Genomic DNA, 72,089 nt, shown 5'->3' on the forward strand with positions numbered 1-72,089 from the left:
ATCACAGGCCTCTATTTACAGGTAAAATAGTACAACCCCACTGAAGCACACGTAGCAAGGCCCCACAGAAGGACTGGAGAAAACCAGGGAATTAAAAAAAAAGGTTTCCATGTTAAGATGACTGGGTAGCTCCGAATCTAGTTTTGGTTCTGCTGCAAACGGTTACGTGTTTTTAGGCTGATGTGGCGTTTCGCTGTTTGTTTTGTGAGGAAGATCAGCCCTGAGCTAACCTCTGATGCCAATCCTCCTCTTTTTGCTGAGGAAGACTGGCCCTGGGCTCACATCCGTGCCCATCTTCCTCTACTTTATATGGGACGCCACCACAGCATGGCTTGATGAGCAATGCCTAGGTCCGTGCCCGGGATCCGAACCTGCAAACCCTGGGCCGCCGGCAGAGTGCACACGCTTAACCACTATGCCACCGGGCCAGCCCCTCCTTTTTTTAAACTTATTGTTAAAAGGCAGTGGAATTAGACAGCTGCAGTCAGCGACCCTTGGAACAGCCTCCGGGCTCAGCCTAGCAGATCTGACTGCCCTGCCGCCCTGACCCTGACAGGGACGGTCCCAGGGGGCGTTGCTGGGAGTGTGGCTACTCCTCTTCTGGGGGTTGTAACAAGGGTGGAGTTTGCTTTAGCCACTCATTCTTCCTTTAATTTTGTCTTCAGAATTTGAGGCTCTCTCTGGCCAGGATGGAGATTTCTGTAGCAGAGGTACCAGAAGGAATCTCTGCTCCCACCACAAAAGAACTGCCCAGGAGGGAAGAAATTCTGTCGCAAAACTTCTCCGAGATCTGTTCATCTGGTCCAGTCCTCCCATTTCACAATAAGAAATACAAGCCCAGCCCAGAGAAGCCGAGTCTTGTCAACCTCACCGTTGGTGGCAGTGCGCACTCTACACGTGGGGGCCGGGTGAGTGTGGCTGTCCTGAAAAAACAGGGAGGCAGCCTGTTCAGACACCAGCAATTAGTATGTGAAACCAGGAAGTATTACAGAGGCTCTGTGGTACGTGCATTTTGGGGCCTAAAGAACCAAAAATCTTCACTTTCACGTTATGTCATCTCCCAGGATTGGCTGTCTGTAAACGTACTCAATGCTTTGTTGTATAATATAAAGATTTTCCCAAGATTCTACAGAGGAATACAACCCCTTAGGCAGAGACAGTATTTATAGGATATTAAACATATAGGGACATAAAGACAGTGTTTGCCACCCAATTTTTAATCCTTTAAGATATTTAATTATACTAAAGAGCAAAATGAATCTGTTCCAGGAAAGATTCCATACCCCTCTCCCAGCCAGCTCACCTGGAAAGGTATCTGCCCCCAGAGACAATGAATCAAGGCTTCAGGCTATTGGTGGTCATCTTATTTAGAAAAGGAGGAAATGAGGAGTCCCTGACAATCTCCATGGGGGACAATACAGTCAGAAACCCTTCAGTCTCCTCACCGATTCCTGAGAAAAAGACCTTTAAAAAACACAAAGGCAGACAGAAGCCCCCAGAAGAGCAGTCAGTCAAGTAGAGGTCTTCTGAGGCGACAAAGGAGATGCTCCTTTGATTATACACCTCAAAGTATAATCACCAACTGGCTGTGACAGATCTTTGAGCTCACCAGACCCTGGACTCGGACGCTAGTTCTCAATGTAATCCTGAAGCCCAGCGGATGGGTGCGGAGAGCACTATCCCCTCTCCATCCTCTAGCCCCCTCTGCACCTATTGTTTAAAAAGTTCAACAATCCTGCTCATGCTACTGGGCATAAAAGCAACAGCCTTCAAAAAATCAATCTGTCCAACGCACAGAATGAGAGAAAATATTTGCAGATCATATATCTGTTAAGGGATTGATATCCAAAGTATATAAATAACTTCTAAAATTCAACAATAACAAAACAACTCAATTAAAAAATGGGCAAAGGACTTGAACAGACATTTCTCCTAAGAAGATATATAAATAGCCAATAAGCATGTGAAAAGATGCTCAACATCACTAATCATTAGGGAAATGCAAATCAAATCCACAATGAGATACCACTTCACAACCATTAGGATGGCTGCTTCATAGATACATATAAAATAAGTGAAGGAGAGAAACTGGAACTCTTGCGCATTGCTGGTGGGGATGTACAACGGTGCAGCCGCTGTGGAAAATAGTATGGCAATTCCTCAAAAAATTACAAACAAAACCACCATATGATCCAGCAATCCCAATTCTGGGTACATATCCAGAAGATTTGAAAGCAGGGGTTTGAAGAGATATCTGCACACCCACATTCATAGCAGCATTATTCACAATAGCCAAGAGGTAGAAACAACACAGTGTCCATCAATGGATGAATGGACAAACAAAACGTGGTATACACATACAATGGAATCTTATTCAGCCTTAAAAAGGAATGAAATTCTGATATATGCTATAACACGGATGAACCTTGAAGACATACTGAAATAAGCCAGAAACAAAAAAGACAAATATTGTATGATTCCACTTATATGAAGTGCCTAGAGTAGTCAAATTTATACAGATGGAGAGTAAAATAGTGATAAGTGGCTGATAAGGGGAATGGGGAATTACTGTTTAACAGGTACAGCGTTTCAATTTGGGATGACGAAAAAGTTCTGGAAATGAATACTGGCGATGGTTGGATAACACGTGAATATATCTGATGCCACTGAAATGTACACTTAAAAATGGTTAATATGGTAAATTTTATTATGTATGTTTTACCGTAATAAAAAATAAAATAAAAAATCAACCTGTCACCAGACTGGTACAATTGCCATGTCTCAATGCCAGTATCAAAGGGTCTTGTCCTAAGGCTGGAGAGAAAAAAGGATGGAGTAACTTATAACTAGAACAACTTTCAGGATGGAATAACTTATTCTAAAAGACTCCTGGATATAAGATCAATATGCAAAACCATTAGCAATAAACCACGAAAAAAAAAACCATTTTAAAAATATATCATCTAGGTTCACTCCTGCTTAAGATGTAGAAATACATTAACAATGAGAAAAAAAAAACTGAATAATACTCAAAATCACAACTTTCCTTGGGCCCATCTCAGCGCTGACACAAAGCAAGTAAACTGAATTCCAAAGGGTAATAAGCCCATTCAAACAGAGAAGGATGCACTGAGCATGCCTTCTTATGCTGAGCATGGAAGAAAAAGGTGGATGCTATTGGAGATAGGGAAGAAGAAACGAGCCAAAACTTGAACGAGTATTTAACGGCCGAGTGTGGGTCAGTGTGCCAATTTTGACAGCAGAGAAGCCCAGACAAGGGGAACTCACACTCACTCGGAAGCTTTTTTCTAGGTTGGGCCTCCAGTGATACAGGGCAGGGGGCCGGAGAGAGCCACCCTTGGCAGCATGGGCATGCAGGAGTGACCGGCTACTCTGGGGGAACAGGCATGAAAGCCCACCTGGTCCCCTGGGACCCTTCCTTCCCATGAAGCAAAAACCTTAAGCTGCTGGACAAAGGAAGCAAACCCTCTCGCCTCCACAGCCCAGGCAACAATCTGTTCAAAGCCACTAGGAAGGAAGTGAAGTAGACCGTTGCGAGGTTCTTACACTGTATGTGACGTGGTGTAATATATTTGAAGGCAGACTGCGATATATTACAGATACATATTGTGAACTCCAGCATAAACACCGAACCAAAAAACTAAAAACAAAAGAATAAGTCAACAGGAGAGATAAAATGGAACCATAAAAAATAATCCAAAGGAAGACAGTAAAAGAGGGGAAAAATAATCCAAAGAACACACAGGACAAAGAGAAAATACTAAGACTAAAGATTTAAATCCAACCCTTTCAATAACTACATTAAATGTAAACAGTCTAAACACTCCAATTAAGAGCAAATGATTGTCAGACTGGATTTAAAAAAAAAGATCCACCTATATGCTATTAACAAGAAACCAGGGGCTGCCCGGGTGCCGCAAGTGGTTAAGTGCGTGCGCTCCGCTGCGGCGGCCCGGGGTTCGCTGGTTTGGATCCCGGGTGCGCACCGACGCAATGCTTGGCAAGCCACGCTGTGGTGGCGTCCCATATAAAGTGGAGGAAGATGGGCACGGATGTTAGCCCAGGGCCAGTCTTCCTCAGCAAAAAAAGAGAAGGATTGGCAGATGTTAGCACAGGGCTGATCTCCTCAGAGACACACACACACACAAAAAGTACTATTTATAATGTTATCAAAAATGTGAAATACCTAGGAATAAATTTAACAAGATATGTACAAGACTTGTACAGCGTAAACTATAAAACACAGCCAAGAAAATTAAAGACTTAATAAATGGATATACACCATGTTCATGAATTGCAAGACCCAATATTGTTAACATGTCAATTTTCCCTACATTCATGTATCCATTCAGTGCAATCTCACATATATTATAGTCAACTAATTTTTGACAAAGGTGCCAAGGTAATTCAAAAGAGAAAGCCAGTCTTTTTAATAAATGGTGGTAAAATAAGTGGACATGCAAAGACAAAACAAAAAAACTTTGTTATCTCACATTATATACAAAAATCAACTTGAAATGGATCATAAAGCTAAAATGTAAAACCTAAACTATAAAACTTCTAGAAAATAGAGCAGAAAACCTTGAGTTAGGCCAAGATTTCTTTGAACACAAAAACCACAAATCATAAAAGAAAAAAACTGATAATTGAACTTCATTAAACTAAAATATCTGCTCATCAAAATGCACCATTAAGAAAATGAAAAGCCAAAAGATGGGAGAAAATATTTGCAAAACACATTCCTGATAAAGGGCTTGTATCCTGAAATATAAGAAACTCGTACAAGTAAATAATAAGAAAACAGCCCAGACAAAAAAGGGCAGAAGTTTTGAACTTGATACTTCACCAAATATGGATGACAAACAAGCACATGAACAGATGCTCAACATCTTAGTCATGAGGGAACCACAAATTAAAACCACAATAAGATACCACCTATTAAGTGGCTAAAATTTTAAAAACTGACATATAAAGTTCCGGTGAGGATATGAAGCAACCAGAACTCTCAAATAGTGTTGGTGGGAATACAAAAATGGCACGGCTACTTTGAAAACCTTTGGCGGTTTGTTAAAAAAATTACACCTATACTTACTATAGACTTAGCAAACCCACTCCTAGATAATAACCCACAAGAAATGAGAACATAGGTCCACACAGATACCTACCCATGAATGTTTACAGCAGCTTTATTCTAATTACCAAAAAGTGGAAAAACCCAAATATCATCAACAGGTGAAAGGATTAACAAAGTATGGTACATTCATACAACAGAGTACTTCTCAGCAATCAAATGGACTAGTGATACATCAACACTGGATGAGTCTCAAAAGCATTATGCTAAGTGAAAAGAGCCAGACACAAAAATTCCATGCCATAAGATTCCACTTACATGACTCTCCGGCAAAGGCAAACCTACAGGGTCAGAAATCAGGTCCGTGGCTGCCAGGAGGCAGGAAAAGTGCCCCCTGACTCCAATGGGACCAGGCAAACATCTCTGGCATTGTAACATCTAGCAGTGTACTAAAAAGGGTGCATTTGCTGGTATGAAATTTGTACCTCAATAAGCCTCAATATAAACCTGATATTTAAAAAATAAAGATAATCCATAACAGCAACAAAAAAGTATCAGAGATTTAAAGATTTACTTATAAAACAAATGAAACCACACTGAGATACATATGCAAAATGATATAGGTACATGATCCTTTATTGCAAAATTCTAATGGCAAACGACTGGAAACAACCTAAATATCCTTTATTAGTGAAGCTGTAAAATCCACTGATTGAGATGCCAAAAATAAACTGAAACATCCTTGGCCAACTGATTTTCAACAAGGATTCCAAAACTATGCAATGGAGAAAGAATACTCTCTAGCAATGGCGCTGGGACAACTGGACAACCACATAACAGAGAATAAAGCTGAATCCCTACCTCCTTCCATACAAAAAAATTAACTCAAAATGGATCAGTGACCTAAATTTAATAAGGCCCAAAACTATTAGAAGCAAACAGAGGTAAATCTTCGTGACCTTGCATTTGGCAGTGGATTCTTAAATTTGACACCAAAAGCAAAAGCAACAAAAGAAAAAATAAGATAAATTAAGACTATAAAAATGAAAAAATTTGTGCATCAAGGGACATCATCAAGAATGTGAAAAGACAGCTTACAGAATAGGAGAAAATATTTGCAATCATATGTCTAATAAGGGTTTAATATCCAGAATACACAAAGAAAAAACAACCCAATTTAAAAATGGGCAATGGACTTAAATAGACATTTCTCCAAAGATATAAAAATGGTCAACAAGCACGTGAAAAGATTTCCACCATCAATGGTTATTAAGGAAACGCACATCAGAACCACAATGAGATACCACTTCATATCCACTATGATGGCTACAAAAAACCCCACAAAAAAACAGAAAATAAAAAGCATTGGAGGGGTTGTGGCGAAACAGGAACCCTCATACATTGCTGGTGGGAATATAAAATGGTGCTGTCACTGTGGAAAACAGTTTGGCAGTTCCTCAAGAAATTGAACAGTGGGGCCAGCCCCGTGGCGTAGCAGTTAAGTACGCCCACTTCACTGCCGGTGGCCCAGGTTCGGATCCTGGGCACGCACCGATGCACCGCTTGTCAGGCCATGCTGTGGCGGCGGCCCATATAAAGTGGAGGAAGATGGGCATGGATGTTAGCCCAGGGCCAGTTTTCCTCAGCAAAAAGAGGAGGATTGAGGGCTGGCCCCGTGGCTTAGCGGTTAAGTGTGCGCGCTCCGCTGCTGGCGGCCCGGGTTTGAATCCCGGGCGCGCACCGATACACAGCTTCTCCGGCCATGCTGAGGCCGCGTCCCACATACAGCAACTAGAAGGATGTGCAACTATGACATACAACTATCTACTGGGGCTTTGGGGAAAAAAAAAAAGGAGGAGGATTGGCAATAGATGTTAGCTCAGAGCCGGTCTTCCTCAGCAAAAAGAGGAGGATTAGCACGGATGTTAGCTCAGGGCTGATCTCCCTCACAAAAAAAAAAAAAAAAAAAAAAAAGAGGAGGATTGGCATGGATGTTAGCTCAGGGCTGATCTTCCTCACAAAAAAAAAAAAAAAGAAAGAAAAAGAAATTGAACAGAATTACCGTTTGATACAGCAATTCTACTCCTAGGTATATACCCTAAAGAACTGAAAACAGGTATTCAAACAAATACTTAATCATGAATGTTCACAACATTGTTCACAAGAGCGAAAAGATGGAAACAATCCAAATGTCCATTGATGGATAAACAGATAAACTGTGGTACATCCATAGAATGGATTACCATTCAGTCATAAAAAACAACGAAGTACTGATTCACGCTATAATTTGGATGAACCTTGAAAACACTGTTAAGTGAAAGACAACACAAAGTGTCACATATTGTATGATTCCTTATATATGAAATATCCAGAATAGGTAAGTCCAGAGACAGAAAACAGATTAGTGGTTGCCAAGGGATGGGAGGAAGGGGAAACAAGGAGCAATTTTTTAATGGGTATGGGTGTTCTTCTGGGGTGATGAAAAAGTTTTAAAAGAGATGGTGGTTGCACAACATTTTGAATGCACTAAATGCCACTGAACTGTACACTTTAAACTGCTTAACTATATGTGATGTGATTGTCACCTAATAAAAAGAGAAAAAAATTCACCGGTCTTTCAAATGACATACTATATATTCATAAAAAAGAATGAAGCTCTTATGTACATATTGATATAGGAAGATTACCAAAATAATTTTTTTTTTTCATTTTGGTGAGGAAGATTAGCCCTGAGCTAACATCTGTGCCCATCCTCCTCCACTTTATGTGGGATGCCTGCCACAGCACAGCATGATGAGCGGTGCATAGGTCCGCACCTGGGACCCGAACCCGAGAACCCCAGGCCACTGAAGTGGAGCACGAGAACTTAACCACTACGCCACCAAAATAAATTTTTAAGTGAAAAAAGTTGTAGGGTATATTAGGTAAGGGAGAATTTATAAATATGTACTTATTTACTTGGATATGCATAATATACATGAAACCGGTAATACTGCTTGCCTCTAGGGAGCAAAGTTTGAGTCTTTGGGTGGCTGGGAACAGGGTGGGAAGCTCTTTTTTATATAAGCCTTTGCATCTTTTGAATTTTGAATCATGTAAATGTATTAATATTCAAAAAGTTAAAAGGAAAAAAAATAAAATTCATACAGAAAAGCAAAGTACCCAAACTATCCAAAACAATTTTGAAAAATAAGGAGGAAGGGAAGAGAATTTCATTCTCCCAGATAGTAAGACTTATTTTAAAGCTAAAGTAGGGGCCGGCTGCGTGACTTAGTGGTTAAGTGCGCACGCTCCGCTACTGACGGCCCAGATTTGGATCCCGGGCGCGCACTGACGCACAGCTTGTCTGGCCATGCTGAGGCGGCATCCCACATACAGCAACTAGCAGGATGTGCAACTATGACATACAACTGTCTACTCGGGCTTTGGGGAGAAAAAGGGAAAAAAAGGAGGATTGGCAATAGATGTTAGCTCACGGCCGGTCGTCCTCAGCAAAAAGAGGAGGATTGGTATGGATGTGAGCTCAGGGCTGATCTTCCTCTCTCTCTCTCTCCCTCTCCCTCTCTCTCTCTCTCTCTCACACACACACACACACACACACACACACACACACACACACAGCTAAAGTAATTAAGACAGTGTGATATTGGTACAAAAAAACACAACTTACCAGAATAGAGAGCCCACAGATACATACATACACACAAGAGCGTGTGTGTGTATGTGTGTAAATATATATATGTACTTTGTTATCTATATAGCAGACTCATAAATAAGTAAATATATAAAAATATACAAAGGATAACTAGTCTATGAATGGTACCAGAATAATTTTAGTTATTTCTATAGAAAAATAAAGTAATATCAAACTTCTACCTCACACCCAAAATAAATCTCAGGTGTACTTAACACCTAAATGCAAAGCACATTTTAAAATACAGAAGACTATCTTTATATCCCCAGGGCTGAGAAAAAGTTCTTAAAGAACATATGGAAAACATACCATGGAAGTTCAATAACTTTAAAAGTAAAAACTTCTAAACAATAAAAGACATTATCAACAAAGTAAAAAGACAACTCAAAGTGTGGTACAAATTATTTGTGATGCACACGATCAAAAAAATTGTAGCACCAATATTTAAAGTACTCTTACAAATCAAGAAAAAGCCCAACAGAATAATGGACAAAGCATATAAAAGTGCAATCCGCAGAAGGCAAGTAACGTGACAAGATGCATATCCTCACTGGTTACCAAGGAAATGCAAATTAAACCACAGATGAGATTCTGTTTTACACCCAGCAAATTGGTAAAACTGCTTTTGGGAGTTTCAAGTGGCACAATCATTTGAAGAGCAATTTTGTATTATCTAGAATAGGTGAAGATCTAGATAGCTTATGACTTAACAATTTTATTTCTTGGTATATACACTAGAGAAACATTGCACTTGAGCATAAGGAGACATGTACAAGAATGTTTATAATAGAGGAGACCTGAGAAAAACTCTGACTGTCCAACAGCAGAAGACTACCCGGTGATACACAGTATCCACATGACAGACTACTGTAGAGTAGAGCTATATGAAGCCAAGCACTAAAAACACTACACCAGAAAAAACAAATCGTCAGATGATATTACTTTATATAAAATTCAAAGCATTCTGTAAAACCATACTATCTTCTTTTTCTGGCAACATATATTGTTATAAAGACCATATGGAACGATAAACATCAAAATCAGGATGATTATCTCTGGGAGGAAGAAAGAGGACTGGTAATCAGGGAAAGGTACACAGGGCTCAAACTTTCCCTAATGTTCTATCACGTAGACAAGATCTGAAGCAAACAAGGCAAAATGGCAAATGTGACCCATGTGCGTGGTGGGTACGTGAGCTCTGACATTATGTTCTATAATGTGTATGCCAGGACTGTTTCATAATTGAAAATGAGAAAAAAAGACCAGAAGGAAAGTTCCCAAAGGATAACTATTCTTTCTTAGTGATAGGTTTATAATTTTAGTTTTATTCTTTTTACCTGTGGATTCTAACTTTTCTACAATAAATGAAATGTAGAAGGCTTTTATAATAGAGAAAAAAAATCAATGAAAGTTATGTATTTGAAAACTCACCTAATAAATGCAGTTGGCTAAGGGTCCACTAGAATCCATTTCCCTTTCATAATAGACACTTGGCCCTCTCTGAAGTTTAGCTACGCACGTGACTGCCTACCTAGAGACACTGCATCTAGAGGAGACCATGTAACTAAGTACTTGCTAATGGAAAACGAACAGAAGTAAGGGTTGTCCCTTTAAAACTGGGCATGGACCAACCCTCCCCATACCCTGGCTGAACTGGGAATGTAATCCTGGCAAGCCTGCTTCTAACCATGCAGACAAAACCAAATACCATCCCTTAGGGTGGTGGAGCAACAAAATTAAAGAAATTCAGGGCTGTCAATCACTTCATGAAGGACTGGAGCCCGCTGCCCTGCACCTCCTGTGGCCTGTACGTGAGAGCAAACTGGTTTATCTGAGCCACTTTATTTCTGAGTCTCTGTTGTTCCAGATTAGGCAGTATCGTAACTAATGGCAGGAAAGACCACTTAAGGGTTGTGCCTTCCAACTCTTCTACTGAAGATACCATCTAAGAACAAAGAACTATCAATCTTCTAAAAAGGCAATCTAAGCTCACATTAAAAATCAGTGGCCAAATCTCCACCAGTTAATCTATAAATTCAATGCAATATTCCAATGTAAATCCCATTAAGATTTTTCAAGGGTCGGCCCTGTGGCTTGGTGGTTAAGTGCGCGCGCTGCAATGCTGGTGGCCAGGGTTCGGATCCCGGGTGCGCATCGAGGCACCACTTCTCCGTCCATCCTGAGGCCGAGTCCCACATACAGCAACTAGAAGGATGTGCAGCTATGATATACAACTATCTACTGGGGCTTTGGGGGGAAAAAATAAAATAAATAAAATCTTTAAAAAAAAAAAAAAAAAGATTTTTCAAGAAATCTGACAAGCTAATGATTAAATTCATATGGAAGAAAGGTACTGAATTGCCAAGAAAAAGTATCAGAAGACCAGAGGAGATTTGCCTTCTATCAAAATATATTTTAAAACTATAGTAATTTAAAGTGTAATATTAGCACATAAGTGGTCAAACAGATAGAACAGAGTTCAGAAACAGACTCATATATATATATATATAGATAGATAGATATAAGCAAAAGCCATAAACAAAAAAATTGAATAAAACTGACAACATAGTTTATAACATCTGTGACCAGACACATACACACACAAAACACCATAAACAAAACTAAGAGACTAGCAACAAAACAGGAGAAAGCACTTACATATAATGTATGATTAGTATATCAACTATATTTTTAAATGCTAATAATCAATATAAAGAATTGCCCAGTTGAAAAATGGGTAAAGGACATAAACAGGCAATTTATAGGAGAGGAAATAAAAGTGAGGAATAAAAATAGATGCTTAATCTTACTAATTACCAGGGAAACACACATTAAAATGAAATTTTATTTTTCACCCATGAGATTGACCAAACTTTAAGTCTGATAATATCAAGTGTTGATAGAGGTAAAAAAGCAGTATTCTCATACACTACCAGGGAAATTAGTTCAGCCACTCTGGAGGACAATTTGGCAGGGTCTATTAAAATTAAAAATGCACAGAACTTATGATCCAGCAATACTTTTTGGTATCTACTCTTGAAAAACTCACGCAGATTTGCAGAAAGACATATAAAAGGGTGTTCACTGGAAAACCATTTATAATAAAAAATCAGAAGTAACCTAAAATGTTCAATAACAGAAAAATTGCCAAAGAGCCACTCTACAGAAGACGACACAGCAGGTAAGAAGAACACAATAGACCTACACTTACTAACAAGAAAACTTCTCCAAACAACCTGGAATTTCAGAAGTTGCAAAATGCAGACTTTACGAAAAAGCCATGTTTACATTTCTATATTTTACCATGCCAAAAAAAAAAGTTATGTCACCTTCAACTGGAGATATTTAAATTAATGATCTTGGAAAAGGGTAAAACTTGTTATAATTATATAGATATACCATTAAAGAAAGGTTAAAAAAAATCAGCATCTGTGATCAAACTTATACTTGCTCTTTTCAGATAGAGACTTGAAAGACTTGCATTGTCAGGTTAACTGAGCAATCATACACAAGCGTTCGTTACAGCTGTAAGAGGTAAGTTAACTGCTCAGTTTATACCTTTACCCCATGTTTGACCGCCTGAGTCCAAATGCCAATGTCAATTCTGGAAAAGTCAGCCACTTAGTTTCCTGGTACTGAATTAAGTACCCTAATCAAATCACAACGTACAGCTGGCATGTCAACTAATAAAAATGGAGCTAGTGCTTCCGTCCTGCATTACAAAACAAATTAAGCAAAATAATAAGCACTTGAAATAATGACAATGTAATAAATTCAAAATATGGGTGTTGACAAGAACAATTATCAACTCGGTCTTAAAAAACTTTCAAGAAGAAGCTGAAAAATCCTAGGTGAATATATGAGAGATGAAAGTCCAATACTGATTCGTATACATTTTGAAAAGTTAGTAAATGGAAATTAAGATTTGCTCTACCCCTAGCACACACACATGCGTATATTTTTAGGGTGCTGACAGAAGTGTTGAACTGAGAAAAAGCTGGGGACAGACGCGAAGACGGCTTTGGGTGTAGACTGTTGCACTCTAAGCCCCAGTGGGCTATCAGCAGTCATTCACCATTCTGAAGCCGCTGCTTCTCCTCCTCCATCAGACAGCTGGGCAAGACTCAGCAGCACGGTTTCCATCGCGTGCTCACATAACAGCTCTCCTCAACTGTCCTCTGGTCTGGCTTCATGATACCCCAACACAACAGAAAACCAAGATGATCACCTCATTCTCTCTCTCCAAATTTCAAAAGAAAGAAATTTTAATGTCCAAGTCACCCTGCACTTCAGTGGGGTCATTTTTAGAACAGTTTCTGGCACTCCCCTCGCCGCTGCTTTGCAGATGCCACACCCCAGGAGCTATTTTAAAGTAGGCCGTCTCCATATGCTTCAGAGAACATGCTACGCACGTGGCTGTGTCGGGGAAATAATTTTATAATAAGTCACTTGCAGTAAGAACAGTCAGCGCTTCCCTTTCCACCACCAAGTCTAAAAATTTTAAATCTATTTTAACTCACTAGGGTTTTTCACAGCAGAACTAAATAATCAGCCAGAAATTGTTGTTCTTTTTTTAACTTTTTAAACAGAAAAGATCGTGTAAAACATTTCTTCTTGTCCTACCCAAATGATGAAATAAGAGAACTAATGCTTCAAAGAGTAACTATATTAATGAAACGTCAACAAGTTACAGATAAACATTTTAATTGATTAAATATATTATTTTCAAGATCTTTTTGAAATTGCACTTGTACTGTACTAATCAACAGCCAAAGGCAATAAAAAAGTTTAAAACCAAAAACGTTCTGACATGGACACGAGACAGGAACTGCTGCTATGTGAAGTGACACACACTGCTCCCAGGAACAACGATATTTTCAGAAGATAATTCTTCCTAACATGTGCAAGGACAAATCTGTAATCAAAGGCTGGAAGAAATATATATTAGTGCCTGCTTTTTAAAGTTTATTTTACATTTTAAATACAATATTTTCTCATTAAAAAAAAAGCCAGAAGTGCCTAACCCCGTGGTTTCTATACCATATATACATGAGAGCTCATGGACAGCCTGACAAATGTTCTGGATGTACAGTATGGACACCTATGAGCTGGGACTACTGAATCAAAATTAAAAAACACAAATTGAGCGCTGCTTAGGAGAAAATAATCCAGTTTCTGAACAACCAAAAGAGAACAGAGTTAAATATGTACAAAACCAGGTATTAAAAAACAAGGAAATGCAGCACACAAAAAACAAACAGCCCCTTATGTAGTGAACTGGATATACTGCAGCCAATCAACGGAAACCTTCCTACAAGCAGTGATTTATGATTTGAAGTTTTAAACATCTAAGTATTTCAGTAACAACATATAATAACATAACGTGTATATTGCCATCTTTGTCATTTTCTATCTATACCACCCTCCCTTCTGAAAACAAGAATCTCTATACTAGTTAATCACTTACACAAATTTGGGGTGATTAATCCATATTTGTTTTCAGGAAAACAAAGATGTACCTCTTTTCATCAATAAAGACATAATACAGATTGAAGCTTTAAAAAAATTTAAGCATGGGCCTATGCACTTCCAATTCTCTCTAGTAAGTAATTCCAAACTGGAATCATACAGGGTTTGTGTCTAAGTAGTAAGCAATTAAAAAAAAAAATGGACTCTCTCGGGCAGTGATTTCCATATCAGTACAATGTTATTCCCCATACACTGAATTATATTTAAATGATTTCGTATATTTTAATTCAGCAGGTGCCAATTCGAGTTTACAAAACCCTTAACTATATGCTTGTGTAGAAAACAGTTTCAATTTTGAGATGCCCTATAAAGCCAAATCAAGACAAAAATGAATGAGTTTTGTGTTGCTACAGTAGTATGCATTATCAGATGGAGAGAAGAGGACCAAGAGCTTGTGAAGGCTCGCTTACACGGACGCCTGAGGCTCTGTGTATCTGGATACTTCAAATTATCACTCAGGTTTGAACATTCTATCTTAAGATTATCTCAGAAAATAATTCTCTGTAATATAACTCTGAACTAAACAGCCACACCCAAAGCAAAAACAATCTGGGTCATTCAGAACGAGATCAAATTGAGGCAACTTCTTTTTCTATTATAATCTGTGAGGTCTTAAATTTTAAAAATGGTGACCTTCAATCAAAGTCAGCTGCACCTCATGTGGACTATTAACAAAAGGATTTCAAATCAGAGGGCACTGAACTACAGGCTCTCCTAAGACACAGGGAGCAGGCAGCAATGGACTAACCATCAGCCAGGCGGGGTCGACGTTGGAGGTTTTATTTCGGAGACTTGAAAGATTTAACACATAGCTCGTGTAACTTCAGCATCCACTAGTGACTCTGCTGGTCGGCACCCACGGGCTGGATGAGTCTGAGGAATCCCTTTAACCCCAAAGTATTAACTCCAAAGAGTCTCAAGGAAATCCTGATGCCCAACAAGAGTTCACAAACCATCAGATCAAGATCAAGAGGGTGAACACTGACTGCAGTGCTCCACAAAGTCAAAGGAAATTTCCAAATTAAACGCCATCGTCTGCCCACCCCCAGACTCCAGACTCTGTAACAACATCTTTATCTAGTATAATAGACTCTGTAGTAGACTGACTTGGACCTCCACAGAGAGTAAGAGTTGTCAAACTTGAGGAGATAGACCCCTCTCCCTGGATACTGGTGGCTGCCGGCATACACTTCTTCATGACAGTCCCGTCGGTACACAGGCACAATCTCATCCAGCAGAGGCTTGCTGGCATTCTTTTTGGCTTTCTCTTCACTACTGATGTTTTCTATGAGACAGAATAGAGACAAGTCAGTGAACAGATAAGGGAAAACCACATTTGCATCAAGCATTTAAATTCCATCCTTCCTTCAGAAATTGCTCAGTAGGAATTCTCTTGATCCATTCAACTTATGTGCACGCAAGCATATACTGATTCATTCCTTTGTTCATTCATATATCTAAGCAGCTGCTATGTACCAAGCACTGTCTGGGCCCTGGGAGCCCAGGGTAAACATCTGGTGGTGGTAGCAGTCAGCATCCTATCTCTCTCTGTACTCTGACCATTGCTGCTATCTCTAAGCCGCACTTTTTCCCTTTCACATCCATTCAATTCCTAATTCCTCCCAATAGGAGGAATCTCGCTCATCTGTGTAGGACCAAGGAAAATGTTGCTTGATCCTCCTCCTTCTCAACAATACGAAAGTCCTCTCTGTTTTAGGAAGGGAGAAAAGGGGAAGAGAACTTATGAGGACTATTATTTTCTTTATATCTTAAATATAACGAGTAAAATGAGAAAAATCACAGTAGAGAGGTAGGCATTTAGAGACAGTCTGAAAATTCAATTAGTTTCACTAGGCCTTTGTTGCCCAGGGATGATCCCACTTCTGATTCTAGGTTTGTCCCAGTTAATAGTTTTCTGAACTGTAATGATATGAGGTTAGGAAAAAAATACCTCTAGAAACCTACAGGAAAGAGAAAATTACAAACCAGCTTATTTTTATTTTTTTTTGTGAGGAAGATCGGCCCTGAGCTAACATCTGCCAATCCTCCTCTTTTTGCTGAGGAAGACTGGCCCTGAGCTAACATCCATGCCCATCTTCCTCCACTTTATATGGGACGCCACCACAGCATGGCTTGCCAAGCATGTTTGCCAAGCATGTTTGCCAAGCATGTTTGCCAAGCAGTGCATCGGTGCATGCCCAGGCCACCGGGCCGGCCCCACAAACCAGCTTAAAAGTCTCAGTTTAACATATTAAATATAAACAGCCCCAAGGAACAGGTCAAGAGAATCTTCAGCAGAGAAGATAACAAGACTTGCAGGTTTACAACACGGCAGAGTGAATTTTGGCCACAAGAGTTAAAAGTGGTGACTGTCAATGGCCACTACAAGGAATGTAAACAAGGAAAGTCTGAGCAACTCTCTCAGCCTAGAGGAGCTTAAGGAGATATGCTAACAACTATAATGTGGCATCTTAGATGGGATCCACTAACATCAGTAAAAACTAAGGAAATGTGAATAAATATGAACTTTAATTAATAATAATGTATCAATATTGGTTCATTAGTTATCATGAATGTACCACAGTACAATGTAAGATGTTAACAATAGGGGAAACTGGGTGCAGGGTATATGGGAACTCTTTGTACTAGCTTTGAAATTTTTCTGTAAATCTAAAACAAAAAGTTTATTTTCAAAAAAGCAGATGACACTCTTATAAACAGGCCCAAATCAGATTTGCTTTATCATAGCAATACTTAAAATTAAATGTCTTTCATTTATAAATGAGAAATATAGAGCCATTTAAAATTTATACTATTGTCTATAAGGATAGCCATGAAACAGATTAATGGTCCACTAATTCAAGATCCAAACCTTGTTCAAAATCTTTAAAACTAAAAGAACAATGCATCTTTCAACACTTTAAGCAAAGACTTGGAACCTGGAAACAACAAAGAAAGCAGAGAATGACAGCAGTGGGACGGGTTACCATTCACACTTCTTCAAACTCCCTTCTCTCTCAAGACCTGAGATAAACCAAAGCAACAAACAAAAAAATTGGACTCCTCTTCGACATTAAACCGAGCTAGAAGAATCCCCCTCTCCATAAACTGCAGAATGTGGACCAGAGGGGGCACAGCAGCCTTCCTAAGGAGGCATACGGCAGACGGACAAGTACAGTCTGTGAGCTACAGCCTCAACCTAGAGAAGTTACGCTCACTCTTAGCAAACAATTCCTGGGAGCAAAAAATCCTCACTGTTGTTACTGTCAACATGGAGGTTTTAATGGATTCGTTTTAGTTGCAAATCATTTTATGATTAGGAATGGCACAAGAACAGGTGATGCCACTTTCCATTTGAGGGCTATCACCTATTAGAGCAGAGGTCATGGAAGCCCAGGTCCTCACCTCCAGACAGGCACTGGACCCCAGCCATGTTTACCAGCGCTCTTCCCAACATCAATAACCCCAAAATGATGATCAGCTGAGGGCTCAGACTGGGAAGTAACCTCCTTTTAGAAGCTCTGTAGCAGGCAAGCCAGGAGAAATTCATTACCTCAACCTACTTCTATATTATTCACAAAGCTCTTTATAAGGACAATAATTTGCACACATACACAAACTCTCCTTCCCAGACATTTGCAAACAGTCTGATTTTAACGAGTCCCTGTGATGCATCAGGAGGGCCAGTACAGGGCTCAGTCCCTGGTCCTGATGTTGCTGCGGGGCACCTGAGACAATGGTAGGGGCAGCTGCTCTGCAATCTGCTCAGGTCTCTCCGCACCTCCTGCTGGGTTTTTTCACTCTTGTATTTTTTCCTTCTGCTTCAGTCAGTAATATTCATGGGCAATGCCTCACCTTGCTAGTGGTACTCAGAAACAAAGACTGCTGAAAACAAAACGCCATGTAAGACAAAGCAGCCCTAAACGACACATGTATGTGTGTGTCCACATGTGATGCTGGAGGGCCCGTAGTGTGGCATGCACGGTGTGGGAATACGACTCAACTGTGTACCTCAAAAGCTCACTGAACTTTTAGGCTCCCTCCATGCACCTCCAACACCACCTCTTGAAACTTATTCCAGTGTCAGCTCTGTGGAACAACATTACCAGCCCTCTTCAGGAAGAAGCAGTCTATTTACACGTCACCTGAAAGGCTAGTCAGTTCCAAGACCGAAGAGGTGCTTTTCCATCCTCACACTCACGACTCCTTCCATATCACTCTCAATCAAGCCAACAAATATTTAAGTGCTTACTGTGTATAAAAGTCCTGAGTTATAACTTTTCTGGATAACAAAATTAAGGTGAGCACCTCCTCCATTAATAAGCAATACATTTTATAACTTACTTCCCAGACCAATAGTTCAGACTGTTCTTGGAAAACACCCAATCTTGTCTACTTAGAGAAAACAAAAAATTATGCTCTAGTAAAATAGGGAAGAATTACTGAAATTTTTTTGAGGTAAGATATTCTGGTGAGTTTCTGTACTTACATAAACAAATCTTAAAATAACAACTAAAAAGCTACTATCAGAAATATAAATTAAACAAATTCCAGAGCTGGCAAATTTCTTGCTTGCTCCTTCAAAAATTTTCAAAATGATCTCCCACATTTACCTTTTCAACACACAAGGCTGGGAGTAAAATAATATTCAGAAAGCAGTAAAATAAACTGCCAAACAGACTTTCCCAGCATTAAAAAAAAATTCATTTCTGGCCCCAGTCCCCTACAGGAGGCTGGCTTCTCTCACAGCCTTTTCAACCCAAGGCCCCAATACTAATGAAGAAACTCATCCCCGTGCACGAAGGGTTAATCAGGAAGCATGAGGCTGACTGCCATCTGAACCACTGCCACTTCTGCCAACACACAACCCAGCAGCTACTGAATACGGACCAACGGTTCTACCTTCCTCCTCCTCGTCGTCATCGCTGGACTCACTGACATGCACACTGACAGCAGTGTTTGGAGAGTCTGTCCATTCAAAATATACCCCAAACCCAATGTCATAATTGTCTGTAGCAAATTCCCAAAAGAGATATGATCCTTCTTCATGGGTGGGTACTCGAACAGTGACCACTTCTCCTCGGCCCACTGTAATCACGGAATCCGCATCCTGCCGAATCTTCTCTTTAAAGTCTTTGATCTGGGGTCGTGTCCACATGGATGGAGCTGCTATTACTGGAAGAGATTCTAAAGGCAACAGGAATTACAAAAGCTAAAGAGGGTGAGCCTTCACCTGCAGGCAGCAACCTTAGTACAGGACCACCTGCCCAGCCACACTCAGGCACCAAGTGCAATATGGTCTATCTCAGATCAAGGACTCAGGAATATAAGAGCCTCCCCAGGGAAGTCTCCCCCCAGATCACCCCATTCAACAATGTCACAGGTATTCAGAGGTCATCATACCACTTCAAGGGACAAAGCAATCCATAATCTTAGAAGTGATTTTTTTCAACACCCTAATTACATATGGGGATTTAAGAACGACCTTGGAAACTTCCTAGCTGGAGCTAGGGGAACATTCTAACAAAGAGAGATGTGTACTTGGGAATAAATTTACTTTTCTATGTGGACAAAGAAAGCTGGGCTTTGACTTCAATCTCTCGGTTGAAAACAGTCTTGACCTCTGAGTATCCCCCAGTTCCAGGCACTATTCTAAAGGAGCTCAAAGAAACAGAAACACTGGGACAGGACTGGAGCTGCTAGGGACTGAGTCAAAAGGGGTCAAGTCTCGTTACTGAGCACTATCTATGTGCACTGGACTGACTACTCAATGGGTTTTCCAGAGTCAGTCACAGAGCCTTTGACAAAAGGCTGGTGTACCAGTATTAGAAAATACTGGTACACTCTTAAAAGGGAAAAAAAAGGGGGGTGGGGTGTAAACCATGGGATTTCAAAGTCTTCTCTGCAGCTATTTTCTGTTACGTGTTCTAAAAAGACAAGGAAGATCTCTGAAACCAGCTTTCCTATGAAGCACACCACTGCCCCTGGTCACTGTCCCTGAAATGCTCTTCTTTTCCTTCTCACTTAACTTCTACTGTTGCTTCAATCTCTCAGCTCAACTGGCCCTTCCCCAGGAAAGCCTCTGGTGACTTCTCTGACTAGGCACATCCCCCATATTACACGCTCTCCAACTATAATATACCTCTCTCTCCATCACAGTACTCACCACAGCTACAATTACATTTTATGTGTGTTGTTGTCTCACCACCGTACCCCTAGCACTCAGAAAATCTTCAACCAATGCTGCCCATGAAAAGACAGCAGACCTTTGAAAACGCCAAGTTATCTTCTGGGTAAAATGGTACTTTAGTCTCAAAAAATACATTGTAATATATGGTAGCCAGTCTCCAAGATGGCCCCCAGTGATCCTCACCCTTTGGGTATTCATGCACTTGTGAGGTCACCACCCAAATGTATCAGGGTTGGTATGTGCGACCAATAGAATACGGCAGAAGTGCTGACATGTTACTTCCCAAGTTAGGGCACAAAAGACACTGCCACTTCTGCCTTGTTCTCTTTAGGATCTTTGCTCTGGAGGAAGCCAGCCACTGTGCTGAGGACACTCCAGGAGCTCTAAGGAGAAGCTTCACGGGGCAAGGAACTGAGGCCTCCTGCCAACAGCCAGCACCAACTTGGCAGCCATGTGAGGGAACTATTTTGGAAGCACAGCCTCTAGTTCCAGTCAAGCCTTCACATGACTACAGTCCCAGCCAACATCTTGGCTGCAACCTCATGAGAGACCAGAACCACCACCACTCAGCTAAGCTGCTCCTGAACTCCTGACCCACAGAAACTGTGTGAGATGATAAATGTTTCTTTCTAAGCTGCTAAATTTGGGTGTAATCTGTCACGCAGCAACAGATAACCAATATATAATAAGACAACCCAAAGTGTCCAAAGGATATCTGATTTGCTCTTCTGTACTATTGGAAGGGTCACCAGAAGCATCAGATTCAAACAGAAAAGAGTGAAAAAGCATTAAACTCTCACAAATATGTAACTGCTCTCAAAATCTAGCGAACCTGACTTCCTGACTTCTGCTTTTCAGAAAGTCTGAACTGTGACATCTGGTCGGATGAACACACGCCAAACCATACCTTTTGGTCCATTCTCCAGGGCTTCTTCTGCAGCTTCTGCTTCAAGCTCTTTCTCAGCGTGGTCAGGGTGGGTTCTGGCCTGTCCATTAACTGACAGCACATCACTTGGTACGGCTGCATTCACTTTTGATGAGGGAGGCAAAGGAGCCCCGGCTACTGCTACTTCCTGTTGTTTCTGTAACGCTGCCTGTAAGTCGAGAAGGAGTGAAGAGACACTGACCGGGAAGGCCAGCAAACACGACATTTGCCCTGGAATGCATTCTGACCCGCGGTTTTCGCCCTACCAAAGCACTCTCCTCCAAGAAATTACTAGTACACTTTATCAGCTTTCAGCCCATCTATGATGAATACTAGTAGTACAATACCAAACTGACGGCTGAGAATGATAAAAAATCAACATGGACAAAAAAACTATAACTGAGGATCACATTTTTGTGACCTGAGGATCACCAGAAAAACTAACTAGGAAAAATTAAAGTAAGTAGAAACAATCAACTCAAAATAAAATTATTAAGGGCAAAAACTCAACATTGTAACATTTGTTCTTAAAATTAATAGAAGAAAATCTTCTTGATAAAATTCAGATACATAAAGTTTGAATCAGGAAAGTTAAACTTGGTAGAAATAAATGGTCACAGAAGAAAATTCACAAAGGCAGAAGCTGTAATTGGTAAAATCTGATATGGGCCCCCAAAGTAACCAACAAATCAAATATGGACAATTATTCTAATATGGACAAAAGTAATAAATTAAATCTTCACCGTAAACTATATACAAAAAATTCTTATCACAATTAAATTGAAAACTGTTAATCATGTTGTAAAAAATACTAATGTAAGAATTAAATAGGCTTATAAAATAGAGTTTGAAGTCAAAGTACTTTCTCAGTGAAAATTCATCCCTATTCACGTAATTATGATTAAAATACATATATCCATAAATATGAAATTAAAATGTCTTCTGCGTCAAAACTGAAGAGTAAAAACATCTTAAATGCAAAGGACAAGTATTTTCAGACATTCTTCTCTTATATGAAGATGGATAGATATTACTACTGGAAATACCTAAGTATTACTTAAGTAACTTTTGAGGGAAGTTTAAATTGAATTATTACATATAGAAAAGTATATAAATCATAAATGTACAGCTTGATCATTTTTCATAAATCAAACATACCCATGTAACCCACACCCAGATCTAGACTATCTGCATCCCAGAACCCTCCCTGGTGACACTCCCCTAAGGGGAGCAACTATTCTGACTTATAACACTATCCATTTGCTTTCCTATTTTTGAACTTTATATAAATGGAATTGTATAACACATGATCTTTTTTGTGTCTAGCTTCTTTCACTCAACATTACTTTTGTGAGGTTCACCTGTAGGGTCACAAGTAATTGTATTTTGTTTGTTTGCATTGCTATAGGACATTCCATTGTGAAAATACAAAATTTACTTATCCATTCTACTGTTGATGAGCATTTGTGCATTTAAGTAACTTTTTTAAAAAATTTATTTTACTTTATTATCATTATTATTTTTTCTGAGGAAGATTTGCTCTGAGCTAACATCTGCCGCCAATCTTCCTCTTTTTTTGCTTGAGGAAGATTAGCCCTGGGCTAACACCTGTGCCAGTCTTCCTCCTCTTTGTATGTGGGTCACCACCACAGCATGGCTGACAAGTGGTGTAGGTCTGTGCCCAGGATCTGAACCCACAAACCTGGGCTGCCGAAGTGGAGCACACCGAACTTAACCAGTAAGCCACAGAGCTGGCCCCTAAGTAACTTTTTAAACTAAAATACTAAGTTATAAGTGAGCATATGTTGACAACAGTAAAACAAAAAAAGGAAAGAAAGAAAATTTAGGAAAAAAAGCCATTATAATCTCATGGTTTAGGGATAATGACATATTTTGGCATATCTGTATACACATTTCATTTGACATAACATTTATAAACCAATTACTTAAATGAATGGCAACACCTCTCTCTGCTCTTAGCTCAGGCTAGTAACGCACTTAAGATTTTAAAATACCTTCTTCCAAGGCCTAGATACTCAGTGAGTTCCACATTTGTTTTCTACAAAGAGTACCAGCTTCCAGAAAAAGTGCATACAACCAAAACAAGCCAGTGCACTCAGAACATTCACTGCATGACAGGAAAGCAAAAAAAGCATTTCTGTTGATGATCAACAGGTCCGGCTCAAACGCCCCCACCTCTCCAGTAAGCCTTTCCGGAAACTCTCTAGCAGAATGGACAACTCCCTTCCCCGGGATCCCACTGCCCAAGAATATATAGCAATTATATATAATAGATTGTAATTATTTATTTACATAATCCTCTTCTAACTTTTAAGTTTTTAAAAGCACAGAAAGGTAGAGGAACAAATGTCACAAACACCCAGGTAACTACACTCCCAAATTAACAAGTTCGCATTTTGTCATTTTGCTCAGTATTCATATAAAAATTAATACTTTCTGGGGCTGAAGTTCCTTTTGTTCCTTCCTCAGTCTCTTTCCTTCTCTCTTCCCAGAGACAACCAATCAATTTGATAAACCAAGTTTGATCGCTGTAATCTAAATTTCGGCTTTCTAGTTTTGTTTCAAACATTCTTGGTTTTGCCCTACTTGCCTGACTGTGTTCTGATTAGGTGAGAGCAACCTAGAAACAGGACAGTATAAGCTATCCTATTGAAAAATTATCTCCGTGCCAACCACAGAAGCAGGAAAACAGGAGTGATATGCTAAAGTAGACACAGGCTTTAGAGGACAGAGAAGAAACTCCTCAAAAATACCATGTACTATCTTGAATGGACTCTGGTTTGACACCCTCTTCCTCTTCTCATGATTACACAAAACTGCTTTTTAACTGCTCACTAATGGTCAAGACTCAGGGGAAAGGGTATTTTAGGTAAGAATATTCATTTTCAAGGAATTTAAAGAGCTTGGCAAAACAACAAAGATTACTTCATCCAACAAGAAACGCTGAGCAACACTAAGGTAACACTTTTCTTCACGCAGATTTTTTGACAGGTGGCAGCTGCTTTATAAGTGAAAATTAAATAAGTAAAACTTAGCCAGGTTAAGTTCAAGGAGGCATTTTATACCTCTGCAAGACGTAAAAAATGAATGTAAAATTGGTTATCTTCCGTATGTACAAAACACTTCACAGAGTAACCATTTTCTCATTGTATTCCTCTGACAGTCCTGGAGGTTAACAGGACAAGTACCAGGATTTTATACCCCATTCTTACTGACTGGGAGAAAAGGCAGAACAATCAGAGCAGCAGGTAACTTGTCTGAGCTCAAACAAGACAATGGCAACGCATGGACAGAATCCAAGGGTTATCTGCCACCCCACCCTCCCCCGCCCCCCTGCCTCAAATCCCATGTTCTTTCCCCTAAACCACCTACTCCTGTTGGAAGCAAAATATTTGGGGGTAGGGAGTTAGAGGAGGACTACCAATGTGTTGTGGGTGAGCACTGTCTAGCTACTGTACCTCACACAAAAGTCAAGATGGACCCACCTAGCTCCGCAGAACCAGCCAAGAGCCTTAGGGGACAGCACACTGCCTGAAGGACATCCTTGAACTAAGGCTAGTTACCCCAAGTCCTCACGGTTCCAGGACCACTGTTAGAGTCTATGTCAGACTCACTGGAATGACACTCGGTCCATACAACTCCCAAATACCCTTATGACAATATAATAGTGGACATATCATTTGTTGCTTCAATATCATAAGTTGTCTTTCATAACTGCCAGTGCAATTCTAAACTCTCCCCCAACAAAGGTCACCTAAAAGTTACTTTATACCTCAGAGGTGAACTAATGCAAAATTCATTAGCAACTGTTAAAAAAGAACTTGAGTTCCAGTGAAACTGAACACCCTCTCTGCGGCTGAATCCTGGGGCTGTCTATCATACCTGTTGCTGGGCAAGCTGGACTTGATACAACTGCTGCATATACTGCTGGTAGTGCTGCTCCTGCAGCTGGCGGATGAGGATCTGCTGCTGCTCGTAGTTCCCCGGGTACTGCTGGGCTGCGTACTGCTGGAACTGCACGGCAGTCTGGGAGTTTAAAGCTGCCATTATCTGCTGCCTAAAAACATTAAAAAATATATACTAGTCTGACTACAGGAGATTGTTCATTACAAAATAAAATGTCTCTGTCATTTATTTTTGTAATTTATAACTCTTAAAAATGACTAAGCTACTAATATATACCAATCAGCATGTGTCCCAGGCCCAGAAGAAAGATTTAAGAAAATAAACTTGGCCTCTAATTTTTTACTTGGGTTTTTCAAGGAAGATCTGGGATGGAGAGGGAGAATAAGCATATCATCATCATCATTACCACCACTATCGTCACTGCCAACATTTATTGTGCCCTTACTATGAGGCATGCAGTGTTCAAGGCACCTCCACGTACTAACCCACTCGCCTCTGACACACCTTCTGAGGCAGGGTTTCACAGAGCAGAAAACGCGGGCACTGGGTAACTTGCCCGTAACTACACTGCTAGTAGATGCCAGAGCCAGGATTCAAGTCTAGGCTGTCTGGCTCCAGCCTGTACTCTTTAACCATGATGCTGTAAGAGGATGGATTGCCATCGATGGCAAGATGAGGTATTTAACTGTTGGCCATGGCTTCTCTACCTAAATACAAGAAAAGCAGTAAGAGGCAGAAAAATAGCTAAAAGATGTTACAGGTGGCCCTGGTAAGTATAAACAAAGCCAGTGAAAACTCGAGGGTCCTCAGCATTTCATTTAAAGCCTGCCTTAAAGAGAAACACTGAAAATAACATCTGGGAACACTTGGTCTAGAGATACTAATTTCTGTAAACTATTATAATTCTCTTTTATTTTTTTTCATAGAGAAATCACATGCTTCTTAACTCAGTTATGTGACCAACTTAAAGACCTCAAAGCCATCTATTAATAGATAAATAACAAAGCAAAATCTCACAAACTCCTTAAAGAACATGACACTGGGTCCACCTAGGGCATGCCCCCAACCCCTAACAGAGTAGTATTCATAGTCCTCTAGGGAAGAATGAGGCTCTGGGTTGGTTTGAAGCTTCTGAGGAACTACTCAGAAATAATGAGGAGAAATCAATGGACTCTGGTTTAATCTACATGCCATGCTACCCCTTGGACCCCAGGCCTTCTTCCCACAGTGTTTTATGGGTGTTAATCCTTTCCTCCTTGTACGTATAGCTCCTTCTTGAAGAACCAGTTCCTTCTGAGACAGGTGCTCTCACAGCCCTTACTGAATAAGAAATGGTTTCAGCTCCCAAGTCCGGTACTAGGGGACTAGGAATAGACATCTGACATAGGCTGGACCAACTAGATTCTCTGTCCTGGAAATGTGTAACTGGGTCTCTCAGATTCCATCCATCTCTCAGATGCATGAAAACAAAGACCACATAAATCTAAGCTAGGATAGCCTTGCACATGCCAAAGCAGAGAGTGACAATTTGCAGAGAACAGGAAGAATGAACCAGAGACACAAGCTGAGAGAAGCAAAGACAAGAAATCATGCGAACCCAGAGACAGAGAGCAAGCAAGAAACCTCAGCTCCTGTTCTAGTCCTGAATTCTGGGAGTGAATCCCAAATCCTTCCAATAAATTCCCCTCTTTGCAACCAAATGATGCTTAAGATGAGGCCCTCTTTGGGGTCGGCCCGGTGGCATAGCAGTTAAGTGCACGCGCTCCGCTGAGGCGGCCTGGGGTTCAGATCCCGGGCACGCACCGACGCACTGCTTGTCAGGCCATGAGGCCGCGTCCCAGATCAAGTGGAGGAAGATGGGCATGGCTGTTAGCTCAGGGCCAGTCTTCCTCAGCAAAAAGAGGAGGATTGGCAGATGTTAGCTTAGGGCTGCTCTCCTCACACACACACAAGAAAAGATGAGGCCCTCGTTGGTAACACATCATTGGTGCGAATGACAAGGAGCTACTGTTGGTCCACCTCCCAGTCCCACAAATCATGGAAGGACTCCAAGCCACACGATGGTAAATGCCGAGTAACAACAGCGTGGCAGTCCATTCCTCACTCTCAAACACAAGCCATACAACAAGCTTACTTCTGCTGCTCCAACCGAAGCCTCTCTTCTTCTATTCGCCTCCTCTCCTCCTCCTCCCGTCTGAGCCTTTCTTCTTCTTCTCTTCTACGCTTCTCCTCCTCCTTTTGCAGACGTTCTCTTTCTTCCTCTTCACGCCGCCTTCGCTCTTCCTCCTCCTTCCTACGAGGTTAAGGACAGAGAGAATGACCTCTATACAAAGAATCCTGTTTAAAAACAATTTAAGACTATTTCCCAGTGAAAATCGATACAACCTTCTTAGAGAACAATGTGGTAATATTATCAAAATCTGAAATGCATAGACTGCACTAGTACAAATTTATCAAATGGAGTCAGTCACACAATATACAAGATCACAGCAAGAATAATTACTGCTGCACAGTAATAAAAAAGATGTCTGTCAGTAAGACACTACTACTTAAATCATTATCATGATACACCCATACCCTGAAGATTCCCCTCTATATAAGCTCACAGCACAAGCTTTTCCTTCATACTACTTGCTGTAGTTGCAATTAAATCTGTGATAAATTTAGCGATATATCTGTCTTACTCAGTAAAGTGCATGCTATGTAAGGGCAGAGACGGCCTACCTCACACCACTACATCCTCAGGGCTTAGCACAGTGCTTGAAAGAACAAGCACTCAACAAATGTGTACAGAAATGAATAATCCACCCTGAAACACCACATAGCCATAAAGAAAGGACAGAACTACACGGCCTCACATGTAAAGACATTTAATATATTTGTTTAATGAAAAAAGCAGGTAAATACAGAGAAAAAGGTCTAGAAAGATACACCTCTAATATGTCAGTTATTATCTATGAAGAGAAGAGTGGTATTAAAAAGTAAGGTGGGAAGGAAGGTTTTCAGTTTGTGCTTCCTATATTGCCATCATTGGAAAATCATTTATACCACATATATTTGTGTATTATTTCTGAAATTAAAAAAAAATTAAAGCTTTTAGTTTAAAAAAGAAAAGGACAGTTGGAAATCTAGGTGCAGCCCTTACCTAGCTCTTGCCTACCGCCCAGCCCCTTTCCCAAGGAGAACAGACTCTGTCACACCAGGAATGGATGCATACAGGTCTAAGAGGGGCTTGGAGGACAGAGAGGGTAAAGACGGGATGAAAGACAAGACTGCTGAGGATTCTCAAAGAAGACACCATTTCTTGGTCCTACCATGAGAACTGTCTGGGTTGCGCCACTTTTTTCTCCAAACTCCTATAAGTGATTAACAACACACCTGAGCCACAGTCAAGGCTCAAAATACAGCAATAACATGACCTACTTGTAACGTGTCACAGCTGGTACACAGGGCAAGATGTCCCACAAGCCAGAGCTTAAGCTTCAGGGTAGAGGAAGTCTAGTCTTAAATGCTTTAAAAGAATTATATATAGACTTCATCTCATGACAGAAGTCCTTTTCCTTTTAAAAGGAAAAATGCAGTTTTATATGCAGAGTAGTAACTCAAATATTCAATTTATCATTAAAAAAGAACTTAAAAAGCAATGTATACATACTTGCAAAGACATTATAGCTACACCTCATTGGTTCAACGTCACGACACACGGACTACAGCACATAAATCAATTGTCCAGTAAAAGAACCTCACTCCATTCTTCTAAGAATCAAAACTTTTCCTCTGGGTAAAAACAATCTTCCTTTGGATAAATGTCTTCTGAAAATGGATTAAGCTATTTCCTATCCTCTTAAACAGGAATAAATTAAATCTAGTGCTCTGTCTCTTGATGACTTAGGAGGTATAACCACAAACATAAAAACTGTCTATGTCATAATACAGTGATGGAGAAGTTTATCTTCATATTAAATGGCCCCTAAGTGCCACACTTTATAATTCTTGTGTCTTATTTTTCATAGTTTCCATCTTCCTCCCTCACTATCAGGCTATTTCCTCTTCTAATCTGTTATTTCCAATCCAGGTTAAGGTGGGAAATCAGAGAACCAGTTGTTTCTAAAGTAAGTATAACATAATCTGAGGAAAAATTGGTTTTGCAGCATCATTTTCATTACCTAGAAATTTCAGACAGTCGAAGTTATTGAAAATATAACCTCTGATAAATAAGGTGCTAGCTATAATTCTGTCGAGTTCACGATCAGGACGGAGAATCCCATAAACATAAACAGCACATTCAGCAGCTCCCCCTCCAGCCCCTGGAAATAATTAAATAGCCATCTGGAAGACAGGGCCAATATGAAATGTTTATCTAAAAAGTGTACCACATAGCACAGTTGGTAACCACGATATGGAGTATGAATAGTCTAGAAACTCAAGAGCGACAGCAGCAGAGTGTGTCAGAGCAGAGGGTAAGGAGGAGAGGGTGGCTGAGTTGCTGGTGCTTGCTCAAGAATGCAATGTAATAACACAAAAGGAACGCTGCCAGGACGGATGGGCAATTCCTTTTAAAAGTATAGCCAGACGGACACATCAAACCCCGTCCCCCCAAAACTCGTTATATAAATGCCTGCTCACATCAGGAAGTTTGAGCAACTAGCATAAGGAGTGGGGATCCAAAGGAAGTAAGACACCTGATCCAGAACAGACACTCCATGAAGCAAAAGCATCAGTACACGGGGCTGCACGAGGATAGAGTACTCTGTGCCCTCAAACTTCACCTTTTTTTTTCTTGCTCCTCCTTCTCTATCTTGTGGGACGCAACGTATGTTGAAAAGAGATGGCAACACCTATTCAGGAGCTTGACGAACTCTACCATGGCATCCTCTTTAGACGTGCCGCCCAGGGCTGCCCATTCTCTCCTGTAAGGAATAACAAGAAACGTTACCTCCTCGTATTAACAGGATGAGAACTTGATTTAATTTACACCTAAATATGAACAATTCTCAATTATAACTAAAATGAAGAACGAATCTATTATAAACAAAAGGCTCAAAACTTCAAGTTTCAACAAGCATGTATTGATTTACTAAATTAGATACACCACACACAATCCAAACTTCCTGTCATAAACTATAATTTAACCCCACTGCTGATAATTTCCATACTAGCAAAAGAGTATCAAAGGTTCACTTTCCTTGTATCACATTTTAGCCTTAACTAAATAAAATACGCAATGGATTCTTTTTTGTCTCAACCCTCTATATGTCCCAATAAGAAAATCAATTACTATATATTTTAAATGGCTGCTTTTAATATTACTTAGGAAGAATCAAATAAAGCTGTACTTGTCTTATGTTCATAACCAGATGAGGAAACTTCTTCCACAATATTTAGCCATAAACATCTCCAAGCCAAAAACAGATAAACATCTGAAGATTCTAGAAGCTGTAAGCAAAAATGTTTCAGTTCTCATTCTAAGCTAATGAACCAGCTATTCACATCTTAATCAATTTACTTTATACCATTTTGTGACATTATTCTCATTAAATGCATTATACAACAAAACACTGTTACCTCCTGTCATTCCCCAACACATCAAAGAATCCAACCTCAGGACAGGTGTCAGGATTATATGGACCCAGAAGAACCTGCTTATGCAGTGCCACAAGCTTCAGTTTTTCTTCATAAGTCGGATGAAATGCTTTGCCATCTTTCTCTACAAGAAAAAGAAACATAAAGAAACAATCAGCACTGAGAAAATACATAATTTTCAGCATTATATGCTAAAGTTTTGCTATAAGGTCTGTCACAAACTGCCTGCGATAAACATAAACAATATTATAGTGAGATTTTTATTTTAAATACTAACAGAAACACTTTATGCTGAATTAAATTTGTGTGTGTGTGTGAGGAAGATCAGCCCTGAGCTAACATCCAAGCCAATCCTCTTTTTTTTTTTTTTTTTTTGCTGAGGAAGACTGGCCCTGAGCTAACATCTATTGCCAATCCAACTCCCCTTTTTTTTTTTCTTCCTTTTTCTCCCCAAAGCCCCAGTAGATAGTTGTATGTCATAGTTGCACATCCTTCTAGTTGCTGTATGTGGGACCCTGCCTCAGCATGGCCGGACAAGCGGTGCGTCAGTGTGCACCTGGGATCCGAACCCGGGCCGCCAGTAGTGGAGCGTGCGCACTTAACCGCTACGCCACGGGGCCGGCCCCGAATTAATTTTTTATTTATTTATTTATTTTTTGTGTGAGGAAGATCAGCCCTGAGCTAACATCCATGCTAATCCTCCTCTTTTTGCTGAGGAAGACCGGCTCTGAGCTAATATCTATTGCCAATCCTCCTCCTTTTTTTTTTTTTTCCCCCAAAGCCCCAGTAGATGATTTTATGTCACAGTTGCATATCTTTCTAGTTGCTGTATGTGGGACGCAGCCTCAGCATGGCCAGAGAAGCGGTGCGTTGGTGCGCACCCGGGATCTGAACCCGGGCCGCCAGTAGCGGAGCACGAGCACTTAACCGCTAAGCCACGGGGCCGGCCCCCGAATTAATTTTTTAAACTGAAGCCAAGTACAAATATTTATGTTAAGACTACTACAGAGAAACCAACCTGTGAAGCTACAGTCAGGCACACACATACAAGTGTACCACTTGACATCTTTTACACATATGAAAAATGTTCAACAATCATTTTTTAAAAGTTTCTTAAAAAAATAATTTTATATCAATTACTTTCAATATGATCATACATAAGAGATGACATATAATTAGGAAAGCTATATTCAAAACATATCCATTCCACTGAGGCAGTATGATGTGGTGGGTAGGGCTTTGGAATCAGCCTAGATTTAAATCTCATCTCAGACACTTCCTAGCTGTAGGACCATTCTCTTAGTTTGTTCATCAATAAAGCGAGGAGTCCACTGCTACTTCAGAGGTTAACAGAATATTATTAATAATAATAACTACTAGATCTTTTTCCTTCCTTCATATTATGATTGGCTCTGGCAGGTTTCCAATGGGCAATTAAGAGGTCTGGCAGGTTTCCAAGGGGGCCAGCCCAGTGGCAGAGTATTTAAGTTCACACGCTCTGCTTCAGCAGCCCAGGGTTTGCTGGTTGGGGGATCCCAGGCTCGGACCTACACACTGCTCATCAAGCCATGCTGTGGTGGCGTCCCACATACAAAATAAAGGTAGACTGGCACAGATGTTAGCTCAGGGACAAAGTTCCTAAAGCAAAAAGAGGAAGATCGGCAACAACTGTTAGCTCAGGGCCAATCTTCCTCAGCAAAAAAAAAAAAAAAAAAAAAAGAGTGAAGCCCATTTGACCTGCAAAGACTTTACCATCAACATTCAAAAGTAGTATAAAACTGGGTGCTAGTAAAATAGGAAATCCTTAGAGAATAGTTCTGCTTCTTCAAAAAATGGTAGCATTAATTATGGTTGATTCTAATGATAATAAGAGTCTACCAAATTTCAAAAAAAAAAAAAGAAGTAGAAAGTAATATATACTGCCTACAAATTTTATCCATGTACACAGTAATCACCAAAATAAAACCCCTGCTGATGAGAGAAGAATATGGGTTAAAGGTTATGAAAAGGAAACTCAGAGGAGAAAAAAAATAGAAGTTGCCAATAAGTAACCCAAGATATTTAATCTCACTAGTCAAGGAAATGGAACTTGATACCATTGGATACCAACACCCCCTCTGCTATCAGATAGGTCAAAAAAACTAGATAACATCAAGAGTTGATAAAAATGGGACAAACAGGTACCCACTCTCATATACTAATACTGAAAGTATGGACTGCTACAGTTATCTTGGAGGGCAATTTGGCAATATATTTCAAAATTATAAATGCACCCACCCTATGATCCAGTAATTCCAATTCTCATTATATACCCCTGATAAGCACTCCCCAATAAACTGAGGAGGTGGATACAGGGATATTCACTGCAGCACTGTTTTCTTGTTACTATAAACAATGAGAAGTTCATTAATAAGGGAATGGCTAAATAATGTGGTATATTCAGACTGTGGTATAAACGAAGCAAGTATAGTAAATATTGTTAAGTGAAAAGAGTAAGCTGCAGGAAACTATACACAATCACAGTGCACAATAAATTTCATCAATTCTAGGCACTTCCACCACCACACACTTGAACATCTCTAAAATCAGATTAGGTTTTACAATCTATGATATTTTACAGTTATAGCTGGCAGTTTTTCTTTCTTAACAGTACATAAGAAAATAGTAAGCCTAAGAATTGATGAAATACAGCATGTAAACACACCCACATATTCTACATGTACATTTGTATGAATGTAAATGCAAAGAAAAAGATCTAGAAGGAGAAATGAGAGAAGAGGAGAATGTGGGAGGAGGCTAGGATTAGGAGGTGATGGAAGAGAATTTAAACCTTACTTGCAACAGTTTAATCTTTCAAAGGAAAATGTGTGGAAGAACAAACCGAGGGGTTAAGAGGTATTGCCTGTGGGGAAGGGACTGGCAAAGCTAGCGGGTGGGGACTGAAGAGGAGTTTTCCATTTACATATACTTCTATATATCCAAAATTTTTTTCAACAAGAACAAACTCACATAATACTTTGAAAAAATAAATATTAAAAAAAGACAAAACTGTGGCACTGACCTTATTTGCTTAATAAAAATTGAAACAACTCAGTAACTTGTGAATCTCCCATCTGCTTTTACTACTGAGCAAACAGCATCACTAGACAATCAGCACCAAGAGTAGAAACTTCCTTTAAATAAGCTTTTAGAACAGAATTATCATAGTTCTGTATTTACCAACTAAAGGCAATTTTCATTTCAAAATCGAACTCTTAGAAAGCTATTTTAATCAATGATGGACATTAAGATCTTTTTAAAATATTCATTCATTCAACTTTATAAATATTTATTGAGCCACCATGTGTAAATCATTGTGCTAGACGCTAAGGATTCATTGTCCTCCTGGAGCTTACAAACTACTGAGTTCAATTAAAAAATTATAATTTGGGAATGGAGTAAATAATTGAGTCTAGGTGCATATTTCAAACAAATCATAACAAAATTATATTGAGATAAAGAAAAGATAAATAAAGTTTACTTCTAACCTAGAAAAAAAATAAAATTAGATCAAAAAGGTAGGTAATGAAGTAGACTTGTTTCAACTCCATAGGACGGGCCAGTAGTTGCCTTAAATTCCAACACAGCATATAATTAAAATAAAGCAAAACAGATTCAAGTTTACAAAACCTAAATACACCTTTACATTATCTTTCATGTAAAAACCAACAAGCCTAAAAGAACTGCTCTTTACTTCATTCTATTCCCAACGAAATCTCTCTGAAATACTATCTTGAAAAATTATCTTAGCCAAAAAAACAGTGTTACACCTGTTCACTGCTGCATTATTTCAAATCAAAAAAGGGGCCGGCCAGGTGGCATAGCGGTTAAGTTCACGCGCTCCACTTTGGTGGCCTGGGTTTGCGGGTTTCGGATCCCAGGCTCGGACCTAGGCACTGCTCATCAAGTCATGCTGTGGCAGGTGTCCCACATATAAAATAGAGGAGGATGGGCACAGATGTTAGCTCAGGGCTAATCTTCCTCACCAAAAATAAATAAATAAATAAAATTTTAAAAGGAATCTATTCAACAATAACACAATGCTTAAATTAAGTAACCCACTGAACAGATTATACAGCTATTAAAATGACAATTATAAGGGCTATACAGCATTTCAAAGAACAGATTTATGATATATTAATTAAAATAAGTAGAATGAAAAAATTATATAGTGGCTATGTTTACAACTATGTAAAAATGCCTGCATGTGACCAAAGACCCAAAGAGAATGTAAAAGATAAAAATTTAAGAATATGGGCAAGTGATTACACATTTAGATCTTTCTTTTAAAAAATTACAGTGAAGATTTTTCTTACAAAATTAGCTACCTAGAACTCTGAATTCTAAAATGTTAGGTAGTTAAAAGATGTAAACTAATAGCAGCTACTTTTTGGCTATTAATTACCAAAAAGCCTTTCTCCAATTTTAAAGTGCTTGTAACGTTCCTTTACCATCTACCTTAATTTTGCACATATTAACCACCAGAAGTTTTCTTATGCTAATTACGTCACAGATAATTATTAGAGAAATATAGCACAGAACAACTTTCTTCTCACTTTCACCAAATCGTGATGATTTGAAAAACTTCCAATTTCTGATCTTAGCCTATCAGTTAAAAGATTTTTAGAAGGTTTTTGTTTTTTAAAACCAAAAAGGCACCAACCTAACTAAGTCATTTTATCTTCAATCTCATAAAAGGAAAACACGCTCCCAGAGATTCAAGAACAAGGGAGTAGTGAGCCTGAGAAACAGTCGGGGCAGAGGGCAGAGTAGAAGAAAACTTCCTCATTTTGTTCAGTCAGGATTTCTGGGCTTTTGTTTTGCTTTTTCCTTTCTTTAAAAAAAAAACATTTTAGCTCTTCCCGTAAGCGGCCTGAGGTGATCTCTGAAAATGGTTCGCTACTCACTTGACCCAGAAAACCCTACAAAATCATGCAAGTCAACGAGGTTCAAATCTTCGTGTTCACTTTAAGAACACTCGTGACACTGCCCAGGCCATCAAGGGTATGCATATCCGAAAAGCCACCAAGTATCTGAAGGATGTCACTTTAAAGAAGCAGTGTGTGCCATTCCATTCCGTCGATACAATGGTGGAGTTGGTAGGTGTGCCCAGGCAAAACAGTGGGGCTGGACACAGGGCTGGTGGCCCAAAAAGAGTGCTGAATTTTTACTGCACATGCTTAAAAATGCAGAGAGTAATGCTGAACTAAAGGGCTTGGATGTAGATTCTCTGGTCATTGAGCACATCCAGGTGAACAAAGCCCCCAAGACGCGGCACAGAACGTACAGAGCTCACCGGCGGATCAACCCCTACATGAGCTCTCCTTGCCACAGTGAGATGATCCTTACCGAAAAAGAGCAGATTGTTCCTAAACCAGAAGAGGAGGTTGCACAGAAGAAAAAGATATCCCAGAAGAAAATGAAGAAACAAAAACTTATGGCCCGGGAATAAATTCAGCGTAAAATAAATGCAAATAAAAGTAAAAGCAAAACAAACAAACAAACAAAAAACTTCTTAATTCTATGAAAATAAACGTCAAAAAAGGTAAAAAGCAGATAGAATTTGATTCACTGGAAGACCAAACACGCAGCTCATTAGTCATGTAACGGCAATTTTCAAACACACACACAAATTCTTATTTGCTGCAGGGAGATGAAGCAAAGCTAACAGGGCTAGTGGGTACGAAAAAATTTTTTTACTATGACTACTATAAAGTTATTGTAGTGGAGGGAGGATCCATTCTTACCAGGTGATAAATACGCTTCTTTATTTCAAACATTTAGCAGTGCAAGCGAGGTGCAGGGGGCAATGGCACAGGGTGAGTAAATGAGGAAACTGTACCCCTTCTTCAGCAAGGTGTGAGTCTAACCCTCAAAAGCGACTCATCAACAGGAAAGGGTGAGTTTCAGGATTCGGGGATGTCATTTTAAACACCAGCTCTTTCTACGCCTGACAGAATTAAGAATTTATTGCCAATCCACAAAGGATTTTTCAGAAGAGGAATATGTTTTCAAGCGTTAGTTCTGGTCAAGCAGTCAACTAAATGTGTTCACCACGATGAACCCCAGCTCCTAGCACCAGGCTTCGTTCACACGCTCTCACCACCAACACCACACCTGACAAACCTTACCAAAGAAGAAACGGACGTTATGCGTCAATTTCTGTGAGAGCGAGCAAAACAGTACATCCATTCTTGTGAACTGTATTGGCATTTCCATACAATGTTTTATGCACATGTTAGTTTTAAGAATTGCTCTATAATCCTTCCTTTAAATCCTATTACTAAATCTTCAAATTAATCATTATTCTAGTTGGTGACCAAATTTGTCTCAAAAAAAAAAAAAAAAATCAAAGCAGAGGAAACATACCAAAATGGTAACACTAACAATTATTTCTGAAAGACTGGATTACAGATTCACTTTTTTCTTTACTCATTTTTGATTTTCCCAAATTTTCTTCAATATGTATAATGTACTTTTAAATCAAACACACATACACTTTTTTCTTTTTTAACAAACATTTTTAAAAAGTCAAGGCAACTTACCTTTCAGCCTTTGGGACGAGGTTAACAGATCAATTATTCTCCCCTGAGGAATATACAAAACCCAAGAGGATGTGCTAATAATCCCAACCACCTTTAGGACAAGACAGCCCACATCATGTTGACATTCTAAACTTCAAAGAATACACAAAAAATGAAAATCCTTCACAATCTACATCTACAGGCAGACTTAGTATCACAAAGAAAGTAACTGCTCTTTTACTCTCCAGATGGCTCTGGTTCATACACCATGAGGGTTTGTTTTGTTTACTTTTTTGAGTTAGATGAGAATAACTTCCTTCTAAATTATTTCTGGTTCTAGGGGCATTAAACATAGTCAGCAGGAAAGAAGTTATAACTACCATTGACCGCATAGACAAAAGAAGCCTTGCTAAAACTCAAAAATCTTTCACTAGGACCATATTCCTAAAGGAAAGTTCTACGTCAGTGCTGCCAGAAAGGAACACAGGCATCAGCGTAGGTTTCTGCACTCAGAGAGTTAATCATTACAGTTATTTAATTCAATCCATTTTGGAATTCTGCTTTCTATAGCAACCAAAGAAAACAAACACAAATGACGCTCGGAAAAAAGCTGCCGAGTATCTTCTTGGTGCAAGTGTGCAAACACATCAAGGAGAAGTGGAAAACAATTACTTCTACCTAGAGAAGTATGACTGTAAAGCTAGCCATTCTCAATCAAATGGACTGAAACCGATCACTTGTTGGCATTTGTCCAGCAACAATTATAAAAAATGTTCATTTTCTATAAAATGGAAGACCAATAAAAGTCAGGCTAAAAATCTATTTTACCTAAAGGAGACAGACTAAAGCACGGATTGGCGTTAAACTGGACCAACTCTGCCCACAGCTCTTTTTATAAGACCTGTGAGCTAAGAATGATTTTTACATTTCTTCAGGATTGTAGACAACAACAAAAAGCAAAAACAGACAAACAAAAAAACAGAACACAAATACAGACCATATGTGGCCCTTAAAGCCTAAAATATTTACTATCTGGCCCTGTATAGGAAAAGTTTGCTGACCCTGGAGTAGACAGAGAAGTAGTAAACTCAAAAGCCAAATAATTTCCAGATATTTTTAAAAATTCAAATATAATTAGGGGCTGGCCTGGTGGCGCAAGTGGTTAAGTGCACACACTCTGCTGCGGCGGCCCAGGGTTCGCTGGTTTGGATCCCGGGCGCACACCAACACACCGCTTGTCAAGCCATGCTGTGGCGGCGTCCCATACAAAGTAGAGGAAGATGGGCACAGATGTTAGCCCAGGGCCAGTCTTGCTCAGCAAAAAAAGAGGAGGACTGGCAGATGTTAGCTCAGGGCTGATCTTCCTCACCAAAAAAAAAAAAAAAAAAAAAAAAAAAAATTCAAATATAATTAAAAGTACAGAAAACATATAAACTTCCAGTTAAACTTGCTGGACTGAGTACACACAATTACCTCTGATGCTCAGTGCAACCCCACTAAGAGGAATAAGGAAGCCAGTTTAGAGAATCCTAGAAAGGTTCAGGAATTGGAAGGTTCCAGGTTCTTTAAAAGCTAAAGTCTAGATAAAAACAGGAGCTTTGGTTTAAAATCTCTCTAAAAAGCAGGTAAGCCTCCCTCACATTGTGTTTGGCAACCCCAAGCAGGCATATTTGCCCCTACTTCAGCAGAGGGCTGGATGTTTACTAGGGAACATGAATCACAGATGCTCTAGACGAGAGGACACTGGGCTAGGAGTGAACTGCAGGACTAAAACCAGAGAGAAATGAAAACAAAAGTTTCCCTAGTAAATGGTAAACAACCCCCCTCAGCTCCCTTCTCCTGCCTAGTTTCTGAATGCTGGCAACTAGGTTCATACATTCCAGGCAGGAGATACCAGTATTTTTCATGAAAAACTAGCTCCAAAGATAAGCCTTACAAATATTTGAAAGACACTTATGTCTGAGGGTTCCCCTATGAAACCTCTGCCTCATCACCTTACAATAGAGGCTCCACTCAAGGTTACAATAAGCTGTTCAGTGCTTTACCCTTTAACACAAATGAATACCCAAGGATCACCAGACATGTGAAAAAGCTTCCAACACGGGAAAAGAAAGTCTAAAAATTTTTTTAAAAAGGAAAAATTAAAATTTTTATTTAATAACCTCAGAGACAGAAGCTAATGTGTCCATGAAGCAAAGCAAAGTACTAGAAAGAAACACCACTCAGAGAATAAAAACTCTTGAAAATTAAAAATGCAAAAACAGAATTACAAAAATAATCTTTAATAGGTTAGAAAATAGAGTTGAGGCTCTCTCCTAGAAAACAGAGCAAAAACACAAAGATGGAAAAGATAAGAGAACTAGAAGTTCCATCTAGAAGATCCAATATATGAATATTAACGGTACCAGAGTGAAAACAAAAAAAAGAAAAGAAATTACCAAAGAAATAATACAAGAAAATTTCCCAGAAATGAAGGATACAAGCTTACAAACTGAAAAGACTACCAAATGTTCAGCACAATCACTAAAATAATAAACAAAAAGGCAATAACTGAGAAATTTCTGAACACTGGAGATAAGGAGAAAATTCTAAAAACTTCTAGAAAAACAGGTCATATACACAGGGTCAAGAATGAAATAACTACAGACTTAAGAGTATGAATACTGAAAGCTAGAAAACAACAGAATAATACCTTGAAATTCGGGGCAGGGGAGGTAATTATTTCCAACCTAGTTTTTATGCCCCATCATATGCGACAGTAAAAATAAATAAGTTTTTAAAAAGGCAAAGTCTCAAAAATTTTACTTCCCATGCACTCTTTTCTCAAGAAGCTACTGGAGGTGTGCACTTTCAAAGTAAGGGAATAAATAACCACCACCACCAGCACCATGGAAAATAAGGGATTCAGGGACAAGGGAATCCAACACCACAGAGAGAAGGCAATTTCCAGGATGACAGCTGGGCAGGAGACTCAGAAGACAGAAAGCACAGACTGGACCAAGAATTTAAGGACATCTAGGAGAGATGTCTTTAAAAAAAAGTTCACCTAAGGACAAAGAAAACAAATAGTAATTGCCTCTATTCGAAAGACAGAGTTTGCAGAAGAACCAAAATATAATCAAAGTGCGTGATCTCTCCTGACTATGAATAAAATATGAACTGACATTGATTTAATCACAAAATATGGTATCATAAAATTAGGAGTTTGGGAAGAGGGAAGGAGGAAGAAACACATATGTAAGTTAGAATTTTTCCTTAAAAGTTAAAACAGCAGCAGGAAAACGGAGATAAATGACAGAAGAAACAGTTAAAATAATAGAAAATGGTTGCCTCAGGGGAGAGGGTCTTAGAGATGGGAAAAAAAGAGACAGAGGACAGCTATTTTTCATTATAACTTCTATAGTACAACTTGACCTTTTTTTTTTTTTGTGAGGAAGATCAGCCCTGAGCTAACATCCATGCTAATCCTCCTCTTTTTGCTGAGGAAGGCCGGCTCTGAGCTAACATCTATTGCCAATCCTCCTCCTTTTTTTCCCCAAAGCCCCAGTAGATAGTTGTGTGTCATAGTTGCACATCCTTCTAGTCGCTGTATGTGGGATGCGGCCTCAGGATGGCCGGAAGAGTGGTGCGTCGGGGCGCGCCCGGGATCCGAACCCGGGCCGCCAGTAGTGGAGCGCGAGCACTTAACCGCTACGCCACGGGGCCGGCCCACAACTTGACCTTTTAAATTGCTTTAGTTTCCACTTTGATAAAAAGGTAAAATGAGTAAACTCATATGCTCAATTTCAGTAATCAATTCATAAGACATGACATATGGCGCAGGCAGAATAATAGCCCCCAAAATGTCCACATCCTAATCCCGAGAACCTGTGAATGTTAGTTTACATGAAAAGGGGGAATTAAGATGGCAGCTGATCATATCCTGGACTACCCACGTGGGCCCAATGTAATCATCACAAGGGTCCTTAAAATTGGAAGGGGAGAAAGACAAGTCAGAGGGAGATTTGAAGATGTTACACTGCTAGCTATGAAGATAGAGGTAGAGGCCACAAGCTAAAGCATGCAGGTGGCCGCTGGAAGCTGGAAAAGGCAAGGCAACAGATTCCTCCCTAGAGCCTCCAGAAGGAGCACATCTCTGCTGACACCTTGATTTTAACCCAGTGAGACCCATTTTGAACTTCTGACCTCCAGAACTGTAAGACCACGCGCGTTGCTTTAAGCCATTCAATTTGTGGTAAGGTGTTACAGGAGAAATAGGAAACTAATACAAGACACAAAACACACTTTCCCAAGCAATTAAAAATAGAAACGGCTTCTAGATTATGTTCTTATTAAAATATAAGTATTTAACTTTACAGTTCTAAGACAGCACAAATAATTTGATAACATCTTTATAATCACAGTTACCAAGCCCAAAGCTCTGAAAGATTAAGTGCCTTCCATCTGAAATTAATTATACAAAAGGTTATTGGTCTCACACTTCAACTGCTAGAATAAGTTTACAGAGAAATCATATTTTTCTCTTCTCTCCAGAGGTAAACGTAGAGGGAGGTAACAAATTATTTCAATGTCTCTTCCAGCCTTTATTTGATGAAATGAAAGCTATAAAATCTATGGGTTGGAAAGGATATTAAAGATAGGTGACTGAATTGCACAACCAAAGGTCAAATCCCCTCTATATATCCAGTTGGCCTACAATAATTTGTTATTGGATACACAGATAAAAAAGATGTAAATTGTAACATCCATAACCTAAAATGTGAGGGAGGGAGGAGTGTAGAGTTTCTGTATGCTACAGAAGTTATCAGCTTAAACTAGTATAACTATAAAATATTTTATATAAGCCTCCTGGTAACCACAGAGAAAAAACCTATAGTAGATACACAAAAGATTATGATAAAGGAATCAAAGCATATCTAATCTAGCAATTCTAACTTATGCTTGAATACTTCCTGGTGATGAGAACACACTGTCCCAAAGCAGTCTATTCCACCTTTGGATAACTGTGATTTTTAGTTCTTTATTCTGAGTTGATCTCTCTCATTTCTGTCCAGGGGTCTATTTCTAGTCCTCAGCATTAAATAAAACACATCTAACAGATCAGACCTCAAAAAAGCTCAAAATACCCATCATGTTTGCCCTGAGTTCTCTGTTCTCTAGGCAAAACATCCCCAGCTTATTCATTCATACCTCCCAAAGACCTACATTTAAATCCCAGCTCTGCTATTTACTAAATATATAACACGGGCAGGTGTTTTAACCTTTCTGAGCCCCAGTTCTGTTATCAATAAGATGGAGATAATAACTTCTCCTTAGGGTTCTTGTGAGGGTTAGAAATAGCCTGTTCCAAAGTCTTGGTACAGTGCCTGCACAGAGCAGACACTGACTAAACAGCAGCTATTATGATAATGAGGGCAGGGATTTGAATTCCCACATTATACAAGTTGCTCTCTTCTGAATGAGCTCCATTTTGTCTTTAACCCTAAAGGATGATGCCTTAAACTAAAAGCAGTATCTATCCAGTGTTGTCTGATCCCTGCAGAAGAGAGCAGGCCCACCTCTCCCTACCCTCATCCTAGTTACTATATTTGCACCAAAGCAGCCTAATATCAAATCTGTTTTCCTTCATGGCCTATCTATAACACTGCTGCCTCACAGAAAATATACTTTGAATAAAATCCATCTTTTAGAAACTTTAAAATTAAAACTATATCTCCCCCATGTTGGATGGAGAAAAAACCCGATTGATAAATTTTTATACTACTTATAAGAAAGTATAATACAATGCAGTGTTTCTGAGCCAATAAATACAAAACATTGTGGAAACTGCCTGGCATGTACTTAATAAAAGTGGACTTTTTTCCCCCATTAATTCAACATATCCCATAATGTATTCTTGGAAACCTCTCCAACAACACAAGCAGCCACAGAATACCAATTGCCAGGTATTCTGCTAGGAGTTTATATACATAATTTCTTATAATTCTTACAACAACTCTTTGAGTAAAATGAAGACACAGAGTTTACACAACTGAGTGACAGAAATAGGAAAGAGTACCCCAGGCAGTGTTGACTCTGGAGCTCAACTTCCTAAATACTGAGCCAGGGTAGCTCTCATTTTAGTTAATTGATAAAAGTAAACATTATCTCCTCCTGGGTGTTGGCTACCAGAGTGTGTTCACTTTGTGAAAATTCATCAAGCTATACACTTAGGATTTGAGTACTTTTCTGTGTGTGTGGTAAATAAAAGGGAGGCCTCAGGCAAATGTTAAAAGCACTTATGATACGGAACTTCTTAACCTCAAATTGGTGTGCCCAATGCACAGCATGCCAATCACTGAAATACCAGTGCTTGGACATGGAGAAAGGTTTATTCAAACTGGCCAAAATGAGAAGGTGGGAGGATAGGTTCTCTCAAATCCACCTTCACAAGAGAAGAAAGCAGGGGGTTTTACAGAGTTAAGGGGGCTTGGCAGGAGGCTTTCTGGAGAAACAAAGGGGAAGTCCTGTTCCTTTCACTCCAGATAAGCCCTTGGGCAATCTGACTTCTGAGTGTCAACTGCAGCTGGGGGCTGGTTATCTGGTGATCATAACTGAAGGCATTCTCTTTCTTCTGTGAAACAAGCTCATAAATCCTTGTGACCCTTGAGTCACCCCTCAGGGTAAACAAGAAAACAGCTAACTGACAAGGTTAACTTCATCTACGTCTGTGCTGGGAACAAGGTGGAAAGATAATCTTATTGAATATTTACAGTAACCCTCGGTACCAACTTCAATCCTCACTGTCTTTTTTCCCTTCTTCATTCTTGTAGGAAGCGGGGTGTTGATCGTTCTGGCTACTTCCTGCTGAAAAGGGACAAAGATGGGGAAACTGGGGAATGAAATTTTTCAACCTGAGATTGAAAATACTCTCGAGTACCAGGTTATATTTTGCATTTTGCATTATTAGAATTTTTGCACCTTGTTCAACAGTTTTAGTAGAACATCTAAAAGCACATTTTATCATCAAATATCGGGCCAGAAGGATAAGAAGTACAGACAACCCAAATTTTAATAGTCCCTGAAGAACAGATCTAATCCCTTGGGGAATCCAAGAGAACAGTCCTGAAAATCAGTCTAGATATTATAAACTGGAATTATCAAGGGATCCTCAGTCATGCACTTTATAAGGTTTGTGATGACATATCCAACCTCTAGAAAGATTACTTGCCTTTGCCAACATCTGAGAAATTCTAATAATCCAATTGTTCCTCCAGGCTTGGGTGTCAAAGTCAACAAGGAAGCATAATAGCCAGTTTACAGACAGAAAACAAAAACCTCAAAGACAATTTACAGAACTAGAATCTACGGGGCCACGCTGGTGGCGTAGTGGTTAAGTTCACGCACTCTGCTTCGGCAGCCCAGGGTTCGCTGGTTCAGATCCCGGGCGCAGATCAATGCACTGCTTGTCAAGCCATACTGTGGCAGGCATCCCACATCTGAAGTAGAGGAAGATAGGCACGGATGTTAGCCCAGGGCCAATCTTCCTCAGTAAAAAGAGGAGGATTGGCAACGGATGTTAACTCAGGGCTAATCTTCCTCTCTCTCTCTCACACACACACACACACACACACACACACACACACAAGAACTAGAATCTAATGTCTACAAGTATGTATTATAGTGTCTACCAAAACATAATTTTTCTCTCTAAAATCTCCCTCATTTTGGGTATTATGTTAAGTGAAATAAGCCAGAAAGAAAGACAAACACCAAACGATTTCACTTATATGTGGAAGATAAACAAACACATGGATAAAGAGAACAGATTAATGGTTACCAGAGGGGAAGTGGGGGGCCGGCAAAAGGAGGAAAGGGGCACACATGTATGGTGATGGATAAAAACTAGACTATTGGTGGTGAGCACAATGGAGTCTATACAGAAACTGATACATAATAATATACACCTGAAATTACACAATGTTATAAACCAATATGACCTCAATAAATAATTTTTAAATGCCAAAATAAAATCACCCTCATTTTTACCAAGGATAGCCAAATTAAGACTGTTTGGCTTGGCCCAATTATTTACATAAGTACAGCAAGAATAGCAATTGATCATATAGGCTCTTTTAAATCTGCTTAGCTGGAACTTTTTATAAGGAATCTCAGATTGAACTTTAAAGGCCTCTAGAGGCCAGGAAAGCCAAGGTCTTGTCATGAGACTCTGCCTGTAGTACCTACAGATTTGGGTGAATTCCTCTCTTCTCTTGAGATTCCCCAAAATATCCTCAAGTTCTTTGCACCTGCCAGGGAAGCAACCTTCTTTACTCACCTGGTAAGGTTTTTGGGAACCATGTAAGCAAGGCACCAGGCCAATACTTCCAAGTGGCTTTACTCTATAAAGTCAACAAAGGCTCCTCAAAAGCTGTCTGGTCATATCTGAGTCTATGCATGTTTTTCTCAAATATGACATTCCACTCACACCTTTGGTAATATAACCAATGTTTCCAATTGTGTCCTACTATAAGGAGAACAGATTCTTATTGAACTTATACAAATAACTATACTGCCACGAAAATAATACTAAGAGTTTCCAAATTCTGGGGGGGATCAGGTAGGGAGAAAAAGGTAAATGTTCCAATTCTGCTTACAAAGGTATAATGTACCAAATTGCTGTAAGTCATAGTTAGCTTAAGAGAAAAGAGAAAAAGTTTTCCTTAAATCTGGAAAAACAAAACATTTAAAAAATCAGCAACATTTCAAACAAAAAGTCATAAAAATTATAATCATAAAAATCTTTATCATGAGCAGACTAAAAGTTTAAGAAAATTATCCTTTTAAGAGAAGGAAAAAAAACCAAATTCTAATTTTGTACCAGCTTACTTGTGATATTAAAATTCATTAACTTACCTGAATTCATTTTAATCTTAGCCAACTTGACCCTGTACAAAATTCTTTTCTCAGAGTTTTTCTTCCACAAACTTTCTATAATCTTTTTTAACAAACAAAAATATCTTTATTTCTTATACCTTTAGTGAAAACATATATCTTACTTCCCTTGAATACAAAGATCTTTGTTTCTCTATTAATTTTAGTAGCTTCAATCACATATATTAATTAGAATTTTTAGCCCTTAGAAACCTTAATTTTTGGTGAAAACTAAGAAGTAAGCTATTATAAACTGCCTTTTACATTAGCATTCTGTGGCTTGGCAAATTTATAAATACTTTTTATAATTTCTGGAAACATGTTACTTCATAGTACAATCTTTATAAGACATGTTTACTAATAGATCCAAGTATCTTTTGGTTTCTCTGTAATAAGAAGCCAAGGGTAGACAAACCTATATTTAGTGGTCTTTTCACAGGTACCAATAAAACAATTATGATGAGAGCTCTCTAAAAATTTTTCCAATTTAGAAGTTTTTCCAATTTAGAAGTTTTTCCAATTTAAAGATCCATTGCCTGGCCATTTTCTCTGAAGTCTAAAGAATATCGTGGCCATGTGGTGTTATAAAAGAATATCACCTTTTTCCTTTTTCATGGGCTCATAGCTATAAGTCACTCGATTTTGGAGAATGTAGCCCATGGGGCTACAGGTGTGGATCGAATTAGTATTCCCCATAGCTGACTCACACACAAGACAAATGCACCCACACGAAGACAAAATCCAACTGCTATAGGACAAAAACACAAGGTGAAGTCCAACAATCCCCTAGATCTCTCCCAAACAAGGGGCCCTCCTTTCCAATCACACAAAATGCAAAAGGAGAGACAGGGAATTTACGACCATGCGTGTCCTGGCAACTCACCCAGCAAATGCAAAACCCAAAGCAGACTGTAGTCCAATGTGTTTCTCCACTCCAAGCGAGCACTGCGCCAAGAGCGGCCAACGCCGGTGGGAAAGACAGAGTGGCAGAGGCAGTCCCCCAGGCAAAGACGTCCAGGTAGCTGCTGGGGATCACCAACCACTCGAACCCCAACTGGGGCCGTCAAGCCACCGGCACAAGACTCCTGGCTGGCTCACCAAAACTGATACCGAACCTCTTTATCTCAAGCTCATGTGCCCAACGTGTAGCAAGCCAATCACTGAGACATCAGTGCTTGGAGATGGAGAAAGGTTTATTCAAATTGCCCAAAACTAGGGGCTGGCCCAGTGGCGTAGTGGTTAAGTTCACGCGCTCTGCTTTGGCAGCCCAGGGGTTTACGGGTTCAGATCCCGGGCGCAGACCTACACACCGCTCATCAAGCCATGCTGTGGTGGCATCCCACATACAAAATAGAGGAAGACTGGCATAGATGTTAGCTCAGGGCCAATCTTCCTCACACACACAAAAAAATTGCTCAAAATGAGAAGGTGGGAGGATAAGTTCTCTCAAATACACCTCCACAAGATAAGAAAGCAGGGGGTTTTATAGAGCTCAGAAGTGTGGCAGGAGGAGTTCCGGAGAAACAAGGGGGCAATCCACGCACTCCAGGGAAGCCCTTGAGCAATCTGACTTCTGGGCATCCACAGCAGCTGGGGGCTAGTTATCTGGGGATTGTAACTTCCTTGAGAGCATTCTCTTCCTTCTGTAAAACAAGCTCATAAATCCTTGTGATCCTTGAGTCACCCCTCAGGTTAAACAAGAAAAAAGCTAATTGACAATATTAACTTTTTTTTTCATCTATGTCTATGTTGGGAACAAGGTCAAAAGATAATCTTATTGAATATTTACAGTAACTCTCAGGTATCTGGCTTCACTTATATTAAAAAAATATATATACATATAAAAACACGTATATAAACATATCCTTGAATCCAATTTTCAAAGGAAAATTTTAGTTCAGCTCAAATTTAGTATGAATTAGCAAATTTAAAAAAAACGATGTTTGGGGCCAGCCTGGTGGCGTGGTGGTGAAGTGCACGTGCTCTGCTTTGGCAGCCCGGGTTTCACAAGTTCAGATCCTGGGTGCGGACTGACACACCATTTGTCAAGTCATGCTGTGGCGGCATCCCATATAAAGTAGAGGAAGATGGCACAGATGTTAGCCCAGGGCCAATCCTCCTCAGCAAAAAAAAGGAGGACTGGCATCGGATGTTTGCTCAGGGCTGATCTTCCTCACAAAAACAAAAAACAAGAAAAACAGATGCCTGAGAGGTATTAATATTCTTGGTGGCTATAATTTTCTTTCTTATAACTGTCTCTTAGGTCTCTATGTCCTCCTATACTACTACACACTTATGTCTAAAGGTGAAGACAATAAAGAAAGAAGGGAAAAACAAACTCAAAATAGATGTTTAATAGTAACAATTAAACTTGAAATTATCTGAGGCTACACAACACTTAAGTCCACGAGGCACGCACTAATTATATATGTTACCAAAGAATAAATTACAGCTATACAGTATTTTAAAACATTAATGGAGCCAGTAGTAAAAGTTCTTGTACATGCATATATTTAAAGAAAACAAAAGAAAATGGAACCATTTCAGCACGTCCATATAATTGCTTCTCTGCTATCAGTAATATAATTGAGTGTAATCAACAGCAATGCTAGCGGAAATGCATTAACAATTCCATAAAAAAACTGAGTCCAACACTTAAGTTCCTCCAAATTCAACTACAGCTTCCTTTTACATATCACACCCTCAAAAATAATCCCCTCATACAACATACCCTAGATCTGTCTACTGAAAAGGCCTAGAAATAATGACCAATCCAGTAGCAATGAGCACCCACTCCCACTGCCTAGATTATAGCTCTTCAAATGCCAATTCCCACTAAAAGTAACCATGTCTCCTTGGAGAAATGGCTGATTCCTGCTGAGGCAGAAACCATATAAGACGAACCTGGACTATCTCATCATACCAGATAGCAAGGAAGCTACAGAAGACTACAAGTCATGTCAAATGAACTCAGGAGCCAATCTGATGAGGCTCCCACTTGCTGAAGATGGCATATCAAGAACAACAAGAGATAAAAAAAATTTGTTTTAAAAATCAAGTATGTTTAAAAACTCGAGTACATAATGACATTAAAAAACTTTATCACCTTTTGAGGCTGCTAGGGAAACAACTCATTCTTTTGAAAACTAATAAATCAAGGGAAAGAAGCATCGATCTTTTCTTTCCTATTGGAACTTGAACCCCAAACCAAATAGTATATGAGGAAAAGAACGCTGGTGAAGGAAAGACAATTAGAATATCACCATTTTCCAATCGCTAATGAATTAACAAATCCATTTTCAATTTACAAGAGTAAAACAAAAATCATTACATCAGCTAAATGCAGGCCTCCCAAAAGCTCTAATACTGTATTAGTAGCAATGGGATTTAGCATATCAATATTTGGAGGTGATTTTTTCCCCACTTCATTCAAAATTTCAAACCTGACAGCAATGTTATGTAGGAACTCAGAGTAGATGGTTCTCTCTCACTTTTCCAGTATCTGAAGAGACTCGTGATAAAGTGATCATGTATAGAAAAATAATATGAATCTTTCTCTTAGCCCTTAATATTTTCAAGCAAATATATTAAAGAAATTCCAAAACGTGAAAAGGCAATAGGGTAGGCAGTTTTGAACATTCTCCTCAGAACACCATCAGAAAAAGCAGGGTTCCCAGCCGGCCCCGGGGCGTAGCGGCTAAGTTCACGTGCTCCGCTGCTGGCGGCCGTGTCGGATCTTGGGCGCGCACCAACGCACCGCTTGTCAGGCCATGCTGTGGCGGCGTCCCACATCAAGTGGAGGAAGATGGGCACGGATGTTAGCCCAGGGCCAGTCTTCCTCAGCAAAATGAGGAGGACTGGCATGGATGTTCACTCAGAGCTGATCTTCCACACACACACACACACACACACACACACACGAAAAAGCATGGAAAAAGCATGGATGTTCGCTCAGAGCTGATCTTCCACACACACACACACACGAAAAAGCACGGTTCCTAACTGCTTTGCATCTCCTGTAGTGGGAAGAGCTGCCTTTGGAGTGACAGAGACAGAACCAATCCTGCCTCTTACTAATAGTAACTGAGGGGCCTGGGGCAAGTTCCTCCACTAAGAAGCCAGGACAATACCCTCACTGAGGGGCTTATGCAGGATTAAATAAAGTGCGTGACGTTTAGTGAACATCAGCCCAATAACTGGTGGCAATTATAACTCGGGAATTTTAAATTGATGCAATCATCTACCAGCTTAATCTAATGAGGTAATAAAGCATTAGAGAAGGAAAAATTCACCAAGAACCCTAAAAACCAAAATACAACTCCCCAGGTTAACTCCATCCAAGAAGTATAAAGGCTATAACAAAGCCAACCAGTTTAGTCCTTACCCAAAGAGATAAGAAAACCAGCTTAGCCTTGCTAAACTAGAACTGGACAACTTTGCTCCTCCCTTTAAAAACCTTCAATGGTTCCTCACTGTCTACTGAGAAAAAGGCTATTTACAACAGCATTCAAGTCCTTCCACCCATCTGACACCAACCTCCCTTCCTAGCTCTCTCCATCAAACTACTCCCTATTCGCCATTTCCCAGACACACATGCCTCGCCCTTTCACTGCTCCTGCCTTCCCCCCTCTCTGGAATGGCACCTGCTCCCTGGATCCTCCACATTGTACTGCAGTTGTCACTGCGTCTTTAACTCCTCTTCTGGACTCTAAGTTCCTTACTAGCAAAAGGGAATGTCACTTACAGTGGTAAACTAACATAAAACTTGACCCATAACAAGGATTCAACAATGTCTGAAGTTTAGATGGTAAAACGCTAACTTACATTTGCCCATATTGTCATCTATTATTTTACTTTTATCTTGATAAAATTAAGAGGGTAGGCAGTTGACATAATGGGTTCAGTCACTGGCCTGTGACCACTGTCACAGAGATGGAATGAGAAACAGAGCTTTTGATTCCCAATCCAAGTTATTTTCCATGGAAAAAGATATCCATGTTTTCCAGATTCTTATTTATTCCACAGTGGAAGATAAAATGTAATGTTATTTCTAATTCTTGTGAGATACTAGTACAAAACCACCAAGTAGTGATCTATCTATCTTGCAAGATTGATAAAAATGTCAAGTATTAACACTGAAAAAATTCACACATTAAAACAAAGGCAGCAATGCTTGACTCACCCCACTTCCCATAATCCTTCTGACTGCTTTTCCATCCTTCTTTTTTTGTGTTCTCCCCAGGTAGGTATCTCATACACTGATAGCCTCTTCATCGCTAACTATATAATGATCCACGCAGAAAGGGAGCTTTTAATTGCTACACCACTATTTCTCCTTTTAAGTACCTGGATAGTGCCCTGAAAGCTTAACCCAGGAACTGAGTGAACCATACCTATCAATGCAGCTTTTTTCCTCTAAGGTGGCCGATAACTAGGCCCCCAAATGACAGGTTCCCCCAGGAGTCCTACTACTCAACCAACATGTTAAAATAACGTTAGGTTTAGATCACTAAATCTTAAATCTGAGATGTCAAATTTCATCTAATCCAGCTCATATATATTTTCCATATATATATGGAAACTGAGTCTGGAAGAGGAAAGTTAATTGTCTAGGAGTTTACACCATAAATAGAATCCAGGGCTTCCTGACTCCCAAAGCTATGCTAAGTTTATTGTACATTATATAGTGTTCTTTTTTTTTTAAAGATTTTATTTATTTATTTTTCCCCCCAAAGCCCCAGCAGATAGTTGTATGTCATAGCTGCACATCCTTCCAGCTGCTGTATGTGGGACGCGGCCTCAGCATGGCCGGAGAAGCGGTGCGTCGGTGCGCGCCTGGGATCCGAACCCGGGCCGCCAGCAGCGGAGCACGCGCACTTAACCGCTAAGCCACGGGGCCGGCCCTATATAGTGTTCTAATGTTTCAAAGACGATATTACTACTATTTTCAAATAAGACAGACTCAAAAGATGAAATTACCCATTTATTTTTTTGTTAGTCACGTGGCAAAAGCTAGGATTAGAAGTTGGTTCTTTTCTATTCTTACACATTCTTCTGCTATGATATACTTTAATCTTATTGAACACTGGAAAAATAAGTTCCAAGAAAAGAAATTTAAGGTGCAATGTAGTTATATGAATTGTTCAGAAACCACCTGGTTTTTATATAAGTTGTCCTGTATCATCACCACAGGAAACTCTAAATTCAAGCCAGTGACCTAAGGGTCAAGTGATTCAAAACCCATTAGCCGTTACCAAGTCCCCAAGCTAGCTGGTGCACAGAGGGCTGAACTCATTGGACAATGATGATGAATATTTCAAGGGTAAACTTTTTAATAAAAAATGCAATGAACGTGGAAAGACCAAATGCTCTGGACATTTTATAAAAGAGAGACCTTCATTACCTGGCACAATTAAAGTTATTTTGAGAGAAAACAAATAACTTTTGAGCAGTTTGAACTACTCGACTTCAGCTAGTAAAATATGTACTCCAAATGGTACTCCCTCCGGGAGGAGTGTCATAAATATGCTGTTCTGGAATGTATACGGAACCTAGCAACCACTTTTAAACTTTCATTTGCCGAAGTCTCTCCCTGCCCATCCACCCCACGAGATCTAAATATCTCTAAATCAAACTAAAGGGCTTCTCATCAGTCTTTCCCACTGACAAGATCATGTGACCGGTATCACCACCATTTGACTAAGCGAATCAACCAACAAAAAATCCACACACCACAATCTTGCTCTAAGAAACATTTTACAATTAATTCTGCGAGAAGCACAGAGAGTTCTTTCAGACCTTACTCTGAAAATTCACTCTTGCACATTGCTTATAACGTAAAATTTTAACCATCTAGAAGTTGCTAGAACAGAGTGGGCATCCCTTCTCTTTACGGTTTGACAAGCCAGAGGGGATGTATTAGCTTAAGACTTTACTTCCTCGTCTCTACCACATCAACACTGCCAGGTGAGCACGTCCTATTCGAGTTTATGGTTCCCCAGAATGACTGGAAAGGGGAGGTTATGGAACCTATAGAAAGATTTCTTCCACTATGGAAAAAGGGTAAAAATCGCTGGGAGTCTGATGCGCCAAGACGTAGGCAGCAGGGAAAGGAACGTGACGGTGGGATCCTCCGGGAGGGAGGGGGCTCCTGCTTCCACCCCGGCTCGTGGAAACCCGAGAAGCTGAATCAGGTAACACGCCCTGGTCACCTCGGGGAGGCGGGGCTCCGACTGCTAAACCCAGGCTCCAGGCCCTGCAGGGGTGTGACCCGGTGGCCCAGCGGGTGGTGACAAACTTCGGGTGCCCCCAAGGACGGCGCTGGGCTCCGGTCGCCGCGGCCAGCACGGGTGGCCCGGTCCCGTCGCCCCGAGGGCCACCCCGGCCGGGACCGGACTGCCGGGGCCGCCCGGCTCACCTTTGAAGAAGCGCAGCGCCAGGCTGTACAGCTCCTCCAGGCCGAAGCCCCAGCGCTGCTCCAGCCGCCGCGCCTCCTCCGCCGCGCCCCCGGCCGCCGCCTCTCCGGGCTCCGGCCGCTCCCCGGCGGCGCCCGCGCCCCAGCCCGCGCCGCGCGGCGAGGGGGGCGGCAGCGGCGGCGGCAGCAGCGGGGCGCCCTCCGCGCCGGGCCGCTCCTCCGGGTCCGGGCTGAGCGTAAGGCCGTCGACGGACACCTCCAGCCGCTCTGCGTTCAGCACCGCCGCCATCTCCGGCTGCTGCGCCTCCTCGGCGGGCACAGGCGGCGGCCACGTATCGACTTCCTGCTGACCTCTGACCCCCACCGCCGATACCGGAACTTCCGCCGCGGAGGAGGATCCCGGGGCCCCGCCCCCTCGGGGCCACCCGCCACGCCCCCGGCTCTCAGGGTCCCGAGCGCCCTGCCCCCACCGTCTCCCGTGCCCCTCTGGGCCTCGATCTTCCGGGTGGGCGTCTTCCCCCGCCGCCCCCGCCCCTCCCCCCGCCGCCCCCGCCCCTCCCCTCCGCCAGCGGCTGCGGGGTCCGAGGGGCGGGGTCGCACGAGCCCCGCGGGGGTCTGCGGGGAGGGTGACCGGACAGGCCAGGGTCCTACCCCCAGGTCGGAGACCCCTCCCGTTTGTAGACTTGTGTAGTTGGCAGGACTCTTGCCCACCACAGTTTTTCTTTGGTTTTCACGGCAACTCAGGAAATGCAGGGCAAATGCCTTTTTTTTTTTTTTCCAAAGGGGAAACTGAGGCTGCAGAGAAATTCAGTGGCTTCTCTGAGATTGTCATCCGGCAGAGCCTCGTTTTGCAGAAACTGAAGCTCGTGCAATTTGTGGGGGCCTCGTTAAGAAAAATATACAAAAAATTACGAGCAGAAAGTTGGGTAGGCAAGTGAATATGTATCTAGAATGAGAAAGAAATCACAAATGCCATTTGGAAAAGTTAACAAAATTCACAAACGTCACACGCGTAAAGATAACATTTTTACCTGCCTGACACACTTCTACAGGGTGTGCGAAAGTCCAGAAACATAATTATTTTGTTTTCTTTGAGATTGAAAATGCCCTTGACGACACTGTGTGTATTCACCTGAGTTTCTAGACTTGATGGGCACCATTTATGATCATTTTTCACATATTTTTTGACTGCATACTTGTGATCACCTTTTCCTATGATAATTTTTGTAATATTCTCTATAAAGGAAATAGATCAGTCTTTTTTTTAGCATGGTGGTCAAAATTTGTTTTTTTTATTGTTTATAAGTTTCACCTTCACAACTTCTTACTAAGATTGGTGTGTACTTTTTTAGGATTATTGTCAAATTTGGGAAAACCTGTATAAAGTTTTTCTCACATCTGAGCTATAATATTTCAGGGCTGTTTGGCTGCTTCAATGGCAATTTTGTGTGTGGTTTTTACTGGATCCCCAGCGTTTTTCCCAACAAGATTTGTCTGCTACGTTATGACAGGATCTGATCCATTAAGATGAACAAATTGTGACTTCACATACAGACAGACTCACTGTAGTGCAACCACAACTGTGTGTCCCATATTCTAATATATTTCATTTTGCATGATTCACATAAAAACAAAAGTATAGTGAGGCCCAGCACGGTGGTGCAGCGGTTAAGTGCCCGTGCTCAGCTTCAGAGCCAAGGTTCTCAGTTTCAGATCCTTACATGTGCAGTGCATGTGTGCCACTTGTCAAGCCATGCTGTGGTGGCTTCCCATATAAAGTAGAGGAAGATGGGCATGGATGTGAGCCCAGGGCCAATCTTCCTCAGCAAAAAAGAGGAGGATTGGCATCAGATGTTAGCTCAGGGCTGATCTTCCTCACCAAAAAAAATAATTAAAAAAAAAAACAAAAGTAAGGCCTGCCCCATGGCTTAGCAGTTAAGTGTGTGCGCTCTGCTACTGGCGGACCGGGTTCAGATCCCGGGCGCGCACCGATGCACCGCTTGTCTGGCCATGCTGAGGCCGCGTCCCACATACAGCAACTAGAAGGATGTGCAGCTATGACATACAACTATCTACTGGGGCTTTGGGGGAAGAAAATATAATAAATAAAATTAAAAAAAAAAACAAAAAGTATAGTGCATTTATGAATGTGTATATTACATTACTTAGTAGATTTCTGATGCGTGAGAACTTCCATTTTAGGTTAGGCATTTTAGATTAGGCATTGAGAAAACCGATCCCTGCACTTATAATATTTTACTTCTGATAGTCGGAAGGATTTTCTAGGGACTAGTTTCTCCTTTTCTTTTAAATCTTTTTTCTCCTCCACTACCCATGTATTTCCCGTGCCAGGCATCACAGAGCTCCTTTGCCCTCTGGCCCTGCACCTTTGTGACATGGTGCTGGCTGAGTTGGCATAATGGGCAGTAGGTGTATTCCAGAAAGCCATTCCTACACCCACGGTGAGCAATAATTTAACAGCATGCGGAAGTGACTGCAAACCACATAAATGCATGCCACTAAACCCAAATTAAATGTATTCCTTATTCAATCATTGTCCCCTTAGCCAGATCCCAAAAAAGCCCATGTCCATTCCTATGCCATCTAATGCAGAGGAGATGTGATGGAAGGAAGTCAAAATGCAAAGAGACAGTGGTCTTAAATATCTTACTTTAGAAACTTTCACAGAAACATTTGACCAGGTGGGTATACTGCTAGGACTCCTCCAAGGGCCTTGGAAGGGGCCTGTGTAAGGGAGGGGCCTGAAGCTTAAGCTTCATTCATTCATGGTAAACCCACTTCTAGTTGGAGGGGACTCACAACTAATTCCCCTACTCCAAACCCGGTGGTTTTTCCACTTAGCTTGGATCTTTTTTTTTTTTTTAATTTTTATTTATTTATTTTTTTCCCCCAAAGCCCCAGTAGATAGTTGTATGTCATAGTTGCACATCCTTCTAGTTGCTGTATGTGGGACACGGCCTCAGCATGGCCGGAGAAGAGGTGCGTCGGTGCACGCCCAGGATCCGAACCCCGGGCTGCCAGCAGCGGAGTGCGAGCACTTAACCGCTAAGCCATGGGGCCGGCTCTAGCTTGGATCTTTAGATTTAGCTTTAAGTACTTAAAAATATGCATATAATAAGACCTAACCTCCAAGAAATCATAAATATATTACCTTATTGGGTCTAGCACAGTGTACCTTTAGTACTCAATAACTTTTGACGGTGGTGACGAGATGGGTAAATATAACTCTACTTCATGGGATTTTAGATTCTGTTTTCCAAGTTTTCTACAAAAAGTATTTCTTTTGTAATCAGAAAAAAACATTTTTAAAGACAATGTCGGCACAAATAATCCATAATCAACCTATAACTCGAAATTGGGGTGAGTTTATTACACAAGCCAATTTGAAGACTATAGCCCAGGGTGAATTTTCCACGGAGGAAGGAAGCTCTCTGAAGAAGTGAAGTGTACAGAGTGGTTATGTACCATCTTGGAACAAAGAACATACATCACACATGACAGGAATATCTCTTTTATTACAGTCACAAGATGTTTTGCTGGCACAGCAAGTCAGGGGGCAGCAGGTCAGTAATTAATCCTTAGTTTCTGGGAAGAAACGCTTATCCTTAAAGAAATGCTGACATGGGGGAGGCAGCATCCCTATCTTTAAGGACATCATTCTTGGCTTTGGGACATTATAAATGTTTAAAGCAGATGTACAATGCATGCTCAACAGGCCACGTCAGGCCTTTCTAGAAAAACAAGTTCAGGCCAAATTAGTTTTAAACCAAATGGCTTCCTCATATACTCCAATATATCCTTTTGCTTTTCATTTATTCATCAAACAGTATAAATATTAAAACCTATAGAATATACCTAGGAAGATGGATGGGTCAAGTATGATAAACTAATCATTGTTGATATTTTTTGATTGTTTGGAATTTAGCATATTGAATATTCTTGAAAAACCTGCACATCCTCTAGATCAAACATTTAAACCTCTTCCTAATAGAGCCATCAAGGAATGTCATGTAGGTAGTTGCTTTTAGTGACCTAAAGAAGATTAGGGAATATAACTTTCCTTTAACAACTCATTGTGGGAAATGAGTTCCAGATGTTCACTGTAATAAGCGGTCAGACTTGAACGTGCATGAGAATCACCTGAGGGTCTTGTTAAACTGCAGATTCCAACACAGAAGGGAGTCAGGTCTCCTAAGAGTCTGCATTACTAATAAGATTTCTGGGTTGCTGCTGCTGTCTACAGACCGCATTTGGATAGCAAGAGTGTAGGCAACTTGTTCACAGCTTTATTGAGATATAACTGATGTCCAATTAACTGCAAATACTCAATATTTACAATTTGATGAGTTTTGACTTTCGCATATACCTGTAAAACCATTACCACAATCAGGATAACAAACATATCCATCACCCTTCTGTAATCCTTCCCTCCCCCAAGACTTTTCAATAGACATTTGTTATAATGTGCTTGTCATAATAGAATCCGACTTCTGTAAACAGTTCAGAGAAACGACCTCTATTTCCATCCTCCTGTCTTCCATATGTGAGTGTGCGCACCGAGTTAGCAAAAAGGTATATTTTGTGAAACCTTTCAAATATTTTCCCCAAGGCTGTTGCTATACAAAAGAGGGTACTTTTCAACCAACCAGCTTTGCTGTGTGAGTTTCAGTCATGCTCTGTTTCGTTCAATCATTTGCCAGACGAGTATTACCATTTCTGAAATGCTTTCTGAAGCTTCTTCCCTAAAATCAACCTTGCCCTTATTCTCTCCACATATTTTCATGTCTCTGTGAAATATTGTTAGATCACCAGATGGACTTGATTCAGTTGTATGTTTCCTGCTTTATCTGGTGAACTAATAATAATCGGTGCTCAGTAAAATTTTGCAGTTAGTCATATTCAGTAATACAGTACACTTGAGTAGTGATAATTATTTTGTGCTCCTTGACTACAAGCACCGGGACAGCAAAAGCCATGTCCCTGGACTCCCAGAGTCCCTAACACACCACGGGAAACGTGGTAGGCACTCAGAATGTTTTACTGAGTGAATGAGTGAAGGTGTAATGACATCTATTACATTCAATATCAGTGCAGCTCAACGTACATGTAAGGAGCACCTCATATGCCAGACACTGTAGGAAATATGAAGGCAGGAGGCTGTGGTGTCTAAAACAAAGGAGTCGCGGTTCAGTAGGTAAGACCTTTCGAGAAGCACTATATTAGGGCCAGGCTACCAGTGCTGGAATGCACTTAGACGAACTCGGTGACCTTGAGCGAGTTACTTAACTTCTATTTCCTCCTTTGTAAAATGCAGATGATAATACTATCCAACTCTTAGACTGTTGAAAAGACTGGATGCACAAATACATGTAAAGCACTTAGAAAAGGACCTGCCTGGCGCATAGTGAGCTTTTAATAAATTTGGGCCACTGTCTTCCATTAAAATGTAGAAGAGAGGTTGCACACTGGAGGCTCAGAGGATAAAGCCTGCCTACTAATGTCCTTTACTTGGCTTGCAAGAGTTGGCACTTATAGTGCTTTAAATTTTAATTGGTTGCTAGCATCTTAAAATCTGCAATTTCAATGTAAAAATCCAGATTTCTGACTTACCTTAAAAAATTAAGAAATTTGGTGACACTGGGCCTGGCATTGGTGCTAGACAACAATGAGCTGGAACTATGTAGAGGCTGCCTCCTGAGGAGGGACATGTGCTCTCAAGTTTGCAACAACACCCCACACCCCCCAGCTCACTGTGATGGACACTGTCGTTGCTATTTATCATAGGCCTGTATCTGGTGCTGTTTATCATTTGACACCAACTCTATGTATTTGTATTTCTACCTGCCTGGCCGCTGTAGACATCTGTGTTTGTGACTCCCTAATATAGAAGAAAGAGAACAGGGCCGGCCCCGTGGCTTAGCGGTTAAGTGCATGCGCTCCGCTGCTGGTGGCCTGGGTTCGAATCCCGGGCGCGCACCAACGCACCAACGCACCGCTTCTCCGACCATGCTGAGGCCGCGTCCCACATACAGCAACTAGAAAGATGTGCAGCTATGACATACAACTATCTACTGGGGCTTTGGGGGAAAAAATAAATAAATAAAATTATAAAAAAAAAAAAAAAAGAAGAAGAAAGAGAACAGCATACTGCCTGGAAGGTTGGGAATGGCTCCAGAGAGGAGATAATTCTGACTGATCACTGTGCATCTCTAGATTTGAAGAACGTGGAAACGACATCCTAGGCAGAGGGAATACCATTTGCGAACGCCCTAAGGGTTAAGAGAACCGAACATATTTTGTTAGCCTTGGCCCAGGAGGTACGAGAAGGGGAGGAGTGCGGGGAGATGAGCCTGAAGAGGTAGGCAGGGGACAGAAGCGCAGGGCCTAGAAGGCTAGGCCAGAGGTTGTCCTGAAGGTGGTGGGAGCCACTGAAGGATTTGATGCAGGGAGTATCATGCATGACTGGGGCGAGGGGAAAGAGAATCTGGAGGGGAGGCTGGCAGCAGGGAGCTCGGAGTGGGAGCTGCTGTTACAGCCCAGGCGAAGACCATGAGATCCTGAAGAGGAGCAGCATAGACCAATGCAAGGAAGAGATGGATTCCAAAGAGACGTACAACAGAGCCAACAGCCAGCCAACGCAGGTGAGGGAAACGACTGAATCCGTCACTTTTTAGGCTATTGTGACCTTAGGCCCACTTTCTGGACCGCTGTCTCCTTATCTGTAAAAGGAGAAATTGTTTCTGCCCTGGTTCCGTCACAAGATGTTGATAGGCCTAAATTACTTATGTCTGTGAAAGTGCTTTAGAAACTATAAAATACTGTGAACAGATAAGATCCAATTCATATAGCTGCTATCACCATTCCTCTCTGGCCTTCACGTGCAAACACTCTTAAGGGCCACTGTCCATTATGAAATTATGTATATTTTTTCAGATTCAAAAGTTAAAATCGGGCCGGCCCCGTGGCTTAGCGGTTAGGTTCGTGTGCTCCGCTGCTGGCGGCCCAGGTTCGGATCCCGGGCGCGCACTGACGCACTGCTTCTCCGGCCTTGCTGGGGACACATCCCACATACAGCAACTAGAAGGCTGCGCAACTATGACATACAACTATCTACTGGGGCTTTGGGGGGAAAAAAAATTAAATTAATACAAAAGTTAAAATGATTCGAACAAAAGAAGTCAGAGACTTCTAGAAATTTGCATTTGAAAAAACAAGTCTCCCATAACCCTATTACTGAGATCTAACCAACATTAGCAATGTGGGGCACATTCTTCTATTCGCCTTGCAAATACTAATATCCATATAATAATAATACTGATAATTATTATTAAATAATATCCTTCACCCACAGTAAGAAGAGGCAAAAGGTTTAGGAGAGGCCCCTGATTCCAAGCATCTGTTCAAAAGATGCTCAGAGGGCCGGCTCCGTGGCTTGGCGGTTAAGTGCGTGCGCTCTGATGCTGGCGGCCTGGGTTCGGATCCCGGGAGCGCCCCGAGGCACCACTTCTCCGTCCAACGTGAGGCCGAGTCCCACGTACAGCAACTAAAGGGATGTGAACCTATGACATACAACTGTCTGCTGGGGCTTTGGGGGGAAAAAAAACTGAATAAATAAAATCTTTAAAAAAAAAAAAAGATGCTCAGAGACTTAAGGCTTAAGCTTCAGGGCCCCCTCAGCCCCACCTGCTGGCCGGAGGCGGTAGTGCTGCCCCAGATAGGCTCCCTCTCCACGCCCGGTGGTGCTGTGGCTGCCAGACTCGCCTCCGCGTCCGAGGCCCTGTGGCCACCTCCTGGGTGGGGAAGGGAGATGAGGGGGAGCGCGGGAAGAGAGGCGGCTGCTGTGGCCCCGCCTGGGAGCTGCAGAGCCGGGGCAAAGGCTGCGGCTCTGGGCGGGTCTGCCCCAGGCAAGACGCTGCGGATGATGAAACTTTTCTAAATGATGGATATAAAAACCAAAGTTCCATCAGCCATGCTAGAGGAGAAACTGAATTATCTTTCCATTCTCTCAATAGAAAATTAAATTATGAAACTATTATCATATGGAGGCCAAGGAATATGCAGCCAAAAAATTATAGGAAGAAAAATAAGTATAGAGATGTGTCAGGAAGTCAAATAATAATAGTAATAGTTGTTATTATTGCTATGCTATTTGAATTTTGTGATGCTAGCTAGCATTTTAACATTTGTGACTCATTGTGCTTTCTTTTCTCATTCTAAATAAACGTTCTTTTTTTTTGGTGAAGAAGATTCACCTGAGCTAACATCTGTTGTCAATGCTCCTCTTTTTTTGCTTGAGAAAGATTAGCCGAGCTGACATCTGTGCCAATCCTCCTGTATTTTGTATGTGGGTCACCACCTCAGCATGGCTGACAAGTGGTGTATGTCCATACTGGGGATCCAAACCCATGAACTCCGGGCTACCAAAGTGGCACTCACCGAACTTAACCACTAGGCCACGGGGCCAGGCCCTAAACATTCATTTTTTTTTTTTGTACCTAATTTTCTATTCTTAAAGAATCCCCCTTCTCCCCCATAACTGAATCAACTTCAGGCCCCACAAAGTCTGGATGTGTCCTTGCTTGGGTATATCTGAGGGCTGCTCTCTCTCTTTTTTTTTTTTTTGTGAGGAAGATCAGCCCTGAGCTAACATCCATGCCAATCCTCCTCTTTTTTTGCTGAGGAAGACCGGCTCTGAGCTAACATCCGTACCCATCTTCCTCCACTTAATATGGGACGCCGCCACAGCATGGCCTGACAAGTGGTGCGTCGTGCTTGCCCGGGATCTGAACCTTGGCCACCAGCAGCGGAGCGCGAGCACTTAACCACTACGCCACGGGGCCAGCTGAGGGCTGTTCTTGAAAGAACATAGAACTGAAGCAGAGAGACCTGACTTCCGGGCTGACTCAGTCACTCGCTGGTCCTGTAACCAGCCTGTGCTTCCTTCCAGCTCCAGCGCGTACTCACCCATAAAGTGCAACTTTCCTATACCTGCACGTGTGCTTGAGCTCCCCCAGACTGACCAGGGTTTCCTGAAAAATACCAGCTGTGGCTTAGGAGTGCGGTCTTCCGTTTCCTTACACATTCCCCAGGGGCCTTGAGTTGTTCTCCAGAAAAGTGGGAACACACCAGAAAAGTGGGAACACCCCAGAAAAGTGGCAAGTGCAACCAAGTAGCAAGAGTAGAAATTGGCTCCCCAAGTGCTGACAGCATGACCAGAAAGGAGTGACAGAATTGCTTAGGGCACTTTGAGAAGACTTCCTGGGGAAGAAGGGATATTTTCAAGCCTTAATTAAAATCAGCAGGCAGCAAGAGCGAGGAGCGCAGGATAAATGGATAGGTGAGAGGGAGGCTGAGCCGGGGGGAAAAAGTGTGTCAGGGAATCCATGGTGACTGTCATTACATGTCCCAATGACTGTCATGTGGAGGAGGGGTACTTCTCCCATACACAGGGACTGGTCCATCTTCTCAGTTGTGCTCACAGGCCTGGCACACAGGAGATGCTCAATCCATGTTTGTTGAATGATTGCAAGACATGCAGATTTCATAGCAATGCAAAGAAGTTGCAGGGGACCAATTTCAGCTCAGCAAGAGGAAGAACTTTCTAACAATTAGAACTGACCGTTAAAGAGCACCAACAATAGCTACTAAACACGTTGTATGTGCCGGGGACTGGGCTAAACTCTTTATATACATTGTCTGATTCAAGCCTCACAATAGCTGTTTGAAATAAGCATCATTGTCCCCATTTAAAAATAAGGAAGGTGGGCCGGCCCTGTGGCTTGGTGGTTAAGTGCGTGCGCTGCGATGCTGGTGGCCCGGGTTCGGATCCCGGGTGCGCATCGAGGCACCACTTCTCCGTTCATCCTGAGGCCGAGTCCCGCATACAGCAACTAGAAGGATGTGCAGCTACAACATACAACTATCCACTGGGGCTTTGGGGGGAAAAAATAAAATAAATAAAATCTTTAAAAATAAGGAAGGTAAGTCACAGGGGTTAAGCCACATACACAAGGTGACACACCCTTGCCCAGAGCCGGTGGAGGAGCCTCAATGTGCAGCCGGGTCTGTCTGACTCCAGAGCCACACCAGACCCCGCCTGGAAGGACTGCCGGTGCCTCCAGCCTGGGTCTGCCTGCACCTCAGGAGTCCTGCTGACTCGGGGGGTGCTTGCATTTCATAGGCGGAATATTCAAGGCCTTTCCCCTGAGGAGGCCCTGCCTGGGTGAGGTCAGCCTGAGTCAGTGGGCAGTTTGGACAGCACAAACTCTGCTTCTCTGTGCTCTGAACATTGCTGCTATGGAGCCTAAGTCACCACGAGCCATCACTTTCCCCCTGCAGAGCAGATCAAGAGCGTTCCTCAAGGGGACATGTCTTTGCAACACCAGGTCCACAGACAATGCACATCTGGACCCCCCATCCTGGTACATGGGGCCCCCCAGGATATTAATAGTGGTCAGTTAATTTATTTCACTCATACTATGCCCCAGGCGTTTCACATGCTTTATCGTGTTTATTTCTCAAAATTCTCACGAAGTAGATGTTATGAACCCATTTTACAGAAGAGGAAACAGAGGGTCAGGGAGATCTGTAATAACAGAACGTTATTTAACAGAGCAGTGAGAGAGAATAGTGCTAAGGACACTAGACTCTAGAGCCAGTCTGCACCATTTTGGAGCCAGTTCTGCCACCGGCCCAGCTGTGTGATCATGAGCGTGTTACATAACCGCTCTGTGCCTCAGTTTCTTTTTTGAAAATCAGCCCTGAGCCAACATCCATGCCAATCCTTCCTCTTTTTGCTGAGGAAGACTGGCCCTGGGCTAACATCTGTGCCCATCTTCCTCCATTTTATATGGGACACCGCCACAGCATGGCCTGACAAGCGGTGTCTCACTGGGCGCCTGGGATCCGAACCCGCGAGCCCCGGCCCCCCGCAGTGAAGCGCTCGCACTTAACTGCTTGAGCCACCAGGCGGGCCCACCTCCCAGACTCCTGAATCAACAAGGGGGTAAGAAAGATCCTGTCACCAAGCCCCCAAAACATAGTGAGAAACCCCAACTCCCACCCCACACCTGGCCTGTAGGTAAAGACACTTCGAGGAGCCCTGTGCAAGAAGGAAAGGCATTCCCTACCTCTCTCCAGGCTGTGCCATAAAACAATTTGAGATTCAGTCCAGGTTGCCTTTTTTTTTTTTTTTCTGCTGTAAAAGTACATGTTTGTTGTAGAAAATTTCATCAACATAGAATAATATAAAGAAAAATAATCATGCAGAATTCTGCCACCCAGAGAGTCACTATGAACACAGGCTCTATTAATGGTATTAGCATTGTTTCCTAATGGCTCGCTCTCCTGGCCCAGCCCAGCAGAGGATGCTATTTGAGAGACAAACTCTCCTCCTCATTCCCCTCCCTTTGCCTGGGGTTGGCCAGGCGAGGATGAGATTTGAATCCAGTCTCTTGGCGAGGGATGTAGAGGCTCCCTCAAATGGGTACCAAAATACAGGCACAGGAATGTTTATTACAACAGTGTTGATAATAGAAAAACTGTTAGTAGCCAGCAAAGTGCCCAGCAATAAGGGACAAGCCACATATGTAGTGGTACATCCATTTGGTGGAGTTCTAATAGCTGTTGATACGGATGCCCCAGTGTGGAAAGATCACAGAAATACGTTGCAATGTTACAAAAGCAAACTGCACAGCCGTGTTTATGGTATGGTTCCTTGGGGTTAAAATACTCACGTAGCTAAAGAAATCGATATACATGGCATATATGAGGAACTTTCACCTTTCATTGTCTACCTTTCTGTACTGTTTGAATTTTCTAATCCTGTAGAGGCATTTTTTTTTTAAATGTCACTGAGGATGATCTGGGAAGGAAGATTATAGCTAATTTAAAAAATTTTTCTGTTGCGTATTCTTGAATTAAAAAATACACAATTCTCCTATTCTTGTATTAAAAATAACCTTCTATTCTTGTATTTTTAAAGAATTAATCTTTTTACAAAGCCTAGTGTAGGAATTTTTGAGATGGCAGCTGCTGTTGCTACCCAGACTGCTACTCCTCCTGGTGCCTGGCACATAGTAGATACTGAATAAACGTTTGTTCAATGGATGAATAAATGTGGTCAATAGGTGAGCAGCATTTCTTTCTGATCTTTATTTCCCCTCAGAGGACATTTCCTGAATTAAATTCACTACACCACTAGACCTCAGCGCCTGGACCTTCCCCTAATCTCTGAAGAGCGGTTAAATGGCAGGGTTATCTTAAATGTAACGTTTGTAGCTTCTCCTCTGCCCAAAAGCTCAATCATTTTCACACATTCATTTATGAAATGTTTACTGGTCACTTGCTAAATGCCCTGGACAGAGCAAGGGGCTGGTGTTGATTTCCCCAAAGTGTTTTCATAGCTAAGTTAGTCATTCAACACCTATCTATTGAGCACCGTGTATTCCAGGTGCAAGGGCTGATGGGGTGTGCAAAACAGCCGTGCTCCCTGCTCTAATGGACCTGGAGGTCTGAGCGCCATGGATCTGAACCCTGTCAGACCTCACACCTCTTGGTAAAACAGGTCATTTTTAGCATCCCTTTTACTCTCTGAGAGAAATTCATAGATAAAGCAACGTATCTATATGATGCTTTTTTTTTTTTTTGTGGTGAGGAGGATCTGCCCTGAGCTTAGATCTGCCAATCCTCCTCTTTTTGCTGAGGAAGATTGGCCCTGGGCTAACATCCATGCCCATCTTCCTGCTTTATATGGGACGCCGCCACAGCATGGCTTGCCAAGCAGTGTGTCGGTGCGCGCCCAGGATCCGAACTGGGAACCCCGGGCCACCACGCGCACTTAACAGCTTGCGCCACTGGGCGGACCCCACGATGATTTTTTAAATGTCCTAAATGTAATATAAAGGAAAAATGCAGGGAAAGGGATTAATAACAAAACTGCGGATGTTTGCTCATGACTTCTAGGACGATAGTAAAGTGGTCAAAGGCTTGGACCTCTATGGAACCACCATGGAAACATCTGCTACAAAAGCAGGGTGACAGTGTGGCTGTTGGTGATATGGTCTTTGAAACTGTAAACGACTCTGGGGAAAAGAATTAGTTTCTACGTAGATACTTTCCTGGAGAATTTAGTGTATGTTGAAATGTGCAAAAATGTACTGTTTTTATTTGTAAATGCGGGTTCTATGCTCAGATAATTACAGACTGGCTTTTCGTCTCCATGACCTTCCAGTGGGACGCGGGAGGTTGGGTGAACTGACCCGGGCACTGAAGGACGTTTTGCATCCCCAGCCTCGCCCACAGATCACCGGTCTTGTCGTCCCCATGGCTGAGAGAAGCAGAACCGCCCCTAAGAACACCGGGTCCAGGGGCAGCCGTTCGAGGCTTCAGAGGCAGAAACTCTGCAGAGCCAGGACCAGCCCGGTCACACCGCATGTCTGCAAACAGCGGGAGGTCCTGACACCCAGGAATAACGTGGTGTGTGAGCCCCAGAGCAGGACTGGGGTGTTGGCTTTCCAGGTGTCAGACAGCAGGCTTCCGGCTGAGGCAGATATGAAGGCGATAATCAAATAAAACCCCATTATCAAGAACCTCAAAATAAGTACCAAGGGTGCGCCAGCTCTGCTGCCCCCACGGCACAGGGCCGTGTGCCAGGCTATGTCTGTTTATTTAAAAAAGAAAAACAACATTTTTTAAGCTGCCTGAGCAGCAGGGCTATGGCAGGTCTTGTGTCCGGGTGTGGAACTGTGCCAGAGCCCCAGAGAGTGTACTAAAATAGTCAAAAGCCAGACTGTGGGACCAGGCAATATTGTCTTCTTATTTTTAGTCCTTATGAATTTTATTTACTAATCCTTACTAATACGATATATTTTAATAAATATAAATATATTATATAACTATAATATAATCATTAATAGAATTACATAAATCTCAATAATAATTAACATTAACCCTTAATAAAGGAATATTCTTTATTAACTTATTTCTAATAGATTTATTTATTTATTTTTTGCCAAGGAAGATTGGCCCTGAGCTAACATCTGTGCCAGCCTCCCTCTATTTTGTATGTGGGTCGCCACCACGGCATGGCTGACGAGTAGTGTAGGTCCGTGCCTGGGATCTGAACCCATGAACCTAGGCCCGGGAAGCAGAGTGTGCCAGACTTAACCACTACACCACTGGTCGGCCCTCTTATTTTTTAATTAATCACAAAATAACGTATTTGTGGTAAAAAATATTCACACAGCTCTGAAGGGTATGAGGTGAAAAGTAAAATTCCCCTCCCCTCCTCTGAAACTCCCCCGTCCCACTTCTCAGAGGTGGGAGTTTCTCCTGTGTCCTTCTCTGAAATTTTTTCCATGCCTGTGCAAATATACACACATAGGTATAGTATAGAGCCTTTTTAAAAACATACAAATGTGCTTGTAGTATACATCTTGTTTGGCAATTTGTGTTGTTCGTTTCACAATATCTTGAGGGACTTCTTTCCATGGTAGCACATTTAGAGCCACAAATTCTTTTTGTTGGGTCTAGATTTCCTTTGAACCAAGATACCTCAGTTTATTTAACCAGAGAGTAGGGGCTCTCTGGAAACTTGTTGGGGGGAGCACACTGCACACCCGACATGATGAATTCACCCATGCAGAAGTCTCTCAGGCCCACCTGGAGAAGGCAGGGGGCCCACGTTCCAGAAGGTGGCTGTGCTGTGTGATGATCCCTTCTCCCAGTCCCAGCTAGGTAAGGGTTTGAGTCATGGAATTGAAAGGGACCCAGGAGTCCAGCGCTCGCATTGTATGGATGAGAAACCTGAGGGGCTAAGGGCTGGCCCAAGTCACTGCCAGCTGGTGGAGGGACCCATACTTGACCCAAGGTCCCCCAGCCCAGCTGACCCAGCAGCCCTCCCTGTGGTGTCAGCCCTCCCCACTTTACATCCCACCATCCTGGCCTTCTGGCGGAGAAAGACGGATTCTCCTGCTCTGGGCAGAGCCTGGAAAACCACTGGGGGCGGGGAGGCTCTTCTTGTGCCTCACCGAGAATTGGGGGTCAGGCCAACAGGTAGCCTTTGAGGTAGCTTCTTTGGGGAATGAATCCATCTGACTGACGGATTTTCAGAATAACGTTTATTGGAGTATTTCCCCCCTTATTTAATGTGAGTACACCTTATAATTTCATTATCTAAAAATAAGCAATTACTATTTTGAAGCATGCCCCTCCAGGAGCTTTTGTGTGATTATATATGTGTGTATATTTTTTATTTGTAGAAGATGGTATATTTTCCAAATTGTTTTGTCGTGTAGCTTGCTTTCCCCCTCAGCAATATATCATTTTCTCATGACAACAAAGGATATTTCACAGCACAACTTTTCACAGTTGCTTAATAGTCTATCTTATGAGTGTACCATAATTCACCCAACCAACACTCTACTGGTGCTGGGTTGTAAGCAAATCAACTGTAGTGGGTCAAGTTATCAACCAACACGTATTTCCCGTGCACCTTTTCTGTGTCCAGCACGTGCTGAGGGGAGGGCAGAAGGCAGGAGATCGAGGCTCCCGTCCTCAGGAAGCCAACATCTGCAAACACAGACCAAGGATGAGGGGAGACCATGTGTCGCTGTGCTGGGTGATTTCAAATGTGCTGGAGTTGAGAGAAGGGAGTGATGGAGAGTTGTCATGGTGAGGAGGTTCGACTAGTGCCAGGCGGACCTGGGTTGGAGTCCAGGCTGGGCCACTAAAGCAGCTTGGGCAAGGGAGTCTCGAGTAAGTTATTTGGTCCCATCCCCAAAGCCTCAGTTTCTTCATCTGTAAAACAAACGGTGATATCCATACACTGGAATATCATCCAGCCATAAAAAAAAGAATGAAGGGGCTGGCCCCATGGCATAGTGGTTAAGTTCAGCACATTCTGCTTCGGTGGCCCAGGTTCGAGGGTTCAGGTCCTGGGCGTGGACCTACACTACCCATCAGCCATGCCATGGTGGTGACCCACATATAAAGTAGAGGAAGACTGGCACAGATGTTAGCTCAGGGCTAATCTTCCTCAGCAAAAAAAAAAAAAGAAGAAGAAGAAGAAGAAGTACTGACACATGTCATAACATTAGATGAACCTAGAAAATATTACACTAGGTGAAGGAAGCCAGGCACAAAAGGTCACATATTGGATAATTCCATTTTTATGAGATATCCAGAATAGGCAAATCCATAGAGAAAGAAAATAGTGGTTGCTAGAAGCTGGGGGAGGTGGAAGGAGGAGAAACTGCTTCTTGGGCCTGGGGTGCCCTTTGGGGGTGATGAGATTGTTTGGAACTTTATAGAAGAGATGGTTGCACAACATTGTGAATGTACCAAATGCCATCGTATTGTACACTGTGAAATGGTTAATTTTATGCTACATGAATTTCACCTCTGTAAAAGAAACAAAATAAATGGTGATAATAATCGTACTTAAGACATAGGGCCACTATGAGGGTTAAATGAGATGAAGTAGAGAAAGCATTGAATGCAGAACTAAACACAGAGGAAGAACTCAATTAGCGTCAGCTATTGTTACAAAGTCCCTCCTCCCAGCAAAGCCTTCTGGGGCTCCCATCTCCCGGTAAAAGCCAAAGTCATTATACGGTCCACAAGGCCCCACTCAATCCAGGCCCATTACCTCCCTGGCTTGTTTTCCTACTGCGCTCCCCTGCCTCACACACTGGACTTGCTGTTCCTGCAACCCGCCAGACACACACCGACCCCAGGACCTTTGCATTAGCTTTTCCCTCCCAGATACCCACTTCCAGTATTTGTTCTAACACAACTTCTCCCCGAGGCCTCCCTGAGCATCCCAGTTAAGAATGTCATCTCCACCCCATTCCCTATCCTCCTTCTCTACCTTTTCTTTCTACCACTCCTAACAAACTCCACAACTACACCACACTACATTCCTATATAATCAATCACTTATTTCGTTTATTGTCTGTCTCTCCCCGATCAGAATGTGAGCCCCACAGTGGCCAAGATTTGTGCTGGTTCGTTCAGTTTGGTGTTCCCCGCGCCTAAGACAGGTAGGTATTCCAGGAACACCTGTGAGTGAATCAGCTTGGAAGCCAGGTCGTCGTCCATGAGATGGGCGTCCTGCAGGAGGCCAGGGCCAGAGAGGGTGTCTGAGGCTCACTGAGGGACCTCGGGGCCTCAGAAATCCTAAACGTCTGCTCAAGGGCTCTGAGAAAGTGCGGGGGCGGGGGGCACATTGACCAGAGGGCAGGCTCCAGCAGAGCCAGGGGACATCTGTTTTGTCCCCAAATTAATTGTCTGAGGACAGTGTTGTCATCTCAAGACTCAGTCCCTTTGGGGTTCGTGTGGAGGGAACAGCTTGATTCCTGGAAGCTCCTAGGTGGCTGAAAGGGGGCAGGAAATCACCGAGGACGGCGGCTCTGGCTTTCCCATCGTCTCCAGTGGAGAGCCGGGAACCCGCAGGGTGAAGGTAGGAACTGCGTGGGGTGTGGAGGTGTGGGCAGAGCCATTCCCACCACACACAAGCTGTGGGCTCTTGGGCTGGTCACCTACATTCTCAGAGCCTCAGTTTCCCCACCTGTAAAATGGGAGTAAAGGTACATGAAGAGTGGATTATTGGGGAATGAATCGAAGTGATACGTGCAGAGCATCTAGAAAGTACCTGGCCCAGCATGGACGCTCCTTCCTCCTGGTTTCAACAGGGCTGAAGAGGTCTGGATTGGGTTGAACCGAGTCACTGAGGGTTTCTAAGTAGACGTGTACGAGAGCTAAGTCTCATAAGAAGGTTTGTAATGTGGATCTACACTATTGGTCAGGGTCCATGAAGAGATTTCGTACTAAAAGCCCAGTGTATTGAGTCCTAAGGGGTTTTATCAGCAGTCGGATGAAAACATGGCTGCCTCTCCCAACAGAGAGGTGGAAAGGAGGGTGGCTGCCTGGGCAGCCGAGGGCCCCCTGCTGTCTGCCCGGCCTCATTGTATGATGTGCTGTACAACGGGGGCATACGCAGGGCCTGCCACTGAGCCTCAGATGTGGCAGTGGGAGGAGATTCTGGAACAGCGAGGCTCAGCAGTGATTCTAGCAGCATGAGGGGCCAGATGCCAAAGAATTGGTGCAAATGAAAAACCCGCTGGGCATCTGGCCACCTCTGTCTGTCCCCTCTGTCCCAGCAACCCCAAACACAGCACTTTCCCCGGTTCCCTCAGCTGCCTGGGCAGGCGGCCTGAGCGCTGCTCCGAGTCAGGAG

The 72,089-nt window shown here is 41.6% G+C and overlaps 1 protein-coding gene across 3 annotated transcripts; it reads right to left on the bottom strand.

Annotated features, from left to right (window-relative positions):
• Window positions 1–13,473: 13,473 nt before the first annotated feature.
• ACBD3 (acyl-CoA binding domain containing 3) lies at window positions 13,474–54,157 on the bottom strand. Of its 3 annotated transcripts, none has more exons than XM_087424425.1 (8): window positions 53,834–54,156; window positions 30,923–31,064; window positions 30,127–30,267; window positions 27,492–27,650; window positions 25,334–25,508; window positions 21,413–21,599; window positions 19,206–19,502; window positions 13,474–15,600 (listed from the first exon to the last, which is right to left on the bottom strand). In XM_087424425.1, exons 1-8 carry the CDS (start codon window positions 54,117–54,119, stop codon window positions 15,389–15,391), a joined length of 1,599 nt encoding a protein of 532 aa, XP_087280551.1. In that variant the 5' UTR covers window positions 54,120–54,156; the 3' UTR covers window positions 13,474–15,388. The 3 variants fall into 3 exon arrangements, with proteins under 3 accessions (XP_087280551.1, XP_004439613.2, XP_087280552.1); XM_004439556.2 differs by having other exon boundaries at window positions 19,218–19,502; window positions 53,834–54,154; XM_087424426.1 differs by lacking the exon at window positions 19,206–19,502 and having other exon boundaries at window positions 53,834–54,157.
• Window positions 54,158–72,089: the final 17,932 nt, after the last annotated feature.

The sequence above is a fragment of the Ceratotherium simum genome, chromosome 36 (genome assembly GCF_057802395.1).
Source record: "Ceratotherium simum simum isolate JZ-2026a chromosome 36, ASM5780239v1, whole genome shotgun sequence".
NCBI lineage: Eukaryota > Metazoa > Chordata > Mammalia > Perissodactyla > Rhinocerotidae > Ceratotherium > Ceratotherium simum.

Coding starts and splice junctions, on each gene's coding strand:
- ACBD3 (XM_087424425.1), bottom strand. CDS start 54,119: ATGGCGGCGGTGCTGAACGCAGAGCGGCTGGAGGTGTCCGTCGACGGC. Junction 25,509..27,491: donor CTTCGGTTGGAGCAGCAGAA/GTAAGCTTGTTG, acceptor TAATGTTTTTAG/GCAGCAGATAATGGCAGCTT. Junction 21,600..25,333: donor TCCAGCTTGCCCAGCAACAG/GTATGATAGACA, acceptor CTCGACTTACAG/GCAGCGTTACAGAAACAACA.